The following is a 72,089-nucleotide window of genomic DNA, read 5'->3' on the forward strand; positions in this document are numbered from 1 at the left end:
TACTGAGCTTTCGGTATCAAGTTTAGTATATAATTTTGTATCATTATCTTAGAGAAATCATGCAAAACACAATAACTATGTTCCTTGGACTGGAATCATATAATTGAAATGATAACAAGATTAACTGGTGTGAAATTGACTGCCCATTAACGCGTTCAGAAACAGAAAATATCATACATGTGTGGTTGGAAGTGTTTCTGTCGTAAGATATTAATTTCTGCAACTGATGTGTATATTCACTTCTCATAGAGTACAGGAATCATATGTTGACTTTAATGATATTTGATGTTACTGATTATAAATGCCTTTCAATAATGTATATTCTTCTGGTGTGCTCAGCTTTACACATTCTTGCTTTGTCTTGTATTAGTTAAAATAGATGTTTGAAATGTAAGTGGTAAAAAATATATTACATACTCATACATACACTCATATACTTTTACCAGGACCTGCTTATTGGTTTGAAACTTTGATCTGAGTAAATGGTGAATATTGTCAGAGCTTTGCAGTGTTAAATTTTAAACTTTTAAAACAAGGGTCATTTATTGTACTGAGAATTAAGGACCGTAGAGATATTATAGTTTCTATCTCATCATTAATATACCAAATTAGACCGAGTCTTTACCGGTACAGTACACCATTGTACAATGTTTGGATTGATTTTTTGACATCTCTCTTTTTTCAGATTTTTATGACAAACTATTATATGATTGTTAGTTTGTGCATTGTGAATTAAACCGTGCAACAATATAGAATTTTAACAAAGTTCGTGAAGTAAATCAATTTTGTAATCTTCATTTTATTATGTAATCAAAACATTGGAAGTATTGAAAACCGGCAGAGTTACAGAGCTTTTATAAGATGGTGGTCAGGAAAACAAGAATAAATTATTACCAAAGTAAGGGAGGTAAATGTCAATTCGTGTTGCTAAGGATTCAAATTGTACTTAAATTATGCCGTTCAAATCTGTACCTGTAATGTTATGACAGATCAAACTCTAAAAGAATATCCAAATAACAAACCATATGCACTTGAGAATCAGTTGAAATATTTGTGGTATCAATTTCAATTATGTTTGATTCGACTGTTATCATGATTTACTGATATTTTTAAACACGCAGTTACAACAGTAACATAGTTTTTGAAATAGTCTCGTTTTGAAATGCTCAGCAAAGGAAACTATAAGCAATACTATTTCGTGTGAACAGGAGCATAACGTTCTAGCCCAAATTAGAAAAGCGAATTGATTTATAAGTTAACTGATTGTGTAATTCAAAGATTTTATAATAACAAATTTTAGCAATTACCTTCGTTTAATGTGACTTGCATAAGATGTGACATATGAAAAGCGACCGTAATGAATATATACATGACAAAGAGAGATAAAGGCAGAGTTGATAACCTCATTGTGATAATGCTGTGAGATAACGGCCGTGTTGTGAATGTTGTTATACAAAATGTGTGTGCTAAACAGGTTTAACACAAATATGATATTGTGTTGATTTGTTTATAACAGAAGTCATTGACATTAATGCGTACTAATTGGACAAGTTGCTTTTTTTAATCTTGTAATAGACGGTCTATCTTGTGAATAAACAAACAAGCAATATCACAAAAAATGCAACCCAAGGAAACTAAATGGTTCCAATTTATGTTTCTGCCAATGTGTAATGGCTTTATATATTGCAGGTATAGGATATTCGTTCAATTTTTAAATACGACAGTGTTTCTGACTGAAAAAGAAGATATTGTTTACTAGGTTTAAATTAATCTAAGCTTAATAAACCTAGATACTGTAACACTAACATTGAAATAACTATCTACTGAAATCAAATAAATGTGTAGATATAATGTGAAATAGTTAGTGCCTTTCAGGTACATTTTATAAACATATTTTAGATAGGATTTAATACGGAACACAATGTACACTTTCTTTGCTGCAGTGTACTTCAGAATTTTAACTAATTTCAGATTATGATATCAGCCATAAAAACAGTTTATCTTTAAGAGGGATTTGCCGTAATTTAAGTGCAAAAAAAATCTTCAAAATCTTTTAAAAAAATGAACTGCAAGCACGATTGTCTTCTTTGTTATTGAATTCACTCCATAGCAAATTTTGTAAAAAATATTTCAGTAAAGACACTATTCATAATGTATTGAAATATATCATTACAATGGTTTAATCCTCACCACTGTGCCTGTTCGGACGACAGAAGATTGTTTTCTACACTGAAATATTTGGCTCGGTCTATGTCATCTTCCAGTATATCACCGAAAAGCGAAATACATTTTGAGCTGCCTTTAACTGTTTTTCTCTCTTTGGCAATAAACAGAGACTGACTTAATAAGAGACTGACTCTGCTCTGCCTGCTGCTAGATGTCTGCAATACTGCTAATAGCATCTTGTTTAACTCTTGGGCAAGTTGTGTTGTAAGAAATGTATATTACTCTTATCTTCTTAAATCTTAACAAGACTTTATCTGTTAATAATTAAACATTTAGGTTCGGTAGAAAAGTGCTTTGTTTGCTATTACTTTCACAACAAGATTAGAATAAGTGATGTGAAATCAATTATGCAGTAACACCAGTGTATATAAAGAGGATTTTAATGACATATAGAACTATTACCTCATAAATCATCCGTTCTGACACCATGTCAAACTATGTAGAGATCTAAATTATGCTATTCTGGAATGATACTTGAGTGTTTTTGAGCGGCAAACTTCTTCATATATTAAATAGAAAAAGTTCATACACGATGACTGAGAATAATTTAAAATACATGAGGACAAGTATGTCTTTATATTAATACTTAAATGCGTATAAACATCTACGTGAGATAATGATAGATTGTATCAGGTCTTGTCATGGCGTTTGTCTTTTCGAACAATTGCAGGTATACAAGCAATTTTTTAAATAATTATAATTCATAAGTTGTGTTATTGTTTTTGTAAGAAACTATGCCTTAAATTTTTAGATTAAACGATCTTGTGCAGCTGATATTTGAAAGGCAATTGAATTTCAACAAAGAGGTATTACCGGTATTTCTAAAATCAAATGATCATAAATTTGGTTGTACAAGGGTTGCTTTATACAAAGTATTAAACAAAAATAGAGTATAATTCAGTTTAATAACAACTATATATCTGTAGTGATAATTAAGCAGCTATGGATTTGATAATAATATTATTACAACAATGTCAGAAAAAGTCATCATCTTATTGTAGAAAGATATCGAAAAAAATGAAAATAATGAGAAGCTTTGAAGCCTAGTAAACAACCTTAGAATACATAAAGAATCACTGGAAAGCATTCAATTAGACATTGCAATTAAATAATTTGTATGTTTTCGTTGCTGTCCTAAAAAGACGAACAATAAGATGGCCATTTTGTTTCAATTCCGTCATTACTGAGCTGTCGGCATCAGTATAAAATTTTGTAAACAGAAGTATTCAACAGGTGTGGTTGGAAGTGCTTCTGTCGTAGGATATCAATTTCTGTTACTGTTGTGATTATTTACTTCTTGTAGAATACAGGAATCATATGTTGACTTCAGTGATATTTGATGTTACTGATAAAATGCCTTTCAAACATGTATATTCTTCTGGTGTGCTCAACTGCTTTGTCTTGTATTTGTAATAGTAGTTGTTTGAAATGTAAGGTGTTAGTAATGTATTACATACTAATTCATACACTCATATGATTGCACACTTGACATGCTGATTTATTTGAGCAATTGTTCAGAATGAGGGATGAATCTTGTCAGAGCTTTGCAGGTTTAAATTCAAATCATTTACATAAGTCACTTAAAACAACGCCAATTTATTAGTACAATATATTGAGAAATTTATTACTGCTGAAGCCAGTGGTAAGGGCGAGAGAGAGAGAGAGAGAGATGTTGTAGATTTTTGTTTTTATCATATTATCTATAGACTCAATCAAACCGAGTCTTTACAAGTAGAACTTGTTAAAAATTTTGTAATGCTCTCGAAGGATCCCTTCTTTTTATTTTTTTTTATAAAAAGCAAACAAAAAACAACTATTCTACTATTGCTATTTCATTAGTGAAAGTATATGCATCATGAAATACAATTGTGCAATAAATAGAAGGATATAAATTTTGCAAGCATCATGTTATTATGATATCAAAGCAATGGTCAGCAAAGGAATATATTAACAATATGATTCCGTGTGTATTTTTGCGGGAAGCAAAGTAACACGAAAATAACATTTTAGCCCAACAAAAGTGGAAACTCAAAATGATTTCAAATTAAGTCAATAATGTCACTCAAAGCTTTAAAAATTCTAAGTTATTAACATCTTTCGTTATAACACATTCCTTGTGACTTGTACAAGATATGACATAATATATAAAAAGCGATCGTTTTACTAAACTTTTGAAGAATAAAAAGGACATAGCTGATATCCTTATTGTGTTTATGCTTTGGTATAGCGGTCGTGTTGTGCATGTTGTCCATTTTCCCCGAGAACTCAAATACGCGAGCACAAATACAAATTATGTGCGCTATACAGGATTAACACAACTATGATATTGTAATGATTTAATTATAACAGAAATCATTGCCATTAATTCTGTTTATTGCACAAGTTCCTGTCTTATTCTTTTAATAAACAGTTTTCTTGTGAATAAATAAAATAGTAACATTATAAAAATGTCACCCGAAAAAATCAACAACAAAAAACTGAATGGTTCCTATTTATGTTTTGGCAAATGTATTATGACTTTATAAATTGCATGTATATACATAACACATTTGTTCACTTGCAATAAAATAACTAAAAACAGTGTGTTTCTGATTTTTGATGCCTTAAAAGAAAAGACGATTACAAACTGCAATGAATTCCAACTTTCAAGTCACGAGGAAGTAAGAACTATTCCAAAACAAATACAGTTCAAAACTGTTCCATATCTTTCGCAATTCATTTATAATAGTGCCATTATGACACTTAAATCTAAACACGGACACAATTGTTAACAAAAATGCCCTGGTCTTTGGCAATATTAATTTCAATAAATATTTGTTAACTGATATATTTATAGAATAAAAAATGTTAAGAGTGATTTCAATAATTAAGAAATCTGCAAAAAATGGCCCTTGAGTAATTTGGCACATGAAAAGTAAAAACATTGGACAACGGCCTAATGGCTAGGAAGTTGTTGAGAGACATACAATCGTGTCCTTGTATCCTGCAAAATAGACCACCTGGTCTGGTCGTTGTTTTTTATGTACGACTTCTCCGTGTAATAATTAAAATGTACATTCCCACAATTGATTTATTTGATGCAGCTGGCTTTAGTCTTTCTTTGCCAGCAAAGAAGTTAACAAAGGTTGTAAAAATGAATCGATATTTGTTTTTTAATATATTTTTATATTTTGCAAAATCAAAATATGACTGAACCTAGTTATTTTTTTCATTTTCCTATCACGATTTGTCTAGTTATTTTTTCATTTTCCTATCACGATTTGGTATACAAGACATTTAAGAGGCTATACATGATATGACTTGAAAAAGAAGTCATTATATGTACGTGTTACATTTTCCTAATGAACACACTTACCTCCAATATTGAAATAAACTATAAATAGAAAGGTATTTAATTTTGCAAAGCAGAAATATTAAAGGCCCATTATGCTAAGGAACAAATTTTGTTTGTTTGTTTGTTTCATTTAACGCTTTTTCCCCAACAGTATTTCAGTCATATAGGCGGGTAGTTTCCTAACAATCGTTCCTGGAGAGTTACACCAGTACTAGACTACCTTCCTTAAGGAACAAATAAAATTTTACTTTTTTGAAATTGTAAATATAAATTTTATAATGGTGAAATAATGGTTAAGAGCATATTTGATGCTTGTCACCTTAAATGTGAAATCATTGACAATTAAAGTAGCAGAATGTAAACAAAGTAGTATTTTGACTTCCATACAAAATACAATATATAATTGCAGTTACCCCCAAAGCAACAACAAAAGAACAAATAATTTAGGTAGTTGTCCGTGGATGAGACATACCCAAATGAGACATAACAAAATAAAAAAAGAAAAATAAATAAAAAATTGAGGAATAAATTCAAAGCATTTCTGGAGCATAATTGGCCTTTAAGAAAGAGTATAATTTACCAAATTGCTAACTCCTCATTTTACAAAACGTGTTGCATCTGTGCATATCAAATCAAGATAATTATTTGTTCAGATATGTATCACACATGCTATTCCCAATTCATCGGCCAAATGTAAACCATGTAGGAAATAATTAATGATAATGTAAAACCAGCTGTTTTGAATGAATTTACATAATGTACGTTTACGGCTTCACACGTTTTTAAGCAGAACAGTTTGCTTTAATGCCAGACCGTTTTGAGTATTCATGTGTTGATAATAGTTAGCTAATAACTGCACTTACATAAATCGACAATTGCATTTATAATGTGAATAAATATTTTTTCTATTGCAAGTAATTACATAAGATAAGAGTATGAAGGAAACAATCGTGTAAAATAAATTATTGTGGATTTTAGAAGTTTTATTTCCAGAAAAACTAGATTTAACCCTTAGAGCGAATTTGTCTATAATGGAAGGGTTGATAGTATATAGTGACAAACCAAAAGAGAGTTTTATAAGATGTTGTTGGCAAGTCTTAGATACATGATCCAATATATCATATCTATATAAAGCAGATAACAAAATGTTCTTGAACAAAATGACATAATTAATCATTATAAATATTCATACTTATATAGTGTGGCGGCATGGCCGATTGGTTAACGCGTCGGACTAGTAATCTAATGATCGCTAGCCGCATGGGTTCAAACCCCGTCATGGGCAAGTCGTTGTTTCCTTAAGCAAGAAACTTTACACTCATTGCTCAGTACTGGTTGGTTCCTGGAAAGGATTCGAAATTGTGTCTATAAGCTTATAGCTTCCTACACATTCGAACTAAAATAAATTCTGTATAAACCAAATATTCATACTTAATCACTTATTAACTTTTTTTTCAAGTAATATTTTATAAGCGTATCCAAATGGTACATTTCTATTGTTTTTGTCAATATTTGAAATTATTTTTGCAAAATATGCCCTTTTTAGACCAATCCGTTTTAACATATATTTATTATCTTTTTTTTTCTTTCTAGCGATACGAATTAAGTGAGTATAATTGATATGCTCGTATAACATAACAAATAACGATACAGTTAACATAGACATAGACGATTTGATACAAGGGAAGTCATTGACACTTTTTTTTTGTTTAACGTCGCAACAACACAAAAGTGGTCATAGGGTGATGTGTCAGCTTTAATGGTGGAGGACACACTTAGGTGTCCTTCCATGCATTATTTTAGGCACGACCAGGTTCCTGAGTATAACCAGTGACGGTCCGTAAGCTACCTGGATAGCTTCCTCACATAAAAGAATCCAAAGTCCCTGCTGGGGACTGTGACATAAATATATTTTAGAGGAGTATTTTTTGTCTTGAATTACGAATGAACAGGCAGCGACATATAACTAATACAAATGTAAACAAAAAGACAATTATTATTATTCCATATGTAAACAGAAAGACAAAAAGGGGTTCTTCGTGGACAAGTGGCTATGGTTGCCGGCTTCAAGTCACTTGTCCCCATCTAGTTTATGGACGGTCATTGGTTCCACTCAGGTATCCGCTTGTGCTTTAAATGACGCACGACATACTGCCCGATGTTACAATATAATGTATATATACACATTTATTGCCCATTTTGTTAATCAGTCAACATTTTCCGAAGGTTTAGCTCGGTTCTCATGAGGTCACATTAGACATTTAGTTTATGTTTACCTCCTCTCCATCTCTAGTCACTTTTTTGTTTTATTCGTACATTTTTTGTTATGTTGAAAATATGGTCAGTAACAATGGATCACCGTTAGTTTATCCCGAAGGACCAATCATAATGGAGTAATTTTTATAGGCCATATATGTTCTTTGATATTGATTTATACAACGTGTTGGGAAACATTACTTAAATCATTATGTTTCCAAACCAATTGCTCTTTTCATTGACGTGCACGCTGCATCTTCTCATCAGCAGATCAGGAAAGTTTATTTATTCAGATATGTACCTCACGTCTAATAATTTAGCTCAACTGAGCACAAAATGGGCTCGCATCAAAGACGACTGTCGTTATCCATATTTGTTTTCCTAAACCCTTAAAATGTGTAGATGGACTATCAAATGTTGAATCGTAAAATGAATCAGTAGGTTTTTTTTAACTTCACGGTTATGATCCTTACATAGCGTTTTTTTTTTTTTTGCTTAAGTTGAATAATTGGGTCATTTCTGATTTACCTGTTGTCTCAATGGCTAGAGAGACCAAGACTATAAATATAATAAGTTATAAAACTCTTGAGTCTGTTCAAGAATCGGCTCAAGCAAAATTAAACATTTAAAATATGAGATGCTGGATTAAGACACACCAAAGATGTGTTCCATAGAACCTTCAATGTGACATGTTCATACCCTTCATGTTTGGTGTTTGGTCCCCAAGTAAAAAGTGTGTGCCTTAAACGAGAGAACAATACGAGGAACTAATCAAAATGGAATTCTGTAAAAGGGTCAGGAGTTAAAAGCCTGTATATCACCAAGAAATGTCACAATTAAAACGCAGGAAACATATTCAAAGGGTTATTGTAAAGTATTCATTAAATAATACTGGAACCACCCAATACAATAAATATCAAATGAAAGGATTTGAATATACCACATACAAAGACATGAACAGCATTGGTTAAACGGCCTTTAAGATTCGCAAATATCAAACACTGATGTTGTATATCTTTCCATTGTCATTATATGTTTCTTATCCTTCAGAGATAATCTGTTCTCAATTATTTTGTATGAACGATTGAATATAACCTTAGCCGGTGCTAGGAAAGTTGCTATAATTTTCAAAATCAAATAAAGCAGGTTTTTTATGTTTACTTTCTGAGAGATTTTCCCTTACCGGTGTTTAACATAGGAAAAGTCTGAAATTATATGTATTCTATACCGAAATAAATATTTCTATCTAAATATTTTAGCATGGAGGTGAGATACTCATATTTAGTTATATTAGTAATTACTTTGTAAAGACTTGTGTAATAAATAAAAGTTCAAAGTTTGAATATCTATCGAACTTTGGACATTGTTTTAAGTTTATTTATTTAAATTCATACTAGATATAGAGGATAAAATGTGGAACAATCTCTCAAAATGTTATAACTTCGAAATCTACCCGTTGTCAAAATTTAATAAATCTAGCGCCTGTTTTCAAATTTTGACCTTAGGTAAGTTGTGTATATGGTATTATAGTTTATATGATCACAATGATGACCAAGTTACCTGCTTTGAATTTCTGTAGTTTTAATCTTAAATGTTAACAACTTAAATAAAATAAAAAAAACTTTAACGTGTCTTCTGAATTGGGGATGTAAACGTATTTCGTCTGGGTTTCAAGCAAATCGGTCTGTTTTACTGCTTTCTTGTTTAAGTACTCAGGTGTTGATAATAATTAGGTTATAAAAGTGCTAACAAAACTCGACAATCAATTCATAATAAAGTAAAGGCAGTTGATATTGTATAGGCTTTACACATATGAATGGGTGTTGGTATCAGCCAAGCTTCTGGGTTGTATCCTCATCATCCGATATAAATAAACAGTTATTATGTATGTTGATATAATGTAGCTTCCGAAAATCAATGAACTCACAAATATACATGTCTCAATTGCTTATCTTGATAACACATCCATGTTTCAGATTTACGTAAGTTCGAAAGTGACAGTAACCTTTTCTATGGCAGATGAAATGTGCGTATGAGATTTAGATCTTTCAATAACACAAATATTACTGCAATGCCCTTAAGGATTTTTAGTAACTTTCTTGATGTGTCCTGTTGAAGAAACTATGCATTTTACTATGTATACCAACAGCAAAATTGGGCCTTTAAAGCAAACTAATTGCGTGAATACACAACAAAACAAAGATAACTAACATATAGTCAAATTCATCTGAAGTGAGCCAATTTTGTCCATCAAGTACAAAAGAAATCAAAATGCTTACTAGTGCATATCATTGTTTGCCAGCTAACGCACAATAGTGTGAAGGCAAGGAGAAAACTTTCAATTTCAAATTGTCATATTCAATCGAAATTCTATTCATTTCATACTTAAATTTATAATGCCAACACATTCTATACGAAAAAAGTGATATTTTGCTTTTTTTATCTTTTTAATTTTTTGGTGTTTGTTTTTAACTTATTTGATTCATGGCTTGATATTGTCGTTTATTAGTACAGTAACGGTGATTCAGTATTTTGTATGGAAGTCAAAATACTATTGTGTTTATATTGCTACTTTTATGACAAATATGTCTCATCCAGCGCTACTTTCTTCGGATGAAAAGCATCAAACATGTTTTATAAGTTATAACCATTATTTAATCGTTATATAACTTATGTTTGCTTTTTCTAAAAACGGAAATATTTAATTGTTACTGAGGCATAATGTGCGTCTAATGTGGTGTCAGAATGGATGATTTATGATGTGTTGTTTCTATATGTCATAACATCATCTAGTTTTACCCCAACTCAGCTGCACAATTGATTTCACATCAGTCATTCTACACTTTTTTCCACAATAACAACAATGCACTTGGCTTAAAATTGTAAGTAATGTATAACACAGAATCTTCATGTATCTGTAGTCACAATAGGAACAACAACAACAGATGAGAGAAGAAACTTGATAATCACTTTTTGGTATACTAAAAAGGTATTGAATGGTAACATGGTTAATAGGTGTCCAATGATTTAGATGATGTAATTAAAAAATGTTAACTAATTTAAAACAGAAATGTAACATGCCGGTGATTTTCTAAATTATTATCAAATATTTTATATTTTCGGACCATCTTCGTGATAAGACATTAAATTTCCTAGTTTTCTTTAGTCCTTTAGTATTATTAATTTCATTAATTTGCATGCCTAAAAAACAGGAAATAATCAACTACAAGACGAATCTTGTTTTTACTCTGCTGGTCCGAATTTCCGAAGATTTGTTCTCGCTTTGGACATGTGAAATCAATATTTTCAATAAACGAATATTTAATCATGTTTGTTGGTGTTTTATTCATGTAATTAGAACGTCCATATTATAAATTTTACACAGTGACATATATACGAACAATTAATCGAAAATATATTTAGATAAAGGAAAGGCATAAACTAAAACTGTTGTAGAAACATAAAATAGTTAAAATGGAAACTTCTAAGGTCGTCCAGAATTAAAATCAAAGGGCTGCATGCTCTGTGGTATTTTCTGATCTTTCCTGCATAAGTTTATTTTATATACTATTATTTATCTTACGCAGCGGCTGCGTTTAACAGTTTGTGATTGATACATATGGAATTTTGCATGCTTAGAGTTGCATCAAAAACCATTTTTCATTTTTTATTACAGCCACACTTTATCCTTGCATATCGTGGCAACTTCCTTAAAAAAGACACTTCAAAAAAAATGTTGCCTCGACAAGGATTTTAACCTTAGGCCTCTCACACCCTAAACGAGCGCGCTACCTCTGCACCACAGTGAAGTAATACGTATGTAGCGGGAATAAAAACAAATATATTGTAATTCTAAAATTGAGAATTTTCATTTCGTATTTGTAATCCTTATTAATATCGAGGTATTTTGTTCACGATAAACCTGTTGTTAAACACTGATGAAAATAATTTAGCGAATATCTTCTCGCCAAAACAGTCCGACATGTATATATTCCATCACTCGACAGTCAGATTTATTTGTGTACTACGCTCTGGAGTATTCGGTAATCGACATAGCTAAAAATAGCATTTTAATTGATTAAGCTTTACGGAAATAGTCGAACATTTTTCATTGGGTAAAAAAGATATTCGTCCGCAAAATTTGTGATTGTAACCTCATATTTCTATTGACTAATGTAAACTTTTAATGCACTGTAATTCGTTAAATGCCTACATTAAAAATTATTCTTTCTTTTAAATTGCTGGTTTTTAAGCAGTTTTGAGTGAGAACTACTTTGCGTTGTTAGGTCTGTGAGGAAATTTTATGTTAGACCGTGGATGTTAGCTATGTATTTACTGATCTTGCGATCAGAAAATACAAAAATTGAAATGTTAGTGGCTCGGATTAATTAACGAAACACTCTTTCTAACAATTTAAATGAATGTTATTTTATCAGTTCGAACAGTTAGTTTTGACATGTCTTTAAAAAGCACTATACAGATGTACGTTGGCTGCCTTGAACACTTGAGGTCCGAGAAATGTAATAAAGCATGGGCAACATAACGATGATCACCTTCTTATATACTGCTTTGTTAAACTTGATCAGTTCGTATATTTTTTTAAAAGAATTAAAACAAAGGAAAAGATATGTTCATAAATATTTTGCTCATATTACTGAATTGGTTAAAACAAACTCGTAAGTGTGCTGGTGAACATTATATATAACATATATATAAAACGTTCATGTAATCAAATCAATTTACATCTTTACTTTCTGTCAAACTTTCTCGTTTTTTTTTCCCCTCAGATTTATATTTAGCAATAACATTATGTTTTTAAGCAATATGTTGTTTTTCTTTATATCAAGTTAAAGCTGATTGCAGACTTGTATTTTCTTTCTTTTGTATGTATTGCCAATAGTAAACACATGTAAATGATCACAACCATGCAAACATTTTAGAAAATATGTACATGATAACATTATAGGAAACATATGTACGTGTATTTAAAATGATAGTTTTACCAAAAAAGTCCTAAACACATATTGCAAATACAAAGATATTGTCATCACGCTTTATGGTGTATTTCCTGGCATAGTGGTAGGATTTGGGAGGTACATGGTATGCAAACAAAAGGTGTCTCATAAGTCAGAAATGGCATGCCCTTTCAGTAGGGGTGACACTATAATAACTTGTATAAAAACCTTTACCTTTAACCTTTTACACAAAGATTCGACATCAAGAAAACGTTACATTTGTTGGACACATAACTTTGACTCTTGTCGCAGCATGTTGACTTGTTAAATATTTGGTCATTGATATATTATCAGTTAATTATTATAAATATGATAATTACAAGCATGTAAACGAGAACTTACAGGTCAGAACCCATATTTTTGTTTTTCTCAGCTTATACATTAATTGGTTATGAAAACTTATTTTGATGTAAGCAATTTCTTTCAAAGAGTACTATTAAACAATATCATATCGTTTTCAAGTGAAAGAAAAATGAATAAGAAAACAGCAATCATTTTGTTTTTAAAATGCTGAAAACAGTTGCATTTCATGTATCGAAGTATTAATATTCTTTTCTTAATGGTGAATAATTTTGGCGTAACCCAGTTCGTCTGTAAGAAAATAGACACCAACATGTAACTATTGGGTTCATTTCACGTACTTACATCAAATGTTGTTTTCGATTTAATTTGTAACGCTATTGTTATAGGTGAATAAAGTTTATCTTTACTTTCCACAGAAGTAATTGTTGCAATGTATAGATGGCTGCAGAACATTGAAAAAGCGAATCCTAATTTAGTTTCGCGGAAACTTAATAATGATAATGCTTATAATTAATTTATTGTTTAAAACATTATTAGAATAACATGTACTTAATGAAGTATGATAAAGCATAACTGCCATTCAAATATTTTAGTGAATAGTATAAAACTAGTAAAGTATATTTGCCAAAGAAGAAAACTTAACATACAGTTTATTTTGAATATGTTGCTTTTTGGTCAATCATATATATATTATCATATATCATCTATATATATCAATTATATATATATGAAACACGAAAGACCATAATTTGGGGTGCCTTACCATGTCAGATACATGGCCATGTTTATCGCTTAGTTGGCATATGTATCTATCTGGTAAAAGTGTTTGATTATGTTGTTTTTTAACAAATCGCTTACTCACAAAGACGCTACTTGTTGCATTTGCACAACAGCACATACATATCAAATCAAGATAATTATTGTTTTACTGATATCATCTCACGTCTAGCGTTTTTTAACTAATCTAACGGCCAAATGTAAACCATTTTGGAAATAATAAATGAAAATTCAGTACCAGCTGTTTGCGAACTATTTATTTTTTACTGTTCTCGTGTGTTTTAAGCAAAACGGTCTGTTTAATTGCCCTCAGGAGTTGCTTATGATAAGGTTATAACTGGCCGACAAAGCAAGGCTAGACAAGAAGTTGGTTACTGTATCTGGGATGCACCTGGGTGATGGTACAGGCCAAGCAAATCCTCGCTTTCAGATTGAAAATAATAGCAAGGCTCGTTAGTTACAATTGTTTGTTTTTATTTTAATTATTGATGTTGATAAAGTATCACCTCTTAGAAAAGTTTTGAGTTGTCAAAGATCTATCTATTCGATGCCTGACAATAATACATTCTCAATTCACATCAACAAATATTATATACCGTGTTTTTATTTCTTATATCATTATTATGAAACATATAATGTATGTCAAAGTAGACAAATACATGTAGAACCATTGTGGCTCAATGATTTTAAAACGTATATAAATTATGCTTTATAGGATAAATTCTGAAGTACCAAAGAATAAAACAACAGCATGTTTTAGATAATATACTGTTTCCTTTTTTTAACCTACCCAATCCATAAGACTATTTGAAATTGTTGCACAATTTCACGCGATGATTAATGAGGTACCGGCTATATGTCATAACATCTACTTTATTTCCACCAATGTTACTAACTAATTGATTTAACACCATTTCATTCTCTATCTTTGGCAGAATAATAAGTTAATAAGTATGTACTTTGACTTATACGAAGACAAAGTTTAACTATTTCATGCATCATACAACACAGCATCTTTGTGTTTGTATTCACCAAAGAAGCAATTCCTAACCTAATCTAGGTTTGTGATATTTCAAATGACTTCAAAAAGCTTGCAAATTGAATTTTAAATTATTTACAACGCATTTAAGAAATACAATAAACATTATATTATAATAAAAAATGTTTTTGTATACGTCCTAAAATATTTTAATGTATTTTTATTCAATTATTTCATGTTAACCATCAGCACACAAATACAGATGTTAAAGTGTTTTGTTGTTGTTGTTGTTTTCTTTAATCCAAAGTAATTGAATAATATTGCATAGGCGGAATGGTAAGCTCTGACTTATGGTCATGAATAAGTTATAAATCAAATCAGTTATTGAAAACAATTGTGGGCAAAATTACAGAAAGTATTAAACATTATTTTAAAAGAATTAAATACGGATGTTATTTTATTAGCTGGAAGTTTTCAATTATTTTCGCCTTAAATCTTTACGTGCACTGAAAGTAAATACGTCACCTACCTCTAAATAAATCGGACTATTCCAGTGCTGTGCTAAATTTAGAAACGTTTAAATACGTCCTGATCATTATGGCATTTGAGATCAAACCCATTCTTTAAAACAAGTCGTTTGTTGTTGTTGTTGTTGTTTTAATTGCACGTCATATTTTAATTTCATGGTTAAAATTACATCGCAGACTTTCACAAAAGTATATCTTCTCTTAATGGCTCATTTCACCCTAAAAAGCTATTATTGTTTATCTGAAAATGTTTCTTTACAGTTTCCCAAATGTTACTGATTGACCATATGGCTGAACCATCTGTTTGCCATGTTATATTATCACTTTGTCTTTGTCACTATATTAAACACAGCTTTGGAAAAACATATTCATTTCTTAGGCTTTATCTGTATTGCTTAAATATGCACGATTACTTTTTTAAATAAAAAAACATTCTTGCAATTGACTTGTGTAGCTGACTTTATGTATCTATTTGATATCTTACCAGTGATATTGACCTTTTGAAGGATTTGTATTGCTTTTGTTAACTACGAAGAAATAAATTCTTTTGTCTTTTCCTACATGTTGTAAAACAAATTTAAATGATCACCACTATGTTAACATTATAGAAAGAACTTTATATCATTGTTACTAGAAGTTATGTGGAAACGCAATTAATTATTATGTAGAATAAAGAAACAATGGTATATGGAAAATACAAAGGTATTGTGTTAATATATTTTGTTGATTAAAAAGAACTTGTAAATTTTTTAAATTTTGTTTAAAATGTGTGTTTGAATTTTATCCTGACATAGTTTTAGAGTTGGGTTTAAAAAACTACTTACAAGTATATAATAAATGATATATATTAGACATACATGGTGTAATATTTGTTAATAAACATATGTGAAGGGAGCCGAATTATTGCCTTTCGGAAGCATCATGTGTTCTCTAACATAAAAATTTACAAATATATAAATCAGTTCAAAAACATTGCCATTGAGGAAGACTTCAAATCTATAATACACTGTAGGAAAAGATAACCAGGGACATAGTTGTATAAAGTTCAAATAATTTGAACGCAGTTTGTCTTTTCTTGTAAAGGGCGTATCGTAACACTGAAACAACTTGTTTCTTATATCTAAACAGGTGACGTGAGCAGGTGGGGCCTGTCTAAGGAAATCGACGTTTGCAACTGTTATATTTTTTAAGTAAAACTTGTCTAAATGCATATGTACAATTGCCGCATGTTTGTCAATGAAAAAAATCAACATTTAACATTTAAACAGAGGATTGTCATTTTTTATTGGTGTTTATTTACTGTTTCCAAATCTTTGAGCATGTATAAAATATATGGAATTAGTTTCCTTGTGCAGCAGACAGTTCTTTTTAATGTTTGCACCTGCACTGCAAAATATGCCTATTAACTTTAACCCCAAAAGTGCGTCATTCCGCTACCGTAATGAACGATATATACTAAAAGTATAAGAAATATCCTATTTTGGCTATAAATTTTCGAACTAAAACAGATATGTTACATGTTTGAAAAAAGAGAATCGAACACAAGCTGTCGGTATGGACGGAACATCTGGTTATTGGTGTTTAGCGGTAACTCGGTCCCACTACATTTACAGCCGGACGTGATATTCCCTTAAATGTCGACAGTTAGTTTGAGATTCGTATAACATAATAGTCAATATCCATATGATTACATACGGAGAATTTGTTTTGTTCAAAGGGAGATAGTACATTTAAAATGTCAATCCTGTAAGAAAGAGTTACACAAATTATATCTTTCAAAAACCAATTGAAATATTACCATCTTTCAAAAATCAACTAAAAATGTTGCCTTTTGATCTTTAGTTTATAGTTTATAACTTATATTGAACAAAAACACTGCGAAATGTAGGATCACTTGAATGAAATATGAGTCGTGTCACGACAAAACCAACATAATGGGTTTGCGACCAGCATGGATCCAGACCAGCCTGCGTATCCGCGCAGTCTGATCAGGATCCATGCTATTCGCTATCAGTTTCTCTACCTGTTATAGGGTTTGTAAGCGAACAGCATGGATCCTGATCAGACTGCGCGGATGCGCAGGCTGGTCTGGATCCATGCTGGTCGCAAATGCATTACGTTGGTTTTGTCATGACGCGGTTCAATTATAACGACAAGTAAAATGGTTTCCTGCGGGGAACATTTATAAAGATTTAAAGATATTTCATTTAACTATTTTCAACATGGTTTGGGGAAAAAAATTAACGTTTGTATCAGGAATATAGTTGACAATAATCGATCAATAGAAGAAGGTCTTTGGTCTTGGTCGAAAATAAAACAATATTTCTGTTTAAGAAAATGATGAAATACCATTGTATGAATAATTCCGTGCAAAAAATAATAAAATAAAGTAAACACACAAGTTTACGCAGAAAATATCTTTATCTATTATGGCAGATGCTACAAACGAATGTTTTAATTCTGTGGATTTTCACTATAAACAATTTATTGTCTGTAAAATTTCAGATAGATATTAAAGAAACAATTATAATTTTCAAACACATCATGCAAGTTTTTCCACCTTAAACGGTAAAATAATAATAGAAAATTAGAAATATCACGTAATAGTGTTATGTTCTTAATTAGGTTTATTTCATGCTTTCCAGTGTTTTATTGTAATATATCAGATGATTATATTCTGATAAACCACTAGTGAAATTTATAAAATATAATTTTCACTGTAGCCGGACTATATCTAAATGCGGATGAAAAGAAAATCATAACTAAATGGAATAACAGGCAGAAATAAACGCTGTCATGCGTAAATTTTGCTTCTTTATGAAAAGAAAGTCGATGTCACCATACATCATGTTAAAAATGTAACAAAATTAGAGAAATTTAACAGAATTATATTTCAAAATTGATGATGTGACGTCATGATGTGATGACGTCACAAAGGAGAATGCGCGACGTTACGCGGCAAAATCAGTTAATAATACTTAAAATCACTTAAAAAGCATGAAATAAAAAGAAAATTTATTTGTTATACATATAAGATTGAAATATATTTCATTCGTGAACACCAGCTATTATATTTTCACTCGTGGCTACGCCACTCGTGAAAATATTGCATCTGGTGTTCACTCAGTGAAATTATATTTCAATCTTACATGCAAAACAAACAAATATCCTCTATGTAATTCGGACTAATTCCCTAGCATTGTGTACACCGGTCATTTGAGCGGCCGGTGTCTAGAGGTAAATCCGTAACGTACCGGGAAACGGTATTTAGCTAGGTTTTCGAATAGGTCAATTAACCAATCATGTACGGTTTACAGATCACATGCTCCTCCATGTACCGAAAACAGCCGTGCGTTCATTCAGGTCACGTGCTCCTCCATGCCTCAAAAATTAAACGCGTACCAATACCCTGCGGGCTCCGGCCCGCAGGGAAGGAGCCCGCAGGGAATCACTGAATAATGTTTTAGTGAAGTATGCAGTCAAAAAAAACTTTCCTGGAGAAATTTACAAATCATAACTGTCTTTGCAAAATTTTTAAAACAAAATTCTGGAGAATGGATCATCATTCAGGGGATCAGTAAAAACAACAGACAAAACTCTTAGATTCGATTTGTTTGAGACAAAAGTAAGAGTCCTCCCACTAGCTCCGGCTTAAACAGTATTATATAGCTACCGAATGACCAGAAAAATATAATAAAACATTTTACTAAGATGTTGAAAAAGAAACTTTAAAAAAAATTATATTGGCTTTTGATTGTCTGAAAAGCAAAAAGTAAGTGTGTTTGACTCGATACGTAGATTTCTTCCATACTTCGAAATAAAACCATATTTAAAAGTGTCGTGTCATGAAAAAGTATTTTGTATTGCATGTGTAGATGAAATGTAGATCAAGGTTATATTTTAGCAAACCGGTTGCTCTTCCTATAACGTACTTGTTGTATCTGTTTAAACAGCACATGCATATCAAATCAAGATAATGTATTTATTCAGAAATGTACACCATGTCTAACATTTTTTCTCTAATTCTCCGGCCAAATGTAAACCATTTTGGAAATAATTAATGATAATTCAGAACCAGCTGTTAGTGAACATTTTTATACACTGCACGTTTCAAACTTTGTGTTTTTCATCTGTTTTCAAGTAAATCAGTCTGTTTTACTGCCTCCATGTTTTAGTACTCAGGTGTTGATAATAATTAGGTAATAAATGTGCTAACAAAACTCGACAATAAATACATAATGTGTATAAGTAGTGGTTATTGTATACGGGTACACCTGTGAATGAATGTCGGTACATGCCAAACTTCTGGATTATATTTCCTTACTTTAAAATGTGGGAAAATTGTCAGATGTTCGTACTGAATATATTTGCACAATGCACAATTTGTGCACTCGAAAACATGCAAGTTACACTTATTTGTTAACTAATAAAAATTCTACTGTTGAATAATTGGTGTTAATAAAGTATAAAGGTTTAATATTCGTTTTATAATTACCCTCGTAAATATAAACATTTTAAAATAACAATATGAAACCAAAACATGAATACCTTCCTCCATTAAAAGGCATACTAAATCATATTTCAAACTATTCATTTTGTACTTTATGTCGCTGAAAATTTATTCCTTAATTTGAATAAAAACCACCGAGCAATTGTAGCTGGTAACTAGCAATTTTAACTTTATATAAAGTATAAATTTCGTATTTATGTCGTAACAAAGTCGTAAAGAACCATTATTGCCGTTTACGGGTCATTATTCTAGCAATCTTTGTAGTTGAAACATTTACTGTCATCCGGAACAAATTACTCTTTGCTTCAAATTTGAAAATAAAAAAAATACTTTTTATAGGACACGTTATATAAAATATGATAGCCGAATGTTTAAAATATGATAGGAGGAAAAAACGGCGTGGTTTTATCATTGTATACATCATCAAAGAGATAAATGAACTGGTACAGGATATATTTTACTTCTTGAATTCTAAAAGGTTGTAATAAAGAGAAAAATGTAACCACATTAGACTATATAATAAATTTATTAACCATTATGTGTATTTTATCTATTTATTTATCAAAACATTCAACAATTAAAAAGTTGAACAGGACCCGTAAAGGTCGCTTAACATGTTTCAAATGAAAACTTTAGCAGGCTTGTTTTTAATGTAATTACCAAGCACCGGCTAAGTTAAACAAAAATCAACATTTCGTTATGACTGAAAATAATTTGAATTATGTTTTATTGTTCAAAATAAAATGATTTTGAAGCTACGATTTTGTTTCTTTCGAAGGGCATTTATCAATTATGAAATACTATCTAGAACTACATTTTAGTTTAAGTTTTATATTTGGTTTATTGATCAATTTGTTATCTTGATAACCCATCTATCCGATGATTGTAATACAAACAGCATATACTAAAAGATTATTACTTCGTATCTTTTATTATATATTCTTGTGATTTAATTCTATTATATTCATCGCAATTACACCATCACCACCATCCTTACCGCTGTCATTATCACCATCATCTTCACTACTACCATTATCACCATCACCACCGTCATCATCAACAACTGCATCATCATCATCATCACCACTACCACTCTCATTATCACCATCGCAAAAACCATCATCTTCGCTACTGCCATGATTATCATCACCCTTATCTTCAACGACAACAACATCATCATCACTATCACTCTCATTATCATCATCATAATAACAACAATCACCTTCATCAACAGCATCAGCATTACCATCACAACAATCATCACAGAATTTTTTACTCATCTATAATGTATTTAAAACCAATAATGCATTCAGTTATAATTATGTTTCTCCATTGCAATTCATTATTACAGTTAATTTGTGCTTCATTATTATTTATAACAATCTGATTACGTGTGTTAAATTGTGTATCTTGAAGTGATCACTTTCTGATAAATTGGAGTTTAATCTGAATGACTATGGAAATAGGAGATACACGGTGCATATCCATATCGGTACCTTCTTTGGACAGTAACCTCTTTGTGAAAGGGACAGGCTATTTCCCTGCTCATAAACAACAGATCGGTGATGGACAGAAATCATATACGTGTTCATTCTATAGATGAAAGGAAATATGCCACGTAAAAAAAGAAGTACACAGCGAAACTCTAAATGTTTTAATTAGTCTTTTTATATATGTGTCAAGTTTTCATGTACCGCAACTTCTAAATAAACTACACATTATCGAAACTAATAAAGTAACATTTTGTAAAATTATTATCAGCATACCACCTTTACAACAAACATAAGCCCGATTTTAACAAGACTGTCGAAGACATTTCAATTTCATTTCAATAACATGCATGAATATCTAGACTTACTACCGTTGTTGAGTATTTCGATTACATATAGTCATACACACTTGTTGCAATGAGCAAAAACGATTTTACGACTGCTCACCAGATACTACTAGTATTTAGTTCAACAATGAATATGTATAAATAAAAAAATTCTTACCTTAAAACAGTTGCATTTCTTTGCATATCTAGAAAATTTGAGACGTATGTTAACATTATGGTTGAACTCAAAAAGGAGCAACATACAGAAGACAGAATGTGAGAAAGCATATTCAAGTTCAACCGACCCGTTCTCTATGTTTAGCAAAAATTGACAAAAAGATTAGTCCACGCCCTCGAAACGAAGAGCTGTCGCATGAAATAATCGGTACATATTTTTTCCAAAATATAATGGTTTTGTTTCGAATGTTATCAATAACATATCAAGCAATAGCAAGGCTTTAGTTAAAGCCGTGCGAAAATAAGGATGATATATTTAGCTAGGCTATCGAATACAACGCAAGTTGTTAGTAAGGTTGTTACAATTGCTGGGAGTAAAAAATTATTCATTTCGTTGAAAAGTGACTCTACTACGCCTGACTTTAACAATACATTTTTGGACTTTTGTGGTATCTCTTACCGACTAAACTTTCGGAAGGAGTGACTTTTAACATTGATATGTTTTGAGGTCATTTGTGGGTCTTTTTTGTATATATGCTTCTAAACACGCTTGTGTCTGTACATGGCACCTTTAAGGTTATATATGACAACCGTTTACGTTTTCTATATACTGGTTTACAAAGAAATACAACTGACTTGAAGGTGTCATCTATGTGGGGTCTTTTTAGATACTGGTTTTTGGTATCACAGCAACAATTATGACTACATGATCAAATTCGAATCACGGGACTTTACAACTGAGACGTGTAGCTTTGTGGAAGAATTTATCCATGCATGCTATTGGAACGATATTTTGTACTTCCACATTGTTCATTTTCGGTCCTTTTGTGTGTGAAAAGATGATTTTTTTTATATTAGAAAATGTTATCCTATAGTTAGTAGATTCACCAAACAATAGTTACATTCGTGAATAGTTTATGTGTCTTATTTTGTTAATTCTTTAAAGATGAAGAGCAGAACTATAGCCGACTGAACTCTTCTAAACGTATCGTGCTAGTAGGGTATCAATGCATTAAATTTAGATAATTAATTATAGATAAAATTAGAGGTAACCTGTGCCGCTGCAAAAAAAAACAAACTATTTTTTATGAACTTATATATATTTCATTAACCACTGCCGGTTTTTCTAAAGATGATATTTACCTGAATACATATAATACATACGGTGTGTGCATAATCAAACCATTGTTCAATTATGCCGATGTGGTGGGATAGGCAACGAATCGCGATATTGTGTAGTTTAGTTTGAGGTTGCGGTAAATGAAAACACGACAAATAAACAAAAACATTTCTAAAACATTTCAAGATATACTTCTTTTTCACATGATATATCTCCTTTCTTCTATAGAATGAACATTTATTTGATTCCTGTCCACCGCAAATCTGTTTCTGTGCATTTGCAAAGGTCAAGGGTATTATTTGAGTAGATTTTGTAATTAAGGTACTGATAATCGTGCAACATGGTTCCTTTCTATTTATTCAAAATGATTGCCGCAAATGTTTAAATGCTAACATGTATTTATAAATCATATATACAGACATGGAGCTCTCTGATGCTTTCCAGCTTATTTCTTTATTATATAAGTTTGCATTATACAATTCAATCTGACAATGAATCAAAAGATTTATTAGAAGTAAACAAGACAGACACAAATTTTATTTCTTCTTTGTGTAAAGATTAACGAGCATGATACACATATACATTGTACAAAATTAATTTGCAGTACATCGGTTATTAATCCTCACTGTATAATTATACAAATATACAACACGAGAAAAACATGATAATTAACTTAACTTTACAAAAATATACATTTACTGTGTGATATTTGCCTGCACGTGTTTTCTGTGAAATGTATGTTGGCTGGAACACTTTACAATGCTTCATTACCGCCCCGATGAAAACCTGCCAAACACCTGGTCCAACCGCGTGCCATGACTCGAATTAATTTCTCAGATAGCTATTTTATTTTTGTTCGTTATGTGCTTTTTGATTAGTAACAGATTTTGTCTAAGTGAATCATTTACAGGCGTGAGACTATGTTCAAAAGAAAATGTATTCCAGTTTCTGTGAATTCCGGTATTCTTAAGAATTTTTTTTATATTTTGGCATCTACAAAATTTCCGACAGTAAGAAAAATAGACAACAGTAAGTATCCGAACCCAATAACATATAGTGATATTTTATGACATAAACAAGATTTCAAATTACAAACTGTTAAGTATTACTTAGAAAGATGCTATTTAATCAACTCTTGCAGTCATTCAAATAAAACTAATATTACGATGCACAGTTTTTGCGTGCGCTGACAATATTACATTAAGAATGTAATTTGTGTGCACCATCACAACACTCTAATATTATGTCTTTCTAGCGATAAAGGATAATTAAAGAATTAATTGATAATTAAGATCTGTGCTTTAGGGAAATTGATAAAGTAGAATAATTATACAGCAAGACATGCCCAATAATAACCTACTAATTGACGTTACAAGTGTTATAAATTTGTGAAGCTTGTTTTTGTTCAACTCAAATATCTGGTGCTAAATTCTGGTGGAAAAATTAATCTCATTATTACACATTTGTAATAAAAGTACACCCGAGTAACATGTGACAAATGCCATTCCAACATTGTATCTCAAAGAAAGTTAAGTGAATAATTCGACGAAGTGAACGAATTGAATTAGTATTAACACCTTGCAATAAATACAAAGACAGAAATTAACATCAACTTGAAATTTAAAAATAAAAACAAACGTGTATGTTGTACTCATAGAGTTCCAGATGACAATGGGATTAAAACATAAATGAGCCGCGTCACGACAAAACCAACTTTGTGGGTTTGCGACCAGCATAGATCCAGACCAGCCTGCGCATCCGCGCAGTCTGATCAGGATCCATGCTGTTCGCTATCAGTTTCTCTACTTGTAATAGAGTTGGTAAGCGCGAACAGCATGGATCCTGATCAGACTGCGCGAATGCGCAGGCTGGTCTGGATCCATGCTGGTCGCAAACCCATTATGTTGTTTTGTCGTGACGCGGCTCAAATGTTTTTATCATTTACATAATCTCACAAACTATGCGGATTAAGATTCAAATGAATGTTGTTTCCCAATATCACAATTTGAAATTAATACTTCCTCAAATAGATCAAAATAATGTTAACTAAGTATGAATGTTTATTCTAATATGAATAACAGTGAAGTTATGACCGTCCAATGACGTAGGAAATCATACATTGTTCTCTAACATTATGATCATTCAAATTTACATAAATTATAAGAAAAATGAGGTCACATTAGAAGAAATAGAGAAATTTGTTATTTGTACCAGTTATAAATGAATTAGCAAAGTTAAATGAAAAAGAAAGACAAATTATTTGAAAGCAATGAAACCAAAAATCAATTTGTGAAAATAATAGACTTGATTTTATTGCACATGAATTAGCAAAGTTAAATGAAAAAGTAAGACAGATTATTTGAAAGCAATAAAAAAAGTTAAAATGGTAGACTTGATTTTATTGAACCTATTAATAAGAGATAATAGAATTATAACATCTACAACGCCTTCTGTAACTGCCTTCAACAATAATCTTGTAAATGAGCCGCGTCATGACAAAACCAACATGGGGGGTTTGCGACCAGCATGGATCCAGACCAGCCTGCGCATCCGCACAGTCTGATCAGGATCCATGCTGTTCGCTTACAAACCCTATTACAAGTAGAGAAACTGATAGCGAGACTGCGTGTACATTCTTTGTTCGTAAAGTATAAACATCCATTTTTACAATCAATTAAAGTATTGAAATAATTAAGTTTTAGTTTTGATGAATTCCTACACATTTGCGCAGTATTTAAGTAGACTAAATTTGTTCTATCGTGTCAATATAGCCATTGTTTTTCATATGATATCCCAAAACATAGTGTTGTTCTTAATCAAAATTCTTTTTTTTCCGTAACTCTCTCGTTCGCGTTGATTAACATTTTCGTTAAAGTCCATTTTCAAAGAAACTTTGGTATACTTGTTCATTATTAAAATGTGACACTTTATGAAAAACACAGATAATCTTAAAGTAATGTGGAGCAAAATTTTAACTAAAATTGTTTTTGCCCTGGCTTTTTAAAGGTCCATTTTTTAAAAACTATCAATAGTGTCCACTTCAAACTTGGAATAATTAATCAATATCAAATTCGAAATGCATATTAAAATGACAGATTTTTCCTGATTTATTATCTTTACTTTTCTATGCAGAACTTCTTGGTGAACATCTTTGTAAGGATTCATTTATAGATATTCCCTCTTATAAAGCTTCACTATCAAATCTGGAATACATTTCTAAAGGGCAGATAAGCTTGAGAGTCTTTTTCACTTAATCAATTTCATTTTTCTTGACTTTGGATATTTTCAGAAGTTTCTCAAAAAATGTTGTAGATATTCACTTCCTATTTAGAATACTTTTTCACTATACATGTATAAGGCAGGTAGTTCTGCCATACTTGTTTTCCAGAATTATGCCCAGCCACTGCCACCCCCGCACCGTTCTCTATTTAACTTCTTTGCTTTTATAATATACTGTCCAGCACAGAGAAAGGCGGAGCATGCTGTTCGCGCTCAGGTGTTGTTTATATTCTAACACGACCCGCATTTTTCACTATTGAATATAGAAGAACAGAGAATGTGTGTTATTATGCAATAAAGTCACAGTTGACGTTCTATATTTAGATATGTTCAATGGGGTAAAATACGGGTCGTGTTAGAATTATAATTCTTTAATACCATGCTACCCGTATATATGTTATTCCAAATGTCATCTAGCCATCTAGCTGCCTTGACAAGATTGTTCATATACATCTATACATCTTATATGACATACATCCATTTTCTAAAGTCCAAATGTTTGATCCCCACTGTAATGTTTTTATAAAGCAACGTATTTAAATTCTATCATACAGTTTTCATTATGCCTATATGTCTCTATGTTACCCTAGCACACGCCTTCAAATATCTTAGGAGAATGCAAATAAATAAAATATTAGATAACTTGCAGAGTTACATGCTTTTTGCATCAGAAGAAATAAGTAATTATCTAACTTAAAAATAAGATATTAATCTGAACTGATATTGTATTGTGGACTATGATTTTTTTAGGAGTGTGTGGCAAAATACATATCTTCGTATTACCTTAAATGGGTGTAATATTATTTTACATTGTATATATGTATTATGTAACGTGATTGTGTATTGGCTGATTGTCTGACTGTACAATACAATATTGACTTTGACCGAATTTGTATTTGAATGTTTTACAAGTATATTGATTTGAGTAATGAATATATATTGAAGTTATGTCCCTTTAGCAATTGACGGTATGTACTTTATGTTTACTTTACACAGCGAAGGTATGACCTGACTTTTGTTTACAATATATCCAAAAATGTCTTAACAACAGTAACAGACAAATTAATTGTGCGAAAGCTTCAATTATTGCATTCCCAGACACTTGAAAGTGTTGAAATAATTTAAAGTATATTATGAGCAAAAATTTTGAATTCAGTCATAAAATGTAATCACTACGGTCATGAATGTATATGAATACAATTATAGAAATAAAATCTGATTAATCTGATAAAATAAATCAATAAGAAAATGCATTGTATATTTAAACTGACTGTTGATTACAGTACAATATGATATTTTATTATTATATTTGCTATCGGACTATCGAGTGTTGTTGTTGTTGTTTCAGTTCTGTCTAAATTGTTGTTGTTGATGATGTTGTTAGTGTCGTTACAACTGCTAAAAAGATGTAAACATTGATATTGCTGTTGATATAGATTCAGCCTAACAGTGCCAATAAGCTTATTTATACGCAGTATAATAGACTCGACTGATTTAAAGAAGTGAAAATATTTTAATATACGGTTTCTGTTTCAATCATATTTTTGCAAGAAAAAGAATTTTCAATGAAGAAAAAACATGGTGATTTTTAAGAGCTATAAATCCGTGCGTGTGAGCGTACAAATAAAAGTCTTACCATTAAATTGTACGCATTTGTACGACAAAACACTGTATTAACTGTTTGATCTTTCGTGATAATATTGAATCAGGCAGACAAACAAAATTTAGGACCATATGAACTAAAACAAATATTGCTAACAAGTCCGGATTAGGGTTTTGTCACAAAACTTGTTAACTGTTCAAATGGTAACACGCACGATTCGTTTACTTTCTTAAATCCATTTCCGAAATTTCGTGTTATTAAGATCTTCAAATTGCTCATAAAGTGGCGGTATAAAATAGTGCATGCTTTGACATCTGAATGTTGACAAATATATAAATAGTAATTTGATAACATGTTTTAATTTATGAACATTTTAATTGGTTTGTGAACCTAAATTGTAGAGTCGACATAAAAGAAGTAACACGTATAAATAAGGCAAGATAATATAAACAACCAACTTTTAAACAAACAACCACAGTCATAAAGAATTGTTTTCATGAGTATATGCTCGTTGAAATATCTTTTATAATGCAAAGTTATTTTTTTAAGTTCTATCATATACATGCAGTTAAAATGACATACACACATGTATCTACTAGGGCATGAAAGTCAAATATTTTTAACCATTAGAACTATACAAGGATAAAACTACTCTGTAAAATATTTCTTATATATATTTTAATTAAATAAAATGGATTTAACTAGTTCATTACAATTTGGTACGTTTATTATATATTGAAGTATATGAATCATTCAAATTTAGAGAAAATATAGATCGTTTGTTAAATGGGGAAACTTAAAGATTATTTTACCTCGACGGTCGAAATAGTTTGACTCGAGTGGTTTGTGAACAAACAAAATGTCTATTCAAATTAAATGTAAATATTTTAACTAGAAAGGTGAAAAGAAAATCTAATGCGATCTAACAAACTAATTATCACGAACACCTGTAGCTCCGATGATTCAATGCCGAAAGTAAACGTGTCTGTTGATAGATAAAGAACCTGATTAAAACTTGCCCTCAGTATTTTGTTAACCAGTCTTTTCCTGTGTAAACCCAACCGTCCTGTACACATCTGTTAAAATTTAATGAAAAATTCTTAAGATGATGAAATTATTTGTAGAATTTAAAATCTCGTATCTAGCATAAAGAATCCAAGTTTGAGTTCTTATTCCTATTGTCTTTACCCAAATTGTTGAATACTTCACTTTTTATTTCTTTAGTTTCAGGTATGATTTACATGTAATATCAAACCACGTCGCTTGGAAATTAATCTGACAAATTAACTACATTGATTTTCAATTAAATTAACGAAAGGTAGCTCATTAATGTATCCAACCTTTAGTCTAAAACCTTTTTATACTGAAATCCAAACAGCAACACCTTTGTCGCCCTATTAAAATCTGGATAAAGTGTGATCCCTCGGAAGCACTTATTGCAACAAAATAACATGAAAATTGCGGAGTCGGTTAGATTGACTCTACATGAACCACACCACCATGACAACCATTAGTCTGACCAGGCTCTATACTACTCTGGTTGGCCAACTTCCAAACTAACTTTCTTACATCCGGACATTTCCAAAATGGAAGCTGCGCAAGTCAATTCAAATGATCGTCTTTGTCTTACAACATGCACAGTTTTCTGGTACCGGTCTGAAACTTTTGCCTTTAGAATGTAACGTTAATGACATAAGAATGCTAAACCAGTCTATTTTTCTTGCAAGTCTGTTTTAGATTTCACATACAAAAAAATAAAAGGCTCATTAATAATCAATTACCGACTACAATATAGTTTGGCAAAACAAAGCTGCTTAACTTTCAAGAGATGTATTAGGGTTACAGAAACATTTTTTACAGATATTAAAGACCCCGGTTTTGATAATGTGAGTTGTATGTTGGGTACCTTACCAATGGACCTCTGTGGATTGATTTTGTTAAGAGCAACGTTCAGTGAACGTCTCTTTTTCTTTTGCTGATCTTTACTTTCATATTTAATAAGTAAGATTAATTTTTGAAGATTCAATGCTACATACATATACGTTTCTTAATCACAATACTTTAACAACTAAATCAGATGAAATTAAGAGAAAGAAAGTATAAAGTCTCCCAGTCTGCCACACTGATCATCTCATGAGTGTTTGACGGAACATTAATGTCTCCTTGTTTAAGCTCATCTATACGTATTACCTGCTGCATGATTATTTGAAATTAGTTGGATCCCCGACAAAAAAATCGAAGCATAGCCGAGCAAAAAGCTGAGTATTAATTGTAATCTTTTTCTTGTTCATTATGTTACATTATAGAGATGTATCTTCCATATATTTTCTTCAAGATTATCAACAAGTATAATAAAGTGAGATACACAAGTTATTCGACCTCGTAGAGTGCCCACTATTACCGACTTTGTCATTTGATTATTTCTGATTAAAGAGATACAAACTTGATTTAATTACACTAAACATCCAGACATGTAACAAATATCAGGTAGCGTGATTTTTATTTAAATTTTTATGACAAGTAACTTTTTCTTTTTTACCCATGTCCTTTCATAGTATTGCTGTATTACATTTTAAGTAAGATTTATAATTTGATCATTTTTTTCTTATATGGCGTATCGTGAAGCGGTCCCCGGTCTGTAGATTGGTTGTACCTTTTTGATCTTTGTAAAACAATAAAACCAGAAATAATTTTTTAAAAAGTTATTGTTCCCGACGTATCTATATATCTGGATAATTTTAACTTTACTTATACATACAAAATTACTTTCTAAAGTATACGTCTGTAGAAAATTTGATTCCCACTTTTAAGAATAAATAAATATTTAGAGCGATTTATTTGTGTCTATAAATAATAAATCTTAAAGCCATCTTTTTTTTTATAAGAGACGTCGATAAAAAGATTTATTTTGTGTATACTCCCATAAGCCAAGGAATAGCCCATGATTACACTTCATGCTATATTCGGTATAGAATAGCAGGCATGCGTTTAATTAATTCGCGGTGAAGTCAAATCAAATGCAAATTCTTTTCATCAAATTCTTTACAATTTGCCCAAATGTAACCCATTCCCACTAGGGGCCGTGTTTCCAATAACACTAGAGTAATGACGAAACTATTTAACCCCTGCTGTTTTCTATTCAAAATTTCGATTTCTTTTTAATTTGTTTTCTTCAAAGTAGTTTTATTTTATTCAAACTCTTTCAAGCTAGTAATTGAATACGTAATGTGTGAGCAGACCAGCTTTGCATATTTTAAATGTATAGAATATAAGCTTAAAACCTTCGATTTAAACATCTCAATTTACACTAGACATTTTTATATTGAACTTAGGAAACAGATGGTGTCTAATGACGGAAAAGATTTTTTTTCAAGCGCACACAGTATCTAATAATCTATTCGAATGATTATTTTATAAAAGAAGTTTTATTTTCAACACGATTTATTCAGATACACATGTCCTTAAAATAACCCCAAAAAAGTTCAATTTTATGACAGCTGACAGTGACAAAACCCGTGCAGGACTGAGGGATATCATCTTTCATAGAGCCGGTGTAAGTTCAGTTCAGTCTGAGGGAATGTCAATTTCCACAGAGCAGGTGGAAGTCCAGGCAAGTCTGGGGGAGCACCATCTTTCATAGCGTTGGTATAAGTCCAGACAAGTCTGGGGGAGCACCATCTTTAATAGCGTTGTTGTAAGTCCAGACAAGTCTGGGGGAGCACCATCTTTCATAGCGTTGGTGTAAGTCCAGGCAAGTCTGGGGGAGCACCATCTTTCATAGCGTGGTGTAAGTCCAGGCAGGTCTGAGGGAGCAACCATCTTTCATAGCGTTGGTGTAAGTCCAGACAAGTCTGGGGGAGCACCATCTTTCATAGCGTTGGTGTAAGTCCAGACAAGTCTGGGGGAGCACCATCTTTCATAGCGTTGGTGTAAGTCCAGGCAAGTCTGGGGGAGCACCATCTTTCATAGCGTTGGTGTAAGTCCAGGCAGGTCTGAGGGAGCGCCAATCTTTCATAGAGTCGGTGTAAGTCCAGGCAGGTCTGGGTGAGCACCAACTTTCATAGAGTCGGTGTAAATTCAGGCAAGTAAGATGGAATACAATGATTTATCTTGCCCGTGTAATTAGGATTCGGCTATTATAACTGAACTTTTCCATAATCAGGTAGAATTAATGGCCAACGTAGATGAACATACAGACTAGATAGTTATCCCTTAAGAGTAAGATGGAGGTGAATTTGGTGACACAATCAAAAGCAATATTGTTAACCAAGTTGTTGCAAATTTATAGATGACTAACGTCGAATATTTCTGTAACTTATCTAGTAGGATTTCTTTTAACGTTTCAATTTCAACTTCATGTTTTTTATCCTGTTTTAAACCGTCCAGGCTTCCAAAAGACTCAAATATTGCCACCCATAGTACAAATTTTATAAGTAACGTTGATGCAAAATGTAACCGCATTAGCATTTATTATAATTACCAGTATATGTATGCATTTCATGACAATGTTCATTATTCAGTGTGAACATTTTGATCGTCCCATACATTCGGGTATCATGATCATATCATAAAATCAAACTTTATGTGAGGCGACGTTCATCAAAATGATCTTTAACTATGTGACGATCTATTCACTAATTTGTTGCAAATAAAAACGGTTTATAATATCGTGACATCAACATGACTTTTTTTCTTCTTCATACGCGTCTGAATATAATATGTCTAGTTTATTGTGAAGAAACTTTGTATACAATATATTTGTTGTTGTGAATGTATATATTCAGGTTAGACTGACGATGGCAGGCAATTACTATAATCATACTGAGGTGAACAAGTCGCAATATAAATGCAAATTTAAATAATTTTATACGCCGGTTTCGTGAAAAATAACACTTACGTATTCCGGTGGTGAACAAAAAACTTAACTAAACGTTAAATGTGCACCGTGTACCCGAGCTGGAAAGGGTTGCGTGTCTGGCAGTAGCTCGAATATTGACTTACAAATTTTATACTAAATATGTAAACAATATGTGTGTTTTATACCAGTGTAGTAAAGTTTTATTACATCTGTATTACAAACACGCACTTGAAATTCAAATATCAAAGTTTTTCTTCTTTATTTGAACATGTCTAAATATTCTATCAAATTTCTAGGATTAAATCCAACCGTGGACGAACGGTATAATGTTAAAGTGAAACGAGGTTGATTTGAAGTTATCTGAATAGCTTTTCACAAAGTTAGATTTAAATTGTCTGCGTGGAGCTATCATTTTTATTCGATAGATTGTCGGTGCGTAGCAACAGTTAATTTAGTGTTAAAAACCTCGCATTCGTATTAACATTTACTTTTAACGGCTGAATATGCTGGAGCATATTTTTTTCTAGATATTTCGTTTTATTTGTTTGTGAGTCTGCTGCAGAATTTACATTCATTGTCGCAGACGACATCCAATGATTTTTTCCCGCGCTTGTTTTATCTACATCACATGATAAGTGTTATAACAGGAGGGTAATAATAGAAGAGGATGCTGTTATTATTGATACAACTCTAAAATATAATGTGCGATATATAGAGCTAATATACCGTATTCTCTAAACTTAATAAGCGCGTGCAGGATATTTACTCCGACAGGAATTCGTTAAACAAAGTGTCGGATAGTCCGTTTATTCTATTGATAATCTTGATAGAAAAGGAATATTCAGTCGAATGAAAGCTGATGATAAGTTGATAGATGTGACGTGATGCTATGAGTTATTGGATATTGCGTCTGCATTGAAATGACTTTTATAACATTGTAAGTTATCTTTAATCTTGTTCTTTTTCGCTATAAATTGAATTTTGAATTTCTATATTCTCCTTCTATTTAATGGATTTATTTTTCTGATAAAGGGCCTTTAGAGCAACTGTTATATTTCTATCAAATATCATTTTGTCGTTTTGTGATTTAACTTTATAACGCTATCATACATTGTTATTCTGTATTGTAATATGCAATGAACATTTTTATGTGTCGTCCGTCCGTTCTTTGGAAGTTGTATACTTATTTGTATGTTTATGAATGATATGAAAATAAATAAACTGGCCAAGATTGTGTTGTTAAATATATACATAGTGGTAGAAGGCGGCCTTCTATTACTATGTATGTATTTAACAACTCAATCTTTATTAATGCCAATTAATACTTCCGTCCGTCCATTTGTTTATATACTGAAACATGGCACAATAATAAATAAAATTCTTACAAATAATAACATGAACAATTTACAGATACATTCACGTTGTACACATACATGTAAACTCATATACACAGTAAAATACAAGTAAAATAATTCTCCAGATACAAAAAGCATGAAACAAGGTACGTTTTATTATTCATTCTCGACACATTATAGAACAAAAAATGTAACAAATTATTTGGATAAGGTAATGATTTGAAGCACGATAAAATATAGTGATAATACTCGGTACGATGATATCAAACATAAATATAATACATGCACCATTAAGCCGCGGGAAGCATGCTGATTAATGGTCGTTTAAGTTGTTAAACTGGCATAGATGTTGAAATAGTGAGTAAAATATGTGTAACGGTCGTACGAACAGAGCCCAGTTGACATGGCGGATCTTTAGCTATTATATCATTATACACTGTTCTATTAACAGTATCTCACCGGAGGTGACACACGTGACCAAAAAAGGGAAAAATTATTTTGATTTTGTAGACAGCATTCCTGTCACCGTTTCTTCATTTCTGCGACAGTGTTTTTATTACTTGTGTTTTTCACATGGAAGTCAATATTCTATCGCCTATACTCCATTTCTGTGATACCCTGTCTACATGTATATTTGCCTTAGTATTTTAGTAGAGTTTAGAAGTCTTTTTACTATTGAATGATTAATGTTTTCCCCTTTTTCACTAAGACTCCATGTCATTTTTTTTCATACAAATTTCAACGAGAAAAATTTTTGTTTGCATTTCGTATTGTTCGCGGTATTTATCTACAGATCAATATGAAGTTTTATTGACTATGAATACCCAATGAATATAACAGCATAATGTGTATCTTATGAAACAAATTATTATTTCCTGCGAAATGAAGGTTCTAGTTAATCGTATAATTTCAAGTGTTAGCAAAAACCTACCAATTACATTTTCTATTTGACGCCCTCTTTGATTGCTTGTTACTTTATTACCCGCATTGCAGTTAAAAAACAACTTATACTTTGATTTTCTCTTCACGTTAGGTGAAAATATAAATGAATGTTAAACTTTGTAGTCGACTGAAAGGTATCAGGACACTAAAATATACATTTTCTAAATTAGAATATACATAAAACGTTTAAAAAATGCAAAACCTGGGTAATATCAAACCCTGCAAAACAAGAGGATTCACTGTTCATATAAATGCAAACTTCTAATAAAGTCCTATAAAATTAAATAAAAAAAGTCGTTTTTTAAAATCGCTTATCTTTTATCGGATAAATTAATATTGAAGTACAAAAAACTGTTTTAAATTTATATGATGATTTATTTCAGGGAAGTTATAACTGTTCATATATCATATGATTCACAATGTTAGCAAATTAAAGTCTGATATTATTTGCAAGTTTGGTGTGCTCTTAAGATGAAAGTAAACAAAGTAATGGAGTAATATACCTTACACTTGAACACTTCAATAAAACCTCCTGCTAAAACGATTCGTTCATTAATATCTGAAATGTTTAAATAGTCCCATAAATTATGTTTTATATATTGTTTTGCCATATTTCTTCGAAAAATTGTTGACAAGCTCTCTCACACTCTTTTATTTATGGGGGTTAATGGAGCACATTTTGTTCCTTTCACTGAAGAATCTACTCTATGTTGTATTTCATTTTTTTTCTTCTTTCGTGTATTACAATATTTGTTATTCTTATAAAAAAGTGTGTTAAATTTTGTGTCAAATTTTGTTTAAAAGAACGATTCGTTACTAAATAATGTGATGCTAAATTTATCTAGGTAACACAATTTCTGTTAGAAAATTATATATATATTGTTATAAATATGAATTGTAGATGATGACAAAAGTGATGATAAAGTTTTCCATGTAAATTCTAAATGTGTGAAATTGTTTAAAATAAACAAATAAAATTTAAATTTTAAAAAAGTTTAGGTGAAACAAAACATGTCACGGTACTTTAATAATGACCACTTCAATTTTAATTATTACCACGTAAAATCAGACACGTAAAATTAGACAAAAACATGACGTAAGCCCACTCCTTGCTTTGCCTATTTTTGTTTAGTGTCCTGCTCGGCTCTTTGCCGGTGGTCCTGTGTTGTAGCATTGGTCGTGTAGGGTTTCGTTTATTGAACGCCGCCTTTCCTTGATGATCTTGTTTTTCATATTTAAACAATTTTAGATAATACGCTATCAGTGGTGTATTTTTATATTTAAATAACAAACGTACAAGAGACTTCACAAACCTGCCCATAATTATTAACTATACTTAAACAGGGGATGTAATAAAAAATAGAATGCGCAGTTATTACTCTTTGAACTTAAATGAATGTGCTGGCAGGTGTTTTTTAATTAAAGACATGGAGAAATGTCGGAAACATGTAAATTTATCTTCTTTATATCTCAGAAACAGCGCGCAAAGAACGGACATCTGCGAATAAAAACACTAAATAATCACTTCTTAGAGTGCTACATGGAAATTATCATTGCCATTATCGAACATTTATTTTTTTGTTGCGCATTATGAAACACGTAAAACATTAAAATGTGTTACTGAGTTTTGTATAGAATAAACTAAAGATGGTGTGATAGAAGCAATGCTACTTTTATGATGGTGTGTATACGAGAAATTGTCTTCATAAACTGATTGGTATCCTATAAACGCCTGAGGATGGAATTTCCATTTTATCTATAGAACAACAAAATATATATAGACGCGAACTTTGAGAAAGATTTTCAGTCAGTGTAAAATATCTGGTTAGAGACGGAAATGTTACATTTTGACACTGTAAAATGGTTTGTTTTGGGTGATAAGTCCTGAACGCAAATTTCTTCAAGAACAAAATCATTTCAATGCTATGATATGATATGATATAATGTTATATGATATTAATAAGATGTTATAACTTATATAAGAAAAATTTAATTACGAGCTTAAATAAGGAATCCATCCTACTCCATACAAAAGGAAAGACATGTTCATATTAAATTAAAGGAACTCCACTAGGGTTTTTTTATATGACGTGACTGAAAATAACTTTTCGAGTATTATGTGCCATCCGATGCAAGTCTTTACCAATAACTTATAAGCAAATCCCGTTGTTCTAAATTAATTATTTCTGAGTACTATTTCTTAATTATCTTTTGCATATCTTTCTGTTTAAACTCCCCCAGCTGACTTATGTAAGAACATCAACATTTATGTTTTAGGTCTTTGGACCTCAATGGAGTTCCTTTAATAATAATCAGGATGAAATACGTGTAATATAAAGTGCGAATTTTGCTGTTGTGAAATTTTATAACTGTTTATGATGTAAACGATTTTTTTTTACATATTTTTCTCATCGTTTATTTTTCTGAACAAATATAGGTCGATAATTTGCTACAATTCTTTTTCCTTTTACTTTTTATGTCTACATCTGCGCTGAAAATGCTGCATTAAAAGTAGAATTTACCGCATCCGGACAAAATAAACACAAGACACTGGCGCCAAACAGCACACTAGGTTCCGACTTACATCTCAATAACATGGAAACGAAACTACCTAACATGGAATCCTAATTCTTATATCTGTAGGAATCTTCATGCTTAAGTGTCCCGAAAACTGTTCAAACCATCATTTTATTGACTTCTTTTCTAAACTTGGCAAATAATGACTATTTCCATAATGGAAGCATCTGCCTCGTGAAAAATTGATAATTTATGACTCATTGACAACGAAATCTTTCGAGACCTGTTAATAATTCTTCTCCTAATAAGAAGGAATTGCCTGTTCTCGGATGCTTGGGAATGTTATTCCGTATAATTCATAAAGCTATAAAATTGCGCTATGAACAGTTATGGAAACCAATTTACAAGATAATAAGTTGGAGTTAAAATTCACGAATAAAACCAATTCTCTTGAAATGAATAAAATACAAATTGAAAATACCATATGCGTGCGAAGACATTAACAAATAGTTTCTGGTTTGTTATAAGGAATAGATAGAAAAAAATATTTCTTGGTCTGAGGCCCATCACGATAATAAAATAAAGCCGCTTCAAAATAGATGTCGTTTTATAATTGTTGAAAATGTTTTATTTTTTGACAAGATTGTTCATCCGTGTTTATGCATTTGTTAGAGTATAATCTATATTGATATAAAAAGAGACATTCTTTAATACAGTCAATCCAGACTTGCTGGACGTCTTTGAAAAAATGCAAGTTTCACAGTGATGAATTGTGTATTATAAAAGCTTTTTGGTGGTTTCGTGTATGTGAGAACAGGTTGGCGTGGGATCAAGCCCTACTCCCAGTGTACCACCCCAGGACCCTCTATACTACCCTAATATACTTCAACCCATTCAAAATACATGCCAATACAAATCAAGCAATTGTAAAATTTTCCTGTTTCATTAATGCACAGATGATCTCTACTAAAGTCTAAAGTACGAATTTGAATCGAAGGATTTAAAATTACATGAATTAATTTAAATCAAGTGGTCACACAAGCATTTTAAGAAGACTAAGTTATTAGATTTGAAAAAAAAGATAACTTGTCCACACAAATTAAAAATCATCTCTCAGAACACGTTTGTGTCTTTCTTTTAAAACGAAAAAAAAACAAACTTTTTTTTCTTCAAATAGACATGCTCTTTTTCCATCTTGTATTATTTATGTACTAAATAATGTTACACTACAGTTAAGCTAAATGATTGTTATGATATTATTTGCAGATAAAATTATCATGTGTTGCATAAAACTAAAAGAAGTGAAAATTTCAACTTGTAAGATATGCTAATTTGGTTGTTAAAACACACACAAAATAACCACACTTTCAGTCAACTGTAAAGTTATCTCATGTAGTATTAATTAATTTTATACATTTTTGACATGTTATATGGCCCTATATAAACAGTTGTTTGAAATATAACCCGAGCCGCTAGGTGATTGTTATATAGCGAACAACAGTTTTTAGACGGTCAAATATCCTGTCAGAAATATTAAAAACGAATTTATAATACAACAAACTTTCCTCTTTAGAGAAAAAAGTGAGATTTCTTTATAAATTGATAGCATATAAACGGCTGTTTGTATATATAACCCAAACCGCTAGATGACGGTTATATGGTACACAACCGTTTATATATGGTCAGATAACATGTCAGAAATATTTATAACGAATTGATAATCCAGCAAACTTCCGTTTTTGAAAAAAGTGAGATTTCTTAGAAAACTGACAGCAGCCTTGTATATAAAACTATATAAACGGCACAATTATCCAATGCAAAGTGACGTTACAAACGTGCAGTATTATAATATTAGTTATAAAGATTGTTGACAGGTTATATGTTCCTATATAAACGGCTGTTCATAAATATAACCCGATCCGCTATATAAACGTCACGATTATCCAATGAAAAGCAAAGTTACAAACGTGCAGTATTATACTATTAGTTATAAAGATCGTTGACAGGTTATATGGCCCTATATAAACGGCTATTTTTTTAAATATAACCCGAGTCGTTAGGCGTTTATATACGGCCATATAACCTGTCAACAATCTTTATAACGAATTTATAATACAGCAAGTATCATTTTCATTTTTTTAGAGCAAAAAAAGTAATATTTCTTCATGAATCGACAGCAGCCGTGTATATAAAACTTTATAATACTGCACGTTTGTAACGTCACTTTTCATTGGATAATCGTGACGGTTATATTATTAGTTATATTAGTTATACCTTGCGGCTTGGGTTATATATACACACAACGTTTATATAGGGCCATATAACATGTCAAGAATCTTTATAACTAATAATATAAACGTTACGATCCAATGAAAAATGACGTTACAAACTTTCAGTATTATAAAGTTTTATATATACGGCTGTTGTCAATTTATTAATTCCTCCTAAAAATAAAAGGTAGCATTATTAAAAATAGGTTAGACTAGCGGCTCGGGTTATATTTCCAAACAACCATCGGCCATAGAGCTTGTCAAATACCTTTATAACTAATATTATAAACGTCACAATTGTCCAATGAAAAGCGACGTTACAAACGTGCAGTATTGTCCTTATACCTGTTTCTCTTATCAAAAATGCTAGAATACTTTCTAAGTCAAGGCTAATGTTTGACAATGTGATAAAAGGACATTCCTAAAATAAAGATTCATAGAACTCAAAATATAGGTCATAATAACATGCACCCTTTTATAGGGCCTCAAAATATTTAAAAGTGACGTTGAATTCACCACCTTTTTTTCCATTTTGACAGTAATGTGAAAACAATACCAATTTGTACGAAAATAACACATCTTAGCCTCATAACTTTCCCTCACATATGATTACTATCAGACATAATTCATTTTTCATCTGGGAATCTTCTCGTGCGATGCTCACGAGCAGATATTTTGTTATTCCCCACGGGTCGACCCTATGGTCTATCAATCATTGGAAAAGCAAGATGAGTTTTGCAGCCTTCTAAACCGACAAGAAAACTTTTGAAGACTCCCCTGCCAGGCTTGCATTGTAAGACGATCACAAGACGCCATAAACCTTCAAACAAGACAATATCACGATAATTTATAAAAGTTATGTTTTGTACATGATTCACGGTCCCTGTTTGCAGCGCGTCCATTAGTTAAATTTTTTGTTATATATTAGAATTCAGGTAATTAGTTTTTCAGGCATACTCAAAGCTCTCGGCTGCTCATACTTCAAGACGTTCCGAAGAACAAATATTTAATACCATTGATCATTTCATAATTGCAAATTAAGATATACATTATACATAAAAATGAGGATCTCCGGGGTAATGCTATATAGAACATGCCAATGTTTTGTCGTTTCTTCTGCTTTGCTCGTTGTGTTGTATTTGTATTGTTAACAAAGACGTAGCTATTTCAACGATATTTAATAGTTTTACAGCATAATTATACTAATAACTTTATTAATACAATATAAACATTTGATTTCTTATTGTTAATATTGTATACATATATATTTTTTTTTATTTCTTAATAGATAATCCGTCTCCATCCCTTAAAAATAAATAAGTAAATAACCAACAAAAAGAAAGCAAATAACGAACAAAAGAAACAACAAAAAACACACACACACAAAAACAAACAAACTATACACATACACACAACAGCATGATATATCATAAAATACAGGGCCCCTATTTTAGCCCCTATTGGTGTCAATATACATCGAAAAAAATATCATATTAAATATGAATGAAAATTAAATTCAAAATCCTCATTTTAATCATACGTAATATTTAAAGTTAATATAGGTGGCGGAAATCAAATATAAGACAACCTAGTATCTAAGGATTGTTGACCGCGTGGGTTCAAACCCTGTCAGGTGCTGCCATTGTTTCCTTGAACAAGAAACTTTACATTCATTGTTTGCATATTTATTTGTTGAATGCATTTTGAATTTTTGGCCGGGTTGCACATGTGCAAACCCGGGTTATAGTATGGTGAATGATGGGCGGCGGGCTGGCGGGAGGCAGGAAAAAAATTTCGTGACAGTTTTCTCAGCAATTTCTTATCACAGCCTCTTGATATTTAGCATACAGCATTGACACATGGTCCCATACTTAGGGTTTCGAATTCAAGTCTGTCGCTCATCCACTTCCTGTTTACCGACTTAGTTAAATTTTCAACATTAATGGTGCATAGTAGGAAATTTTCGTAACAGTTTTCTCAGCAACTACTTATCATAGCCTCGTGATATTTGTTAGCTAATTTCTTAGTTTAATTTTGACATTAATGGTCAATGGTAAACATATTTGTAACATCACAGCCTCATGATGTTTTGTATACAACTGCAACATGGCCTTTTCTGTCTTTGACCCATTTTTGAATATTTGCAAGGTTGCCAGACCACACGATAATGATGTCATGTAAGCAGCATTTCGTCAAATATTTTATTCTTATATGTACTCAGTGTGGGAGTGGGTGCTATGTATAGAAATCACTTCGTCCCATCCCAACCGTCCTTATATCTTTTATTAAAACCATATCAGATATGTACATGTATGTTTTCATTTGAAACTTGAAATAAAAAAAATAAAAACACAATTCCAAATCTCTGTAAAACGCTTGTTAACAAAGCCACTCTCTACTTTATTTTTTTAATCTAAATTCACATTTACTATAACACCCCTTTTTAAACAGAACAGGTTTTTACTTTAAACCTTTAATACATCGAAGCAAATACACCCACCTCTTATTGCACGCCCCCTTGTGAAAGGTCATAAGCCTTATAAGCAAGTCCCGTTTCACGACTCTGTTTTGCATTTTAACAAAGTTATTGCCCTTTTTACTTCAAAAGTCCTTATCCACACACAAGTTCATCAAGCCAAGATCATATAGATAATAACAAGATGCTTTTTAAATTTATAATATTAGTTATAAAGATCGTTGACAGGTTATATGGCCCTATATAAACGGCTATTTGTAAATATAACACGAGCCGTTAGGCGAGGGTTATATTGCAAACAGCCGTTTATATACGGCCATATAACCTTTCAACAATCTTTATAACGAATTTATAATACAGCAAGCATCATTTTTTAGAGAAAAAAAGTAAGATTTCTTCATGAATCGACAGCAGCCGTGTATATAAAACTTTATAATACTGCACGTTTGTAACGTCATTTTTCATTGGATAATCGTGACGTTTATATTATTAGTTATAAAGATTGTTGACAGGTTATATGACCCTATATAAACGGCTGTTTGTAAATATAACCCGAGCCGCTAGGCGAGGGTTATATTGCAAACAGCCGTTTATATAACCTGTCAACGATCTTTATAACTAATAATATAAACGTCACGATTATCCAATGAAAAATGACGTTACAAACGTGCAGTATTATAAGTGTCAATATATCAGACGTGACAAGGAAGATCAGCAGGTCTAATGTCATAATTCTGTATTGTTTTTGAATTGAAATTTTAATTTATATTTAAAATGATATCTCCGAAACCGGAACTGGAAACTTCAATTGGATATGAAAGATCACAAGCAAGCCCAAAAGGCAAAGTTCTACAACTCTTCATTAAATTTTGACAAAATATGCCCCCTTTTGGTCTAACAGAATGTTCTGAAATATGTGTATATCTCTGAACAGAAACATCGCGTGATTTGAAATATATAAGAGCCGCGTCACGACAAAACCAGAATAATGGGTTTGCGACCAGCATGGATCCAGACCAGCCTGCGCATCCGCGCAGTCTGATCAGGATCCATGCTGTTCGCTTACAAACCATATAACAAGTAGAGAACAGCATGGATCCTGATCAGACTGCGCGGATGCGCAGGCTGGTCTGGATCCATGCTGGTCGCAAACCCATTATGTTGGTTTTGTCATGGCACGGCTCATATGTATATAAAAGGATTGCAGACAGGCTGATCAGAACCTCTTTATTTATTTTAATATATAATTGCCGCTTTTTTTGTAGGAAATAATTCTTTTTTAATTTTCATTCACATATCTAGATTCACTTGAAATTTACTCAGCATACCACGTTTTGCTACTCTTGTTATATTTAGAATAGTTACGCCCCTTTCTTAACTTTACTGTTTATAAATTAATCATTTTATATTTTTATTTATTTATTTATTTATTTTTGTTTGATATTTTGTTTGTTTATTGCCAAAATCAAAGGTCTTTGTTATGAGTTTCAAATTTGATATTATTATTTAAAATCTGTTGATACTAATATCTGTATATTGCTAAGAGACATTTTTGTGTGGCCACAAAATTTATTTCCCTTTGGATCTTGACATCGATGGAGTTATGAGTTGCATTCAGCGATAGAAATTTTTAGTTTCGTCAAATGTGGAAAACTGATCTTTTCACGCAGGTCGTTATAAATCTATTGTCAAATTCACATTTGGGGCAATTTTCATAAATTGTGTGGTTTTCGCATCTTCTTTTACACATCGTTTACTGATTAAATCAGAGGGGTCCGTGGCCGAGTGGTTAAGGTCGTTGACCTAAAACCACTAAATTGCCCCTCATCGCTACGAGTTCGACTCCCGCAAGGGACTTTTGATTATTCCGTGTGAAGAAGTTATCTAGCTAACTTATGGAACGGCGGTGGGTCTACTTAGGTGCCCGTTCGTGTCTGAAACTGCGTTGGTGTGGCGCAAACAACTCCCAATCAAAAAGAAAAAGAAAAGAAAGGAAACAAAGTGAAACTAGCTAGATCTAGATGTCTCTAAATAGATCTCTAGATAATGAAACAGCAAAAATTATATGTTAATTTGACTGCCATAGTTACTCCCCTTGATAGTATTTCCGCCATTTGTAAAGATATGGTCAGACGACGCGCATCAAATTTTGTCATAAAATACAACATTGCTAAAAGGTATTGTACTGTAAAACTCCAATAAAGATTGCATTAAACATTATCAATACTTCATTTTATGAACTGAGTATAAAATTTGAGTGATTTAAAAAAAACTATCATTTTATTAATCAGAGTTTGTATTCTGAGAAAATAGGTCAGGTAGCCTAGCCTATAACTACTGTACTACAGTACAGTATGACTTGAATCCGAAAGTTAAAAGAAAATGAAGAATATTGTTTAAAGTAGAACAGAGAGTTCGTGTTTCTCAGGCGAACCCCAAAAGGTGAGGACTCCTGAATTCAATAATAAACTTTTTAATATTTTTTTTCACTAGAAGATCCTATGATGTCATTAACTTTTGTGCTAAACAGCTTAGTTTTTGACAGACATGTCTGTTGCGGTCAAATGAAAGCAATGCATAGAAACCTTTACCATAAATGTTTATTACTTGTTAATTTCATATAAATTGCTTTTACCTTTGTTATTTCTGTAAATACACCATTAACAGTAAAGTAATTAATAATTACTTTATAATAATGAATATCAAAAACAAAACAAAACAAAACAAAAATCTTAAAGTATCTGTACAGTATCTGTTTAATTTCAGCCAAATTTTTAAGGATTAAGGTGTCAGATATGTAAAAAATTCTGACAAAGATATTTTTCTATTGATACTAAAAGGACTCTTGAATACTTAGAGATATTTGAGATGTGGTTTGTTCACAATAAAATTTATAAAGTGCTTGATACTTAAATAAACTTCTTTACTAGATCTACATGATAAGAATAAAAATAGTTTCTATTTATGAAATCCATGCTTTTGTCGAAATTCACCGTAGGGTTGTTGATCCTTATGCTATTCCGCGTCTTCGTCCAGTCATGGATAAAAAACTTTGATTGAAAAACGTTTCATACGAAAATTACTGGCTACGGGTATTTATGGAAATTCGGTACTTTAATTTCATGATTTTCTCCTCTTTTAGCAATGCATTCAGTTTTTTAGTCTTGCTGTATGTTGTGTGGTTTTTTTTAATATATAGAAATTGTCTGAATCTACTTCGAAAAAAAAATGCTGTAAAGTTCAATATTAAACCTCTGGCATTTAGACGAAATTTATCTTAAAACGTCAAATTTGACACGAAAATGTGTATTGCAAACATAGATGATTGATCATAGACAGTGTAAGATTGCAAATCAGCATCTCTCACCAACCATATACAACTGAAATACCAGGAGCAACAAATTGGTTTCATTTCCAACATTTTCATTTCACTAGAGAGAGGAATACTATAAGTAAAGGAAGACTACCGTCGCCTGTATAGCTCTTATGTAAATATAATTCGTCAAATTTGAATGATAGAAAAACACCAAGTTGGCACTTTCATTGTTTTTTCGACACATATTTCAACACTTATGTTCCCTCCAGTTTTTTCTTATATATTCTAATGACGAAATTTACGAGTTTTAGTGTGAGGCAGTGGTTTCATGTTAAATGTCTATATACTTCTTGGTACATTTATTAAGCGAAAGGGTACATACCTGAACAATAATTTAGCAGACATATTTGCGGCTAAAATAGATGATGATGTTTATTTGTTGACATTCTTTATTTCTAATCACCGTCATATATGTCGGATATTAAACACGAGAGACAAAATACATTATACAGTGTTATGAATTTAATAATAATAATAATAATAATAATAGTCTAGTGACTTGTTAGACTATTTCGCTTACTGTATAAAATGTTCGTTTTCAGCAGCGTTTTCTTTTGGAATATAAAGTACATGTACCAAAATTTCGATCAAAACTACACCAGTGTTAAATTGATATTATTATGTAAATGGCAATCTTCAATTTGTAGAAAAAAAGCCACACTAAAATTGTGTGAAGTATTAGAAACCCTGAAAATGTACACATATATATAATTTACAATCAAACGTCAAAAATAAAGAAATATATACAAAATTAAAGAGCTTCTTTTGCGTGTTTGTAAATGGGTTTGTAAATTTATTGAGAACTTATGGAACTTGTAAACAGGCAACATAAATATTAAAGCATACTCTATCATTATTTTAGACGGAACATTAGTCTGTTTCCTATATACATCTTATTCTTCATATGAGCCGCGTCACGACAAAACCAACATAATGCGTTTGCGACCAGCATGGATCCAGACCAGCCTGCGCTTCCGCGCAGTCTGATCAGGATCCATGCTGTTCGCTTACAAACCCTATAAAAAGTAGAGAAACTGATAGCGAACAGCATGGATCCTGATCAGACTGCGCGGATGCACAGGCTGGTCTGGATCCATGCTGGTCGCAAACGCACTATGTTGGTTTTGTCGTGACGCGGCTCATACATTGTCTGCAGACGTCATAGCACACTTGGGGAGCTGCAAATGCTATGAAATTCCATTAAAGGAAATGCATAAATTTCAATTTCGTAAATGGGAGAGTTCCTTAGAAAATTCTCAAATTAAGGAGAGAGTTAATTTGTTTCCTCTTTCAAATCTCCAACTGTGTTTCAGTGTTTAATTTAAAATCCTGTCACAAAAATATTCCTGAATCACTGGTTTTGGATTTGGTAGGAAATCCATGTTCTCTGGGGAATTAAATACGTCGCATAAATCAAGTTGTAACCTATTGTTGAACAATTGCGAAGAATATTTTATTGACAAGTATTTAGGAATCAAGTCTTTTGTTCCATCGTGTTTTCTTCTGAAGTTTCTTTGTATGAGAAGTGTTTTTTATATCTAATTACAACAGAAAAATGAATCATTTCCCCAGGTTAAACGATGTCTTTGTATAATTTCTGGATCATACATCACAAATACATATGTATACAGAAACTAAAATGTTGAAAAAAAGCTCTTTTCGAAGGCATTAATTTAAATTTGTAAGAGTCACTCTGCAAGAGAGCATGTATTTTGATTAAATTCCGATTCTTATCACAAACACAATAAAAATCGCCATTTAATTTATACATGTCAATTAATCAGTAGAATTTATTATGCTTTTGATGATAATGTTCTCATATTATCCATTCATTTTACTATAGCGCAGTACTTATTATCTAAGGGAAGCAACTCTTTCTGTCGTAACATGATTTAATAATATATTGTATAGCATTAGCATCCCCTTAAACATTGATAAAGTAAAGCTCCTTTTTGTCACAGTGACATCTATTAAATAATAATAAATAATAAAGGAGAAAAGAGGGTGCTAGGCGGATTGGATGGAGATTGCCAACCAGTTTTTCAACGTGTATGTGGTCTTTTTGAGTTCATAAACTTATTGCTAATTTATCAAAAATGAATTTAATAATTCAGGTCCAATATATGCAATATAAAGGTCACAGACATCTTACCAAAATCCCATGGACTTCAGGGTAAATTCGTCATGAAATTTAAACATATCATGATTTCGTAATCACACCAAACAGTTTCGCAAAAAAATACCATTGCATCCGAAGATAATTTATGAACTTTGAATATATAAATTAAACAGTACTCTTTGAAAGATTAGGAAAATCGTCTGCAAAATATCAGCTGAAATCCGAACCCCCAGCGCCCCAAAATCAGCTTCAGGCTGATCCGATATATATTTCAAGATTTCTAGAGCGATCGTTCCGATCCTGTCCCCTCCTAACTCTCTTTGATCGCATGTCTGATTGTTTATCGATCATTCATTAGTTTATTTGCTAAACTTATTACTTTCATATTAATTATCTTGATTTAATTATCAGGACCTGTGTTCGCACCTCAGGTGCGAAAACCGATACTCTTATCGACCAATCAAATTCAAGGGCAGCCATGTTTGTTTGTATTCCATTTTGACAGCGCTATTGATATTTGATATAGGAGTCTTATCTTCAACCAATCGGAGCAGCGGAAGGATACTAATGGTGTGAGGTTGAAAGAGTAAGCTCCTCCCATTGACCCAAATTGAAAATAGCACAGAACAGTGCGATAACTGAATGTATTAGTATGAATACACGCTTTCAAATTGGACCTAATTTAATTTTTGAGGTGTAAAATAAATGGATTATGCATTTCTTATGATTGCGGCATAGTTTTAATGCGAAAGTAGAAACATATGTATGACAAAAACATGCCGATACATGGCTAATGGTTCTCTATGTTATTTTCACAGACCGAAGTCTCGGAGAAGAGGGAAAGGTTCGGACATTTTGGAAGAAAAAAGGAATAACACATTCGTGCCGAACTCATGTCATGGAAAAACGGAGATGTTTATGCCGATTTCCCGTAATGGTCGGGAGACAGTATTCCTGACAGTTCTTGTGCTTGGAATATTGTTTAAATCAGGTATGGTTGTATATGCGGTTTTTTTTCGTTGCAAAGAAGTTAACTGATTATGTATGACAGTGTGTCGAGGTCGCCGATTTTGGACATTACCTGTGTAGTGTAATGTAGTTCACTTGAAGTATACACACTTGTGTATTATCAACACAGAGACGGCGCGTGAAGTTTCGCACCTGTTGTATTAAATTGATAGTAACTGAACGCTGTAATTGTATAATTAAAAGATTGATGAATAATTTATGATTTGTATTTTTTTCTACCGTAATGTCAAATGTTTCTTTAAGGCTTTTATTAATTCTGCAACATTTTATTTTTATATACCAAGTATATATATGTATGAAAAGTATATTCAAGTAATTTACTCAATCAAATGTTAAAAATATTTTTTTTCATTTGATTTTTGCTCTTTTATATATACTACCAATCTGTTGCATTGAAAATATATAAGTATTTATTATAAAAATAAATTCCCCTTTTTCATGTTTTTAAATTCATTTTAATTGCTAAAAGGTTCAACTTGATTTTAATACTTACTTTTATTTCACTCTGTTGTGACCCAATTGCTTTATTGTTTAAAATATGAATATATAAGTTAAAATTATTATCATTATATTATGAATATATTTAGTTTATTATTATTTTTTTACGATATTTATTATGTATGTGCACACATTTGTGTTTCAGTTCACGCATGTGATGTTGACAGATGTTGGGAGGAATCCCAGGTTGCCTATCAAACATTAAAAAGGCAATTGTCCTCTTCTGAGGCTAAAGACACAGATATTCGCTGTACCAGTCTCCGGACGTATTTGCATTGTTTAGAAAATTTACATGGATGTAAAGGGATCATAAAATTTCATAGTGTGAAAAAAGTTGTGAAAAACCAAATGAGTCATTATCAGTGTGACCCAAGTTTAGAAATTTGGACAGGGACACCCATCACTCTGCTGCCTCCCGATGAATTGTGTACGTACCATGGTAAAAAAGAGTACCGACATTGTGGATTATTTGGGGATCCCCATATTCGTACATTTGATAACAAGTTCCAAACCTGCCGTGTACAAGGAGCATGGCCATTAGTTGACAATGATCATCTAACAGTTCAGGTTACGAATGAAGTTGTTTCTCGATCAGTCCGGGCAACAGCTACTACAAAAGTAAGTATATATATTTATCGCAGGTGACACACTAAAATTCTTCCCCTCTTCTTGTTCTGCTGTTTCATGTTTTGGTCTTGTTTTACACTGCAGATAGGAACAAACTTAATATTTAAATGCATTTCACTTTTTTTAAGTTCGTTTTTTTTTCATTCCAGGTCATAAGGTTTTGAGTAATACATACAAAATGCATTCTGTTACCACTTAAACAAATATTACCTAGATGCAGGTTTTTCATTTGGCCTAATAAACAATTTACTTGTTTCTACCTGTATAATTAAATATTTTCTACACTTTATCATTATAGTATTACTTGCATATTATTTATATAGAAAATGTGAATAATTTACATTTGTAATAAAACCTTTATTCTGTAAGTTATAGAACAAAAACAAAACAACAGAACAACCGAAAAGCATATGGTTTGTAATAACTTGAATAATTCACTCTTTTTTCCCTCCTCCACATCAGAACCAATTTCAAGTCAATTGTTCACCAGGTTACAACTATTATTTTCTTTGCTGTCTGAAAACAAATTTGTCTTGTTCTGGATATAGCCCCTGGTCTGGTTATATTGTACACCATATGTACCATAGGCAACATCTTGTCAACTGTGATTTATGCAGTATCTCTCTTGTAAGACAGATAATGTAATTTTTATCTTACCAATACCTTATATCTTCACTTATTTCAATTTAAAATTTGGATTATTTATCTCTTGTTTTACTTGAAAGTAGACAAAAGTCAATTAATCAATTTAATGCTTTATTTTTGTTGCAAAGTTCTTTGACTGAGATTGTACAATACTCGAATAGTTTCCATCTATACAATACACAAGTAATTTCCATACACTAGTCACAAAACATAGTTTAATAATTTGTATTTTCTCATAACTTTAGTGACCCTCATTTAATATTGTTAGAAAGCAGGTCATATTAGTAAAAGTGCACTGTATGTTAAAACTTGAACCATGCAGCAACTAGTTTATCAAGACATGGGCATGGCTTGCTACATGTATATATAGGCTTTGTTGGCCAATCTGCTTACACTTTTTTTCAGGCTAGTGGACATATGTAAATAATACAATAATACATATATATCTACCAGCAACTTCAAGGAATCCCCTGAACTAAATAGTAAATATATGCTAATTAAGCGCACCTCCTACAATCAAGATGATCCCCCCATAAAAGTTTCCTAGGGGTGCATGCCCCCACAGCATACCCCCCTAGAATTTAGCCTACACATATCTGAACTAAGCTACACCCCTGACACATGACGTAATACCGATTATATAGAAACTACTATAGATTAGGCCATCCTTAAAAAATTGTTTGTTTGCAGTAACGCTACTCAGAATTTTCAGTGTGGGTAGGTAGGTCGATTTAAAAAATAAAATTTTTTTGCATGAACTCTACATATATTACGATAGACTAAACAGCAAAACAAGATCACTAATACCCAATAAAGCATTTGTAATGTCTTTGTTAGACAGCTTTTACATGGGTGCTGCCATGTTGAATTAATAAATGAATGCAAAAAAATACAGCAAAAACGAAAACACTCTGGGATTTTCGCAAAAAAACAATTTGCTTTGCCAGACCCTAAAAAATAGTTTGGTTAGGGGCAAATTTCGTGAGTCGGTCGCGTTACTGCAAACAAACAATTTTTTAAGGGTGGCCTTATAGACAGATCTAATAAACTTTGAAAGCAATGCATGTTGAAATTCATCTTCAAAACTGATCAATCATTTAATATTGGCATATTGGCTAGGAACTCTTAGGTAAATGAGTACTAACACACTCACTTCTGAACTGGAAAAACCATTAAATACTCCCAGCGGACCTTATTTTATATGATGATGGCAAATACAATTTAATACAATCATGTACATGTATTGACTATATCTCATTTTATAAAATTAAATATACATGTCTATACAAGATTTTAAGTAAGAAATTAGCAAAAAATAGCTGAATTTCTAATGAGGGTATAATTGGCACAAATAAAATCATAATGGAATGTCCTTTTTCTATATGGTGGAATTTATAACTGAAGGTCCAATGTTTAAATCTTTAACATTTTTTTCCAACTAAAAGTTCAATGCATGGTTGTTCTCTGTATATATCGCATTTTTTTGTTCAAATTCCAAAGAGTGAACTTAAAATAATTAATTAATTTAATTAGTTAATTGATATTAAGTTAAGGTCATAATCAATGCTTTTCATCAATTGGTAGTACAGGACCAACACATATATTAGTTATTGTCTATGTATATAGTAAAATAAATGCAAGCTTTCATTGATAAAATCCATGGCCATAGCAACTATTCCCAAGAGCCAAATCTGTCTTATATAATCCATTATTTTTTTTACTTGATTCATGGCGGTAGATTTTTTTGTAAGAAAGCTATTTTTTAGAGTGCATTTCATGATTTTGTTTTCCAGCAAAAAAATTCATATGGACTCAGAAATTACCAAGATCATTTCTTTGCACGCTATGTTGTAATTACATTTATGTTAATGATATGAGAAATTTCGCCTGCTTATCGAGAAATTGCCAAAATAACCCTGTAATAACTGGTGCATATGAATATCTTTGCACAATAATTTCTAAGCGTAACTTTGGTTCTCTGGAATCGCTAGTAGTTATTGGCAATTATGTGCTGGGTATAATTAAAACTTCAAAGAAATCATAGCATAATATATTAATTCACATGGCATTTGATGCTATCGCAAAATCATGTATGCGAACAGAGAGATTGGGAAATAGAGCACATGTTTTCTTCACAAGTTTTGTGCGAGGTTTGAAAGCTGTTAAGGAGCATGTGCTAGTGGGTAGACCTGGAAAGTTTATAGTTCAGAGAGAAGGAAACAAAGTCAAGAGAGAGATCTGAGAATTCTCATCTGGTGAAAGTTAAGATACTTCCCCTCCCCAAAATATAATCACAACTGTCAGCACCTTGTAACATCTGCTGATTTACACAGAATCCGTTTTCCAATTAAGTTTTTTAGTTAACACATTCAGGATTATTACCGTTTGTTTGCTCAGACCATAAAATGAGTAAAGATCTTTGTATTTTTGGTACTCATTTTGTGCATAAATTTCCAGAAAAAACGGCAGCAAAATTAAAATTGTACTTTTTATGTTGTATATATACAATACATACATATATATTAAGACTTGAACTATTATACAGATGTTTGTTTTGCTACAGGTTTTATTTCTGTGAAGTCTGATTTTCAAGCCCATAATCACTGTTCCCTCCTTGATTTTAAGTTTTTCATTTTGAAAACCTTTGGAAAAAAAAATTGATTCAGTAAATTAATGGACATAGCAAGACCAATAAAAAATTTTTGTGGGAGTACTATTAAAAGGTTTTGAAAAGTTGCATGAGCCAATGTTTCATGCTTTAATTTTGTGTCCAAATCTGAACAATGTATTGAACTTTTAACAAAATGATCAATATGTCACATGATTAGAAAGGCTACCCGTGATAGTTGTGTCAACACGACTAAGCTCTGTTACCAGCTGATATGGTTCTAATTAAAAGCTTGATAAACCATGTACGGGGGCATCTGCCTGTATCAGTACAAAGCCCTTTATCCTCACCCTATGATATATTAAATTTTTGAAACTTTCATTGCTGTACATTTTATGAGGTGACCATGGAAATTAAGCATTATTGCGACTCCGATTAGATATGGAGTCATTTATTTTTGCTAATAAATTTAGGAAATAATCATAAAGGGCAGTGAAGCATCAAGAAATATTGGTTGATATCATGTTCACTAGTTAATATTTCTGATCTAAATCACCCAAAAGAAAATCTAGATAGAGAGGTTTTATATGAAGAAATATTAAGTTGGTCAGAATTTTTTTGATAGATCAGAATTTAATTCAAATATATTCCTTTTTTATAAAAGAATTGGTTATAATTTTGTTACACTTTGAATTGTGCTTGCCATAGAAATCTATTTTAAGATTGGCTTATAATTAATATTATATGATGTATATATAGGCCATAATAATGTCTGTTTTGGGTCATATACTGCAAGGGAAAGAAGTATCTTCTTTATAATCCTGCAATTTTCAGGCAAAATGTTATAATTTATACCCCCACTGAATGAAAAGTAACTAATCGCCTTTCCCAGATTATGTAGATTAGAATATGAAAGTTAATATGTGTGACACTGAATTATTCAGTGTGGCAAACCCACAAAACTTTTGGACAAAGTGCATGGTGGAAGATTAAAAAAAAATAATACAAAAACAAAAAATACCTGTAAATGTACATGTAGCAGATATCTTTCTTAAAACATGTAAGTGTAAATTCAGGGAAGAAAGAATGCCTTAATATTTAATGAAAATCTTTAGTAATAGAGTAAGACATACATTTTTAGTACCTGTATCCCTTACATTTTTAGTACCTGTATACCACAGAACCATGTGCCGTTTATTGTCTATTTTGCATGTGGAATACCAGAGCATTAGATCTATTTAAAATTAGATCTCTAAACAGTGTCTAAACAATTATGACCAATCAATACCTGTTTTATTGAATGCCTATGTTTATACCCCCAGTTAGATCAGATGTTTTTACCTTTACTTTTTTTCTCCTGTTCAGTTTTACAACATAAATCATGATTTTGAATTATTTATTTTCTGCCTGAAATAAGGTCTGTGAGCAGACATTTCATGTGAAGAATGTATTGTAGAGTACTGGGGTATTAATGATTAATGAAGGTGCATTAAAGCTTGTGTCACTAAGTACATTATCTTGTGTTGAAAGTTGAATACATTTCTTAAATAACATTACAAAAAGTGCTCGTCAGAATTTCAGTACATTTTATATTTTACATTTATAATGAATTCAATATATATAGACACTGATATATACACTTTTTCATACTAAATGACAATTTAAAATATATTTTTTAGTGTTTTTACTTGAATTTCAACACATTAACAACTCTGTAGCAGTTCATAAACAAAATTCAGAGGTTAATTAATATAGAATTTATTAAGTTAGGTTGTGTAGGTCTGTGGGAAGCTACAATCTCTTGAATCTACTTACTAGTGCTTAGTATTAAAAATGAGTGTTAAGTTTCTTGCCCAAGGAAATAATGGCTTTTCCCTGATGGCGCCCGGGATTGAACCCACGCAGGCAGATTACTAGTCTGATGCTTTAACTACTTGGCCATGCCCTCACAAACATCATAACACAATTTGTTGCAAAATGACCCAGTGATTGTGAAGTACAGTAATTGATGCTACTAGGTGATTGGTCATGCTTTTTTTTATTTCTTCTTTTTAAAAAACAAAACAAAACAGGACCTACAAATAAACTGCAATTATGTAATTATTGTTCAGCTTTAAATGTTTGGGATGATGAAAAATTTATATAAATTCTTTATATTTATAAAGTCCTGCCTGTGGTTTTCATAAATGCATTTTTAAAAAGGCCATTAAAACAACCTGCAAATATGGTGAAAGGGTCATTATGAGCCATTGTTTAATAGAATATTAAATGTTTATTGCTTTACAGTTTAATGGTGATGCATGTTTAACATATTCCATACATATCACAATGAAAACAGGCAAAATTGTGAGTTATTTTGACATCTGGCTGGTGTAAGATGTACACAATATTTGCATATCATACATATACCGTATATATATCTGTCCATGAAAACTATGTTTTATATGCACAATATCTCCGGAGTCCTCAAACAAAATGTCAGACACATTGATAGTGTTAGGATATTGGGACACTTTATCCCCTCAGAATAACAAATACATTGAGCAAATGCACTGTAACATTTCCAACAAATTCACTGTAACAGAACAAAATGCACTGTAACATTTCGTAAAAATAAATTACCATTTAATTAGGATTCTATCAGGGGGGGGGGGGGGGGATATGGGGAGGCCTATTCCACTAGTATTATGAACTTAGCAACTTATACATTTTGCATTAAAAAATTCCTGACATTCACAGTGGACATTTCCAACTTCAAAGGAGGACTGGCTCATTGTAGAAAATCAGTCAGGGAAGGTTTATACAACACTGTTGGCAAGTTTGCAATATAAATCATACAAAGTTTTTTGTACAATGTATTATGTATGTACATTTGCATTCTACAAATGTTCATGCAACAATAAAGGTGCTATTTTTTTGCATTGCTGATAGGTTGAACAGCCCCAGTTGATTCATGGGATATTTTCCGAAAGCTGGTGCTGTTTTTTACAAGGCACCTGGTAACACTCAACCTCAAATATTCCGTGCTAAGTTCAAAGTATAACACAATAAATGACTCAATCATTGAGTCAATATAACAAATGTCCAATGTCCAGTCAATTTTATAAAGTTTAAGTTTCAAAGGTTGCTTTGAAATTTAAATTTAAATGTTAACAGTACATGTAATTGAAAAAAAAAATCTACTGCATTTAGAATAAATATCATTATGAATTACACAAAGGAATTTTAGAGAAATGACTCTGCTTTGTCACAATAGTGAAGAGAAAATAAACAAATCCTTTTCTATACTTGTGTGGAAAATGTGCATAAAATTTAAGATATCTGAGTGGATTTAAATAGATAAATGTAGTAAAGTATTTGATGTCTACACACACTTTATGTACATACCTTCAAATGTGTAACTATCATATAAAACCGTTGCATAGATTTTGATGTAAAGAACACTTTTAAGGAGATTTCTGCAGATATAAATCAGTTGCAAGAGCGTCCCGTCCCATCTATATTTAATGTCATCTGATAAAAAGAAATGTACATAAAAAGTAAAGATTTAGCTTCAACATATCCTTATAAAATATGTATACAAGTTTCCGTAATTTAAAGTTCTAAGCATTCCATTTATTTATCTTTCAATACCATGAGCTTTGTGAAAAGAAATGATAGTTTAATATTTAATACTTGGGCCATCTGCTTTTTAAAGTAAAATAGAAAATAACACATAAAAACACAGAGAGCACCTCAAAATCAATGTAACCTTTTTTTAAACGCTTTTAAGACACCTTATATTTGTAGCCAAAGTTATTCTTGATTTAGTTTGATTTATTGATAAAAAAAATAAATAAAAAAAAGATTGCCATATTAAAATGATTTTGTTGAAAGATTAAATACCATATAAATATACCAAACAGTTCAGAAATAAATATAGAAAAAATATAAAAATGTACATTATAAATGTCCATTAAGGCAGTAACCCATTTTATACATACATGTACATTAATTTTATGTTCAAAATTTATGCTTTTGAATACTGAGTTTTTTATGCAATCCTTTCCAAACTGATTTAAGTGTAATTTTATTGGTCAGCTTTAAATTTCGCATTGCCAATTGATTAATTTCTTACCTTACAGGTGGCAACTGATCGATGCACTCTCTGCTATTTGGTCACTATGTATTTTAAAACTTATGGTCATAACTTAGGATCAAACAGCCCTATAATTCCCCGTCGATTCCGGTAATTTGGCCTACTCCGGTAATTTGGCTGATTCCGGTAAGTCAAGTAACCACTTGAATTCAGATAGTCATACTGGTAGTGGCATATTATTGCAGACAACCTTGCTATATGCTGCTCAGAGCCAGACAGATTGTGAAACTAGCATATCTTTGATGTTGGAACAGCTTTTCTTAGTGTTGAAAACAAGCCATATATTTCTTTCGCTCCCCTGCCCTCTTCAAGATGTTGCAGAATATATTACCTAAACAAAGTGTATTTACAGAAATAAATAAAAGAGATTGTCATTATTTAGACAGTTAGAATAGGCTATGTTGTTTTTAGAATATTTCTTAGGACAGTTAGATTTACTGTGTTCCCCGGCACTGAATCATTTATTTACCATTGTTTTAAACTATCGTTTCAGTTGACAGTGCTGATCAAAGGAAATCGAGATTGTGCTTCAGACAGCTACATACTTTACCAGGCTGATTCGTACATGTTACCAGGTTCTTTCAATGACGGCCAGACTAAATACGGAAAATCTCACAGCGTGTCTCTCGTGGAAATTGACCCAGGCAGACATGTAGAGATTACTATGAAATACATCGATACCAAAATTGTTATTCGTCTTGTAGGGAATTATTTGACATTCTTGATTAGAATGCCGGAGCAATTGTTGCCAGTGAATTCCACAAACAAAAACAACTTAGAGCTGTGTGTTCGCGGCTGTCCCAAAAGTGAAATCATTGATTATAAAAAGTTTTTAGCTTTAAAAGAGAAACAAGTTAGTGAAAGTGATGTGAATATGTCACGACAGGAGGCTGAGGATCTATGCCGAAGTGCCAATCTTGTAGATTTCTATTTCGATTCCTGCGTGTTCGATTTATTGACAACGGGGAACGATACATTTATATACTCCGCATTATCCGCGTTACAGGATGTGCTTAAATCAGATCCAGATTTCCAGAGAAACAGTGAAAATAGAACTAAACTGACCATATACGATAAAATGTATAGGGACGTAGGAAATAGTGCACCCTGTGTTAAGACTAGCTATTTAAATTTATTGACAGTTTTTGCTTTAATTTTAGTGTCATTTTTCAATTTGTACTTGTGCAGGACGTAACAACGGTGAACAGGTGTTTCAACATGTCAGTAGAGAATGTAAATCTTTACTAACATGTTGTGATACCTGTCTTCAACAAACACACACACAACACACATATTTACAGACTTTGTAAGTCTTTAACTCAAAACCCTGCCATTTTCATATATATATAAAACAAAATGTTCAAATTCATTATTTCATTATGTTTCATCTCATACAAAAGTCATTGACTCATTAATTTTGTGATTAATGCCAAATCCAAATGTTTTAAAAATAAATTGTTATTACTGTTACATCGCTGACTGTTTTATTAGCCCCCTTTGCTTCTATTGGGTTTAGTTAAGAATTGTAGAGAAATTGTTCTATAAGTTCATTATAGTACATTAAATACCAACATTGTATCTACTATCTCCATAAAGAGGTACTGAGTCATAAGTATTGGAGTTACATGTCTTGCTTCTTTTACAATCACTGACAATGACAGTGTCTGTCATTCATCGAAACTTGTGTTATAGCAAAATACCTTTTAATAAGTTTTTAGTGCCTTATTAGACACCTGCAGATCTAGATATCAAAGTTGTACAAATCAGCTGCCATTAGTAAAGAGTACATATAATCAGACTACATGGACATGCAAGGGTCTTTACTGCTTGCACAGGGCTGGCATTATTGTTTGTAATGCAAAGAGTATTAAGCATTCAAAAATCTTATTTTCTAATATGGAATGATAATAAGGGAACAATCTTAAATGCTCTTATTAAACATTTTTCAGATTTTTTATGTTGTGGTAAAATACACTATTGAAATATTGTATTTAACTTTTCAGCTATTATAAAAACTGGAAAGTAAAAAAAAAAGTAAACTCGGCATACATGGATAAAAAAAACATGTTTAAGTGTATACAATTATTCAAGCCAACACCATTTTGTATCAGAGATAATGATCACCTCATTTTATTTGTCGACACCAATGCATTTCTATTAACATTATGAAAGTGGCAAAATTAGAAAGAAAAAAAAAAAACCCACACAAACACACAAGTTAAAGAATGATTTATTGCCCGTGATGAAATATGAGGTAGTTCTTTTAACAGTTAGGATATGTCAGTTTACAATAAGGCAGACCTAAATTTGTGCATTTACAAATTTTATGTGCATAATAATTATGGTAGGTTTTTTTTGTAGGCAAGATTGATAAGCGAGGAAGTGTGATGTCTTTGATAAAAAACTGATACTATGATACAAAAAACTGGTTTAATGTGGGCCCATTTAAAAATACGCGTATTGAAGTTTCAGGATGAATGACTTTTAATGTACAATGTCAATGTTATATTTTTTCAAGAGGATTGTAAGAAAATGTTAAAGGATTTTTAAAATGCACTTTGTTACAATTATAGGAAGATATTAGCATGAATGTTGGGCCAATACTAGCCTGGTTCTCAGTCTCAATTTATTTATGTGATTCGACAAACTATCAGAAAATTGTCTGAAAGAGGCGAATGCTGTGAATAAGCAAAAATATATCAATGCCTGAATTCCAGTCTAGGCCAATACCTGATGCTAAAATGAATGATAGAGGGTCAAAACCAGATGCTAGAATGTTTATTAGGGTTGGATACATTGCCTGATGTTAGAATGTTTTGGGGCGAATAGCTTATAAATGTTACATGTAGAATCTTTGGTGGGGGACCAAAATCAAAGTTTGCATGAAATCTACTTTAGTAACACATTGTTTATAACCAGCCATCGGTGAACATTGTAAAGGAAGAAAGACAATTTGGTCTTAGAATTAAAAATACGAAAAAAGTACAGGTATTCTGTAACTGAATTTGAAAATATAGGGAAATACTACTGAATGTCTATCCCAGAATGCATCTTAATAATTACATGTTTCTGGGGTTTAAATGGGTATTGCATGATAAGGGACTTTATCATAATGTACAGCAATGGACATCTCATTTATAACATGACAGAAATATATTGACATATTACACCTCGATATGTAGATATTGTTTGTTATATAACTATTACAATAAACCTGATATTTTAACATAAAAGTGGTCAAATATAGGATTATTGCTTGAATTACTGTGAAATATTCCAGCCATTGTGGTGCTTTCAATATGTAATATTGCCTCGCCCATTGAAAAGCAGTTTGTTAATTGTGGCAAAATCATTTAAGACTCTCCTGGATTGGAGGGGGAAAAAGGCATAAGTCTTGTAATCATATGTTTAACACCAGATGTATCATTCTTTGTTAGAATATTGTTTAATGATTTCTTTATTTTCTCAGTTTTATGTATTTTGTTGCTATGTCTGTTACTAGGGATCACAAGCACACTTGCAATATGGCGCCAAGCAAAATGGAAAATTTTGATTTATTTGAATTTAATGCTTTGAAATTGCAGTTTTATTTCAAAAGTTTTGTGAAACATACTTATATATACATAACATTGAATTAATAATAGTGCATTTTACTACAATATGAATTGAAAACTCCTCAGAGGCCCATCTGTATACAGTTAGAGTGAATAATTTTACAAGCCTTTCTTTTTGCTAGCAACACATAAAAAATAGATGGATATTTAAGCAAGATTCTGGTTGTATTTATTAAATTGTGTTTAACTCCTGTTGGGAAAGAAATGACATAATCTCTCAGCAAGTAATGTGTCATAAAACAGTTGTAAAGAATGATAAATTATAGCAATTGTGATATCTTTATAATAGTAATACTGTATGAACAACTGGAAAGTTGATGTTGCAATTTATGAAAGAAGTTAACCCTAAGACTCCTGGCAGCAACTGTTTTTACCCAAGCAACCAGTGCAGACCCAGATCAGCTGTTAGACACATGGAACTGTCTGATCATGGTCTGCACTGTTTGCTATTCAAGGAATACATATTTAAAATTTTCCCTAAAAATGATAAATGGTCTTGTCCAGATTGAAAGATGGACAAGTCCATTAGAGATATTTATCATGGTAAGTTAAAAAAAACAACAAACCGAAGCGACCATGACATACCCAGTTTTCAAATACTGTGAAGTCATTCGTTCTTTTTAAATTTGAGGTTTACTGTGTTAAATCATTGAAAAATAAAGATGATCCCTGTATTTTACTGCTAGGCAAACTATCGTGAAATTCAAAAGATTCTTCTGTTTTTTATGCCTGTCCACCCGCGTGAAACACTATAATGCGATGGAGTATAAAGGAATCTTTCTATTTGCTGTACGTGTTTACACAACCGATTCAAGTGTTCATTCCTTTGTTCATAAAACCCCTTTGATTTTTGTTCGATTTATTTGATTAACTAATGGCGTTTTTTAACGCAACTTTATTTTCCTACCAAGGCTGATGTTTTGCAGGACATAAAAAAAAACTTACTTTTTTTTCCTGAACTCCGTACAAAAACAGGGGGTGATCTATTGCAAAATGTATACAGATTGTTCATTTGGAATTAGTCATGTCCTTCCTAGATAGATCAATATGAATATGATCAAAATGTGTACTTCTGATTTTTATCTGCCATTTTAGTTTTATTCACTCGCTTTGTTTACACTTTTAACAAGTAAAACACTTAAAGTTCTATCAGGAGGACATTGTTTACATTTAAAAGGTTTGAAAATTGAGTTCAAAAGCTTCTCATTCAGTGCGATCAGTGGGTTTTGGGGAGTTTTGTTTGTTAAAGGCTATCACATTTTACTGACAATTTTTTTGAAGCCTGAATATTAAAGCCACTGTGGAGTTCAGGGCCCATATTTTAGACTCAAACATTTGTGTTTTTCACATACTGATAATAGCGGGTTGATATTGTAAAAAAAAGTCTTGTTTAGTTATAAATGATTTATATGAAATGCATTCCTAAAAAAAACATTTTGAACAAAGGACAAAAAACACATAAAAATGTATAGCTGTCCTTGAACGCAAAATACTTTGTAGTTACGATCTTTCCTCCAGGTGTGTGTATTATCATTAAAACTTCATTTTTCTTATCTGTTTCACAATACTCGGTGCATATCTGTAATCGTGCACAGTTTAGACATAATAGTTTTGATTTAATAGAGATAATCTTTAACAATTTTGAGATTCAATCTCGCTAATATCACAACTGTAGTGTCATCATGTATACAAACTTTTTATACGATTTAAAGCGATTTTCTATACACTTAAATATTGTAATTGCTTGATCATGATTGAAATATTCAACAGATTTTCTTGATTTGAAACCCGGTTCAACTTAAGCAATCTATTCGGTTTTATATTAAATACCTTTTTTGAACAGTTGCAGAAAATGCAAAAAAAATTAAATATTTCGCTCACACCTCGAAAGTTTGTGAAGCCAATTAAAAGCAGGTGTAACTTCTTGTATGAATGGCTCTATTCAAACCGATCAACCTAGTATGACCTATTAACATGTGATATGACTAAGAAAATAAGTACTGTTGCAAACTGTAGTTAGTGTTAAAACCTTTCTGTGATGCATGACTAACACTTCTCAATAAAAAGAAAATCCTTCCATTGTATGACCCAATATATTTCGTTAATCTAAGCCGGTAAAGGTGACATATTCTTTTATATGTTTGTAACTCTCGAGTTTTAAGTTATAGCAGAAGATTAAAGACTTAAAAATAATACTGTATATGAAAACGTAATGATATTCAAAACTTGTAACAACTCTAAATATTCTTTTACATTTTTGATATTATATTAAAAAAGACTTGAAAGATCTAAACTGTAACTTGAAGCCAATAATAACTTATCCCAGCAGTGCTGCTCACAAACTTATTTTCTGACATTGTGTTATCCCTAGATTTGATTTTAAAGTGGAAGGTATAAAATTTTGCAGGTTAATGGTAAAAAAAAACTATACCATATCTACTCGTAATCATATTTTTTTGAGAGAAAAGTAAAAAATAGAAGTCATATAAAATATTATGTATGCGATATAGAAAATATTGTATACCTGGCTGGGCCAAAACTTTTTAACATATGCCATAAAGAAAATAATGTATACATATTTATCAAAATTGTGAAATATTGAATAGCTTTAAAAGTGTGATATAGAAAATAATTTATGCATATATGTAAAAAGTGTGAAATAATATGTTTAAACATAATTATATAATATAGAAAATAATGTTAACATATGTGTCACAAGTGTGAAATGGTAGCTTTAAACATAATTTGGTATAGAAAAATAATGCATACATGTGTAAAAAGTGTGAAACAGTACCTTTAAACATATGTAATATACATATAGAAAAATAATGTATACATATGTGTAAAAAGTGTGAAATAGTAGATTAAACCATAATTATGTGGTATAGAAAATAATGTTTACATATGTGTAAAAAGAAAGTGTAAAACAGTAGCTTTAAACAAATGTGATATAGAAAAATAATGTATACATGACTGTGTCAAAAGTGTGAAACAGTAGCTCTAAACATAATTATGTGATATAGAAGAATAATGTTCACATATGTCAAAAGTGTGAAAAAGTAGCTTTAAACCTATGTAATATACAAGAATAATGTATACATATGTGTGAAACAATAACTTTAAACATGTATAATATAGAAAAATAATGTTCACATATGTCAAAAGTGTGAAACGATAGCTTTAGACCTATGTGATATACAAGAATAACATATAGAGGAGATAGATGATATATGTGTATGTCAAAATTGTAAGCTGACTGATACCTGGCAGGTTTATCTGAACTGCTTTGTTAACCACACACCTGGTCACCCAATTACTGTTCATATATTCAAGTTTGTCTGTATACATAAACAACTGTGATATTAAATGTAATCAAAATGTTGGGTTCTTGCCCTGATAAACACTGATTAAAATGAAGAAAAGTTCATTTAAGTAAACTTTAAAATCTTTAAGTTTTCAACTCTTAGTTTTGAATAAAAAATGAAACAAGAATGTTATTTCTCCCTTTGAATGTTTTTTGTATAAATCTAGGGTCTATTTCAACAGATATGTTTTCAAATTCAAAACTATTTCTGGTTCATATTTAAAGTATTTGAGGTTAAATATACATAAGTCAACTTAAAAAAATTGAAAACAGCTCTGATTATAACCAATACTAGGTATATTTAGTTAGCTCTTATAATTCAAACATTCTTAAAATGGCATCTTGAGAGACCTAGGGTTCAGTAAAATCAGCACAAATTATGTCAACATGTCCTCATGGATGAAAAAAGCCAGTTGGGTTAATTCTGGAAACTTGTGCTTGATATCCTTACTTTGAATTCATAGTAAAATTGATTTTTTTATGGTTCACTGGAGTCAATTCAATTAATGAGATGTTTGAATATTAAAGAAAAAAGTGACAGAGATTTTAGAACTGTGTATACTGGTTGTTGAATTTTGAACATGAATACAGGCATATTTACATTGTAGGTCGAGGACGTTATAAACTGTAAGGTGTATTTACTTGGCAATATTTAAATAGGAAATTTAGATTTATATTAGTTATTAAATCACCATTCAAGTACTTAAATGCTAAGCTCCATTCATACCAATCTAAAACTTTGCTCCAATATTAAACGTCCATGTAGCATGTAGAAACAAGTATATTTTACCATACTTTGTTTATAGCTGTATTAATTATTTTAAAACCAATTAGATCGAGTTAATGACTGTCAATAATTACAATATATTATACAGATCTTAAATCATGACAATTTTGATATAGTGATTTTTATCCCCCCCTATGTGTTACTCTAAAGTTTAATTTAACCTTTAACATGTTAAATTTGTGTAATGGACATGCCTAACTCTAAATTTGAAACAATCTATTTGTAAATAAAGGAATTTTATTACTGAAATGTTTGAATTCAAAGATTTTAATGTTTCAACTGAATCTAGCTTTTCTTTGTTTTACTGTTACGGGTATATACGTTTTAATTTAAGTCATTTTGTTCCTTAAGTTCAGTATATACAAAGATGTTAGCAAGACGTAAACACTTGACCACATTCATACAATCACCTATATTGAAAAAATACTTGGGGTATGACCCTAAAGTTAATGATAAACAAAGGTCAGTCACTGTATAAGGCCTTAAATGGAAAACCTTTTGAAGATGACATCTTTGTTCAATACTTTGTGTTAAATTGTGGTCAAATTTATTAAAGGTTTAAACTTTGTTCTCTGAAAGCAATTGTACATTGAATTGTAATATTCTACATGGCGAGGGGTAACAGTGGGCTAGTTTTATCTCGAGATTTGTTTGCATAAGCATGATTTATTTAAAGGTCAAAGTGTTTGGGGAAGATAAGGCATGTTTGGCGGAGTAAGGCCTACCTTTATGTTCTCTTTAAGATTGTTGTTAAACAGTTTTAGCACCTTCATCTTTATTTCTTTATCTTTCACTGAGAAAAAAAATCTTTGTTTGTTTGAGAGGTAAAAAAATGTGTGTTTGTTTGTGTTAAAGTCTCACTATGTACAGTTCTCAGCAAGTGTGAATTTATTTCTTTACAGTAAACTTTATATACCCTGTTGACACGGTGTAAAGGAGTAACCAAGACTTAAACTCATAAAGCCTGCTGGCGATGACTGAATATACCCATGCCACCAGTGCAGACCAAGATTAGCCAGCACATCTGTGCTCCACTGATTCAGTACTGTTTGCCATCATTCAGTACTTTTTTATGTTGAAAATTTCCTCTAAATTGATGAATGGTTTTGTCTAGATTGAAAGATGGACAAGTCTATTTAAAATATTTAGCATGGTTCTGCAAATAAGTCAGAAATGCCCAACTTCAGTTTTATTAATTTCAATATAATAACAATATTTAGAAGAATGATGAAGCAGCCAATAGTTCAGACTGGTGTAAATTAATTTTTTTTTTGTACTTGTTTGCAGTTTTCAAAATTTTATATTTCAGTGCAACATTGTTGCTTTAGCGCAAGATGATGTTATCTGGTTCTCATACTTCATGCAGTTACAGTAGTCTAACACTGAGACTATGGATATACATTGGTGTTTTAACTTCTAAATTGAAATTTCACTAAAAATTTGAAAATCTAGACGTGAATCATATCAGTTTTATCATATGAAATAGAGTTTGTGTTTCTTATTCTATGGTGTCAGATAAATTAAACAAAGTAGATCTTTTCAGCTCGGAAACCTGCTTTACATAATGAGATACTATCTCGGAGACTCAGGCTACTATGAACATTCAATATAAAGTCGACAAATGGTAGAAAACTTGGGAAAATATTTTAATTGAGAAATCAAAAAGTCGCATAAAATTCTAACTGTAAAGGATTTATTAACTGTTGCCAATGGTGATGCAAAATTAATATGCTTAAAGTGACTTTTTATTAGCAATATTTATGAATAAATATTGTTTTATCTTCTGATATGAGGGCTTACTGTCAAGCTGTAGATAATGTTTATTTACTTGTTACTGGTTATCTGGGATAAAATCACCCTGTAATTGAATAATATTACAACACATGTCATTATTTTGTGTCAACTTGTGATTTATTTTATCCTAGTCTCAGGTTTTCATATAGCCTTAAGATATATCCATTCATTAAACAACAAAATAGCCTGTTAAAGATATTGTGTTTAAGCAAAAACAGCACTTGATAGGGGTAAAATTGTGGCAATTGAAGTGACCATTATAATTCTTATGTAATGTTGATAAGTAAAATCAAATACACTGTACATTTAGTTAGTAATACATGAAAGAATAAATTACAGTCTTGTATCTTTAAAAGTGTTATCATGTCATTAATTTTTAAGTTATGATTATAAATTGTTTTCTTTAATCTAAAAAACATCATTATCTCTTAGAAAAGAAATGTTTTTAATAAACTGCAACTTGTTATGAAATTTAATCAAAATCTTAGATTTGATATCGCTAGATACCCATCACACAGTTTTTTCAAACTATTAGTCAGTTATTGGTTATTTTTAGATGAAAAAAAAGCATTGTTTATTTAGGCATTTTATTTAAAGCGAATAGATTTAAACACGTGCAAATATAAAATCTTAACGAGTTTGTTAAGATAAAATAAACTTTGTATTAGGCAGAGTATTAATTTCAATGCGACAAAGGTTTCATTGTGTGTCATTTGGGTCATTGCAAATGGGGAAATTCAATTTTGGTTTAAGGGCTCTAACGAAGTAAATTATGATACAACAGTATTGAATTGATCCATTTAAATTGTTACAATTTATAAAGCTTATTTCTTAATAGACGGAATGCACTTGTGACTCCTTTACTCCTATGTCATACGTACAACTCTTTCAAGTCGTTTCAAATGAAGACTGATAATGATTTGCATTATTTGTGTTTTGGAAGCTCTTGTGAAACACATGTTCGAATGTTAGATTTCAAACAAAGCGTGTGTCTCAAATTGTTCAAAATATCAGATAGTTTTAATTCTGGTTCACTGACTTGGAGACCTCGGCAGCAGATAATGTTCCATGGCATGGGCTGTGCCGTGAAACAGATGAGAATTTTTGGCGTGAATCCCAGGTTTTTAATCTTGACAGGAACATTTCCAGCTCTATACTTTGATTGTGGAAAAAATCCCCCTACAAAATTATTCTTTTCTACTACCATTAAAATTCTGATAGAGAACTGTTGGCAAAGAAATATATTTAAGTAAGCAAGTAGGATATTTGAGTCATAAAAAGGTGATGGCTGGAGGAAATATTGTCATTAAGTGTTTAAAATAATCAGCTGAAGTTTCTCTTGTCATATGTTTATCTATATTTTCATCAGTGTGTGATAAGATAGTTAAAGTTGATATCAAACTGATTATATAAGATTATTATACCTTTCTAACAGTTTCCTGTTCATGTGTTATTAGATAGCCAGATAAACAGTTTTTTTTTCTGATAATTAATTGTTCAATTGTATATTAGGGGTTTCAGGCAAAAGCCCCCATTGTGAGGTTTTTTAACTGGATGTATAATACTAAATAATATATTATGTATTTCTGTCCTGTCCCTCAAATTCTTACCATAGGCATTCTGTTTCACACCCAAAAAATTTGTTTTTATATGTCTTTTTCAAAAACGTTCTTTTAAAAATATACAAAATAACTTATGAAATGAAAAAATGTTTTATTCTTAAACTAAGTGCCAACGATTCTTACCTGAATTAAAAAATATTCAGTAACATAAACTGAGAAATTTGTTTACTAAAGTAGTGACCTAAACTTTTCTATTGATGTAAGGTGTACTTTTAAGTGTCAAAACAATCTAGATGCATTTCAGAATAAATAACTAATTTAATTTGTATAAGTGACATGAAAGGAGCTTGACTGAGGTCCAAAAGCCCAGAAACATGAAATTTGAAAATCTAACATAAATCAACTTTGGTACTTAAAACTGAAAAGTTTGAGAAAAAATAGTAAAAAAAGATTTTCAAAATTAAATTGAAAATCATTATTTTCTGCAGTTCTTAGTCCAATTTGAGTAAGACATTTTTCATTTTTAGGTTAGTTTACACAATTTAAATGATTATTCTGAGCAAATGGACACAAGTTATTGGTATAATAGACAGACATACATGTATATCAAATGATACAAAAAAAAAACACAAATATTTTTCCAGTCCCATCTTGTCAAAAAAACAAAAACAACAACCTCAGTGGAGTCCCTTTAACTGTGCTGGTTTATTTAACTTCCAGGGTAAGTTGAAAAACACTGGTAAACTAAGTAACTCATGGTGTAAGTTAGACAGTTTCAGTGACCTGAACTGTACTGGTAAAGTAAATAACAGAATTGGATTATGCTGGTAAACTGAATTTTCAATGTATTTCTGTAACCTAAACAAATATGCTGGTAGACTGAACTTTCAATTATGTATTTGTTGTTTTACTTCATTGGTAAACTATTTAATTTTCAATGTAAGTTACAAAACTCTTTTGATGACATGAATTAATGCTGTTTAATCTGAACCCGAGATGTAAGTTACCAAACTATGATGAAGACCTCTTATCAACAATGACATTTACTGGTGGTTGGTGATGATTCATGAAAATTCTCTGTGGTTGGTGATGATAAATGACATATGGTGATGGTTGGTAATAGTTGGTGATGGATGGTGACATGTGGTTATGGTTAGATATAGTTGGTGATGGATGGTGACAAGTGGTTATGGTTAGATATAGTTGGTGATGGATGGTGACAAGTGGTTATGGCTAGATACAATGTATAGTTGGTGATGGATGGTGACAAGTTGTTATGGTTAGATATAGTTGGTGATGGATGGTGAAATATGGTGATGGTTAGATATAGTTGGTGATGGTTGGTGACAAGTGGTTATGGTTAGATATAGTTGGTGATGGATGGTGACAAGTGGTTATGGTTAGATATAGTTGGTGATGGTTGGTGACAAGTGGTTATGGTTAGATATAGTTGATGAGTTGGTGATGGATGGTGACAATCAAATAGAGAAAATTGGTGATGGTTGGTGACAATTGGTTTTGGTTAGATATAGTTGATGATGGTTGGTGACAAGTGGTTATGGTTAGATATAGTTGGTGATGGTTGGTGACAAGTGGTTATGGTTAGATATAGTTGGTGATGGATGGTGACAAGTGGGTATGGTTAGATATAGTTGGTGATGGTTGGTGACAAGTGGTTATGGTTAGATATAGTTGATGGATGATTGGTGATGGATGGTGACAATCAAATAGAGAAAATTGGTGATGGTTGGTGACAATTGGTTTTGGTTAGATATAGTTGATGATGATTGGTGATGGATGGTGACAAGTGGTTATGGTTAGATATAGTTGGTGATGGTTGGTGACAAGTGGGTATGGTTAGATATAGTTGGTGATGGTTGGTGACAAGTGGTTATGGTTAGATATAGTTGATGATGATTGGTGATGGATGGTGACAAGTGGTTATGGTTAGATATAGTTGGTGATGGTTGGTGACAAGTGGTAATGGTTAGATATAGTTGGTGATGGTTGGTGACAAGTGATTATGGTTAGATATAGTTGGTGATGATTGGTGATGGATGGTGACAAGTGGTTATGGTTAGATATAGTTGGTGATGGATGGTGACAAGTGGTTATGGTTAGATATAGTTGGTGATGGATGGTGACAATCAAATGGTGAAAATTGGTGATGGTTGCTGATGATTATTGACAGTAATGGTTAGTAACAAGTGGTGAAAATTAATAATGATTGTAAATGCTTGGTGATAGTTGATGTTGTGAAAATGTGCTTGTGATTTAATGATATTTACTTAATAGAGATTTATTTCAACTATTTCAAGCTAAAACATCATAATAATTAAGTGGATCTAGTTTAGCATTTTAAACCAGGCTGTCAGACTCACAGTACATACAGTTCCACAAAGCACCATTATATTTTAGAAAATACTCTCCTACTTTATCCCAGTAGATTTTATGTTTCCAAGTTTGTAAATTGAGATGTTTTTGCTAGTGCTACTGTTTTGTAAATAGGTTCTAAATTTATTCCAGATTGATTTTAATTTAAGTTGCCTTCTAATATCCCATAATTGTCTAATAAATAAAGTCATTAAAGCTGAAAATTCTTGTAATTGGAATCATGTGGAACCTTTAGAAACAAAGTGTTTATTTAAGCTAATCTAATTGGATGCTGGAAATTTGTTTTGTTCCGTGTTATTTTTTGTGATTACTTTTCACTGAATGAAACCATTGTTTTAAATACTTAATGTCATGGTGGAAGCTTGATGAAATTAGCTGAGTCATCATCTTTTGGTAAACTGAATGTTCTTCTAACTTAAATACAACTGTTTTAGCTAAACAAGTATTTATAACTGGAAGAGTTATCCTACTTACCCAAGTGCCCCTTTTGACATCAGCACTTTCCATTAAGTTTTGTTTTTGTACCACTCTGTTGTTTTAAGGCTTTGAATACTTAATGATCATTACATGCTATAAATAGGTGGGCGATATAGTAATATTTCTGTCTGTCTGTCCGTCCTTCTGTTCTATATTTTTGTCCAGAGTATATAGCTTGAAAAGTGTTTGAAATATCAACTTGAAACTATCTAGTTAGACAGATCTCATTCAGGAGGAGAAAAGTGCACAAAAATGATAACTCTTCCTTTCATAATTCTAGAGTTAATGCCCTTTGTTAATATTAATGTCTATTTTTTTTTGTCTAGGTGGACAGTAACTTGAAGTGTTTGAGATATAATCTTGAAAGTTCATTTTTGATTAATCTAAATTATTAGAAGCCCATTGTACAAGAATGACAAATCTTAACTTTAATAATGTTGGAGTTAGCGCCCTTTATTATATTCCATGATTAAGTTCTGTCTTGACCATATGCTACATAAAGACTATTTGAGATATCAACTTAAAACTTCACTGGTAGAAAGATTGTATAAGGGTGCATGCCTCCAGACGAGCACAATTTTTCAAGAAAATCAAACTGGAGAAAAAAAGATTTGAAGGAAAGTAATAAGATTCAAGATTTTAGTAATAGTTTACATGTTCTGTGTGATTCATGAGTGATCTTGCAAGAATCTATCACCATATTTCTACTGCTGGACT

General features: G+C 31.4%; 1 protein-coding gene across 2 annotated transcripts; it reads left to right on the plus strand.

The window, feature by feature from the left end:
• The first annotated feature begins 32,919 nt into the window (after positions 1-32,919).
• LOC132720154 (repulsive guidance molecule A-like) lies at positions 32,920-58,850 on the plus strand. 2 transcript variants are annotated; one of them, XM_060704197.1, is made up of 4 exons: positions 32,920-33,717; positions 48,654-48,826; positions 49,508-49,980; positions 57,874-58,850. In XM_060704197.1, exons 1-4 carry the CDS (start codon positions 33,701-33,703, stop codon positions 58,573-58,575), a joined length of 1,365 nt encoding a protein of 454 aa, XP_060560180.1. In that variant the 5' UTR covers positions 32,920-33,700; the 3' UTR covers positions 58,576-58,850. The 2 variants fall into 2 exon arrangements, with proteins under 2 accessions (XP_060560180.1, XP_060560179.1); XM_060704196.1 differs by lacking the exon at positions 32,920-33,717 and adding an exon at positions 44,450-44,517.
• Positions 58,851-72,089: the final 13,239 nt, after the last annotated feature.

The sequence above is a fragment of the Ruditapes philippinarum genome, unplaced genomic scaffold (assembly GCF_026571515.1).
Source record: "Ruditapes philippinarum isolate M1 unplaced genomic scaffold, ASM2657151v2 ctg744_1_1_1_1, whole genome shotgun sequence".
Lineage (NCBI taxonomy): Eukaryota > Metazoa > Mollusca > Bivalvia > Venerida > Veneridae > Ruditapes > Ruditapes philippinarum.

What these genes read in the sequence shown, in the direction of transcription:
- LOC132720154 (XM_060704196.1), top strand. Translation starts at nt 44,465, where the DNA reads ATGGTCAGACGACGCGCATCAAATTTTGTCATAAAATACAACATTGCT. An exon ending in TGGAATATTGTTTAAATCAG is followed by an intron (nt 48,827 to 49,507) that starts GTATGGTTGTAT and finishes TTTGTGTTTCAG; the next exon opens with TTCACGCATGTGATGTTGAC. An exon ending in GGGCAACAGCTACTACAAAA is followed by an intron (nt 49,981 to 57,873) that starts GTAAGTATATAT and finishes CTATCGTTTCAG; the next exon opens with TTGACAGTGCTGATCAAAGG.